The 72,089-nt window shown below is 40.1% G+C and overlaps 1 protein-coding gene and 2 long non-coding RNA genes across 3 annotated transcripts; all 3 read right to left on the reverse strand.

Moving 5' to 3' along the window:
- Positions 1–30,588: 30,588 nt before the first annotated feature.
- LOC128602221 (uncharacterized) lies at positions 30,589–51,218 on the reverse strand. Its single transcript, XR_008384814.1, has 7 exons — positions 51,028–51,218; positions 50,831–50,936; positions 50,507–50,542; positions 47,632–47,748; positions 43,328–43,419; positions 31,774–31,830; positions 30,589–31,182 (listed from the first exon to the last, which is right to left on the reverse strand). It is a non-coding gene; the product is annotated as an uncharacterized LOC128602221 (long non-coding RNA).
- A 1,699-nt stretch (positions 51,219–52,917) lies between these two features.
- Positions 52,918–54,837, reverse strand: LOC128602222 (uncharacterized). Its single transcript, XR_008384815.1, has 3 exons — positions 54,242–54,837; positions 53,030–53,094; positions 52,918–52,938 (listed from the first exon to the last, which is right to left on the reverse strand). It is a non-coding gene; the product is annotated as an uncharacterized LOC128602222 (long non-coding RNA).
- A 13,867-nt stretch (positions 54,838–68,704) lies between these two features.
- Positions 68,705–69,938, reverse strand: LOC128602368 (macrophage mannose receptor 1-like). Its single transcript, XM_053616127.1, has 3 exons — positions 69,620–69,938; positions 68,875–69,237; positions 68,705–68,786 (listed from the first exon to the last, which is right to left on the reverse strand). The coding sequence occupies exons 1-3, from the start codon at positions 69,936–69,938 to the stop codon at positions 68,776–68,778; spliced, it is 693 nt and encodes a 230-aa protein (XP_053472102.1). The 3' UTR covers positions 68,705–68,775.
- Between the last annotated feature and the right edge of the window lie 2,151 nt (positions 69,939–72,089).

The raw sequence follows: 72,089 nt of genomic DNA on the forward strand, positions 1-72,089 counted from the left end.
AACCACAATCACGGGGAAGATGAAAGTAAATGCTGCATTTCATTTGGAAATCAAGGTTCCAGAGTCTGGAGGAAGAGTGGAGAGGAACAGAATCCGAGTTGCTTGAAGTCCAGAGTGAAGTTTCCACAGTCGGTGATGATTTGGGGTGCCATGTGTTCTGCTGGTGTTGGTCCAGTGTGTTTTCTCAAGTCGAGAGTGGATGCAGCGTCTACCAGGAGATTTTAGAGAACTTCATGCTTCCATCTGCTGACAAGCTTTATGGAGATGCTGATTTCCTTTTCCAGCAGGACTCGGCACCTGCCCACAGTGCCAAAACTTCTAGTAACTGGTTTACTGACCGTGGTATTACTGTGCTCCACTGACCAGCTGACTCGCCTGACCCGAACCCCATAGAGAATCTACGAGAGACACCAGACCCAACAATACAGACGAGCTGAAGACCGCTATCAAAGCAACCCGGGCTTCCAGAACACCTCAGCAGTGCCACAGACTGATCGCCTCCATGCCACGCCGCACTTATGCAGTAATTCCAGCAAAAGAATTAAAGCCCTGACCGAGTATCAGTGTATAAATTAACATACTTTTCAGAAGGTCGACATTTCTGTATTATAAATTCTTTATTCTAATATTTTGAGATACTGGCTTTTTGCATGATTTCCATGAGCTGTAAGTCGTAATCCTCAAGATTAAAACAAACAAAAAAAAAGGCCTGAAATATTTCCTTTTATGTGTAATGAATCTAGAATATATAATGAATCTAGTTTCACTTTTTGAGTTAAATTATGGAAAAAAATTGAACTTTTCCCCGATATATATAAATATATAATGTTTGAGAAAGCCATAATATTTATTATTATTATTCATTACCTTTTTGCATAGAAGGTGGAATGTACTCATACACGAGTTTTTTTTTTTGAGAGAGAGCGCGAGAGCAATAGGCAATAGTCATTTTTACTGTCCTAACACTATATTTGTTGGGGTCTAATTTCACCAGTTTGCTTTCTCATTTTAGAAAAGAAAAAGAAGTCGTCAAACTCTCTGTAGATTTGATTCATAGCTTAATCAGCTATGATTTCCTGATTTGTTATAAAGCGCTGGTGCCGATGCAGTGCCTTTCATTCTCCTGTCGGTTGGTAACCCGATCGTTCCCCCTGAGAATGCGTTCTAATGAAGCGAATAAGAGAGGAACAGCAGCAGATGGTTGGAGCAAAAAAACCCAGTTAATAATTATGTTATCAGATGATGTCTGAGGAACGAGAGACTCGCAGAACTCATGGGATCTTCACGGGAACAGGAGGAACAGGAATCGGGTGCACGGTTCCCGATTGTTTCTATGAAAATAGGGTCAGCTGGACGTTTTGTGACACGTTGCTTCGGTTAACGTGTCGTCTTTTAAATGTGCTTGGAGAATAAACTGAGTTTCAGCCATGACAGATTTATGTTAGCGGCACTACTAAGGCTTTCTAATCAGAGGGTAAATACCAACAGCAAGTCTCTAAACAGACTTCGACAGCTTCCTTATTTAATTGTGCAGAGGCTGAATCTCTCACAGGAGGCTTCCTAATTGCTCCGAAGTCACTGGTCTGAACCGGAACACCTGAACCTGAACCTGCGGAGAGAAAACCGAGAAAGAGATGAGTAAATGAGTGGAAATTAGAAGGAGGAAAAAGAAAGAGACAGAGTCTCCCCCCCCCCCCCCCCCCCCCTCAGAAAGACTCTTTCTTATGAAAATGCAGATGCACTCTGTCACCTGCATGGAAGGGAATGCAAATGAATCAGGGGTTAATTAGAAAAGAGGCTTCACTGCCTTACCTCGCCTCAGTCATGAAATTCCACAGGGACTAAGCCAGGCTGCGGCAGACCTTTTACGTTTAAACTCAATGAAAATAGCGAGCGCTCGTTTTAATCTATTCGTTCTATTCACTTCAGACTCACGCCCAAACTCTATTAATAAACTCACAGGCAGCCGTGTCGACTTGGAGGGCTCGAGTTACGAATCGGACCTCACAACATGCGCGCCTCAGTGCTGGGGTTTAAATCTTTTGCGGGAGTGATGGAAGCGGACATCGGTTATTTCTCATCTCGCCACGGCAGTTATCATGTGTCACAAGCACTCAGTGAAGCTTTAATAGAAACACAGAGGGCTGTTGTGAATGCTAGCATGCTGTGAAAGCTAAGCATTACCACTGCTATCTATCCGAGGACCTGTAGATTTTACCATGATTTATAGTCTTCCTGTGAAGAGCTTCAAGACAGGAAACTGGAAAAAATAAAAGATTCTTAAAGACCAGGGATGTGCAGAGGGAAGGGAGGGGGGCCTTATTCCTTATTCTAAATTATTTAAAAGTGCCCCTCTCAACATTAACTAATAAACAATTATATTATGTAAAAAGCATTTGAATTCAAAGAGCGTGCACAAAACAGTAACAAATTGATCACGAGAAAGTTGGAGAATGTTCCTATTTATTTGTCTGACGCGAGTCTGCTGTCAGATACTCTCGTTGTCATGACGCAATCGCGATGCTTCTCGCGATGCGACAGGTACGCCGAAACCACCAGCTCTTCTGCTAACCTTTTCGTAATATTAGCAGCATTTTATAGGCTTATGCTTATCGTAAATACTAGCTACTCGAGTTCGTTACATTTCCAGACATGCAAGTGACCTTGTTATATTATATATATGTTAAATAGTCAGTAAACGCACGATGCCTTAAAGAAACTAAAGAAAAACTGAAGAAGGAGGCAGTGAAAGGGTCGGCTTCTTTATCAACATGGGTAAAAAAAGGTGAGCTGATACGAGACAGATAGTTATAATCAAAATTATTCAACCTCCATTGCAAATCAGGTTTATTCTCACAATGTACAGACTTTCAGCTGTTTTCAATAAACAAATCAAACAGAAGCAGTTGAAGTAGTTCAACACAACGAATGCTTCAAGCGGTTTCCCCCAAATTCAACTGAAAAAGAAAACTTATAATGATGTCTCCAGTTTCAAAATTACTCAACCCCTTCATGGCAAGCATCTTTAGTACTTAGTAGAGCTCCTTTTGTTGTTATGACCTGCTGCAAACGAGATGCAGAGCTTCCTGATGAATCTTATCCCATTCCTCATGAGCAATGGCCTCCAGATCAGTAATATTCTTGGGATTGCGGGCTGCAACCGCCTTCTTCAAATCCCAAATTCTATGGTGTTCAAGTCAGGTGACTGAAATGAAAGTTGGTATCATAATGCCTGTAAAATACATCACCGGTATCACTGTAATGCTTTATAAATCCTCAGAAGGTAATATACAGGGGGGAAACCATGTTTCTCAGGCCTCCAGATAAAGTGTTCTCAGTGCAAGAGACTGATCTATAAATGAAACTGGTTGAACACAATGATGACACTTAAATACATCACCAGTATCACTGGAGTGCTTTATAAATCTTCGCACGGTAATATGCAGGCGGGAACCACTTTTCTCAGACTTGCTGAATGAAACTACGTTGATAGGTGCACTGCTCAGGAGTAAGTCCTGCATCTGAATGCAGTCACGCAGAACGCGACACGTTTTATTCCGCTGAATTAGAAATTGAGCTAATTATAGAAGGCGAAGCAAGAACATTTCACAAAATGCTAATTATATTAAGTAGAAAGGCTAGAGCATAGAGCTAAGACGTGACAGAGAATAAAGCTAGCATAACACTATTATATAATGTAGAAAGGCTAGCATAGAGCTAAGAATTGACAGAGGAAAAAAAGCTAGCATAATACTGTATTATATTAAGTTGAGAGGCTAGCATAGAGCTACGAATTGACAGAAAAAAGCTAGCATAACACTAATATATTACGTAGAAAGGCTAGCATAGAGCTAAGAATTGACAGAGAAAAAAAATTAGCATGCCACTGTATAGTGTAAGGCAAAGTACATAGAGCTAAGAAGTTCAGAACAGTTACAACTATGTTTTGGGTGCGAGTAGAGGTCATAGCTTTTATTATATTTTATTTTTATGATTTGTAATGACACCACGGTGTAAATATTGTCATTTTTTTACATTTACGTTCTTTTCCCTTCATGATTTTCTGCTATATTAGGTTTGCCCTCATGTCCTTGACAACAACAGAAAATAAATAAATAAAATAAACCCCTTTCTTTTACTGCTATCAGGTCTCTCCATATCTGTGGTTCATTTAGCGCGAATCCGACCGTCGTGCATTATCCCGACTAACGTCCCCGGCTCTCTGCCGCCGTAGTTTACGAGGTGGATCGGGTCTAAGCAGCGGCGGATTAAACAGAATCTCGCACTTCGCTCAGAGTTTAGTATTGATCTGTGGGACACACTGTGAATCATAAGCTGCCTGGAACACTCCTCGTGTTCGCTCCGGATGATTCTCCTCGTCAAATCGGATTAATGTCGTGCTGTTAGGACGCGTGCGGTTTGCAACAACGCGTAGAGAATGTCTTGACGTCCTGCATCGTAGTAGCACCAGTCAAATCGTATTTTAAAGAGTGTAGAAAAAAATAATTTAATAATTCCAGCTGTACAACACACACACACACACCCCAGCACAGCTGTCTGTGTGTATTCCCATTCAATAGAAACATAGCCTGCAGTCTACTGTGGCCAGTTTTTCATTCTAGTTAAAGGTCAGGAAATATTGTTTGGACGCGACACACACACACACTGTGTAACCTCTCAAATGTACTAGTTGAACATAAAGGTCACTTACTCTATGCTGGGCTATGGATTTTGTCCCTCATGCACTCTTACAGGTTCTCAATCTTGAGATCACGACCTCACGTGGAGTTCCCCGAGATACATCTGTAGCTCGACTTAGGAAAGACGTAAGGAACCGTGTAGCCCAGACTACAGCGACGAATCCAGCTGTTGATACCACGGGCTAGCACGTGTTTCTGGGACGCATGACTTCATGACTTCAACGAGCTGCAATCCAGTCTTCTCCTTTGTGTGACGAGTGCTTGAATTAATAGAATTACAATTTGATGTGACTCATTGTTCTGTATGTAAGATACTATGTAGTACGGTGCTGTGAAAAAGTATCCGGAGTTCTTCTGGTTTTTTTTTTTTTTGTGTATCTTTCATACTAAATTGTTTCAGAAATCAAAAACAAAATCTAAGATAAAAGAAAGGCCACCTGCATAAACACTAAATACATTTTTTAAAACAGTAACGTAATGGATTGAGGAGTCAAAAGTGGAACTGTTCGTAACTGACAGGGGTCCCGTTACATCCGGTGTAAACCCCAGCGCCGAATTCCACAAAAAGATCATACGTACAGTCAAGCATGGTGGAGGAAGTGCGATGGTGTGGGGATGCTTTGCTGCTTCAGGGCCTGGGCAACTTGCAACAATGGAGGGAAACATGAATTCTGCTTTCTAGCAGAAAATCCTAAAGGAGAATGTCCGGTCTTCAGTGCGTAAGTTGAGACTCGAGCGCGACTGGATTATGCAGCGAGACGATGATGCAAAGCACTGATCTCCAGTTATCGGAAGCGTTTGGTTGCAGTTATTGCTGCACAACCAGATTTTAAGTTTAAGGGGGCAATTACTTTTTCTCATGGTTGATAAGTGTCAGATAACTTTTTTTTGCGTCAATAAAAAAATAAAAACTGTATTGTGTGTTTACTCGGGTTGACTTTGTTTTATGTAGTATTTTGTTTGACGACAAAGGCAATGAGACAAAGGAACACAAGTAATCAAGGGATGAACCCAGAACAGGTGCACACGTTAAGTAACAGACCAATGAATGGACAGCAGCGGAGACAGGACCAAAACACAGGGACTTGGCAATGTAAACAAAACTCTCTCTCTCTCTCTCTCACCATATATAGTGAAAATAACTATAGCAACACTGCTTAAGATATTAAAAATCATCAGGTATGTCTGTGCAGGCCATGACTATACTGTTAGAAGAGTGCAGTTGAGTTCACTCAAAAAAAAGGTAATTGGTTCCATTTTAAACACCAAAACTGCACAAATTCACGTCAAATAATTTGTCAACTTTCTATATTTTATAGTGTGTAGTTTCAGTATTAGAGACGAGGCCCAAATTCATCCATCATACATAGGAGCATTCCTTAGGTTCTTTCTGAGAGAATATATATTTAATTTTACAGTGAAATGCTTAGTGGTTAGCACGTTCACCTCACACCTCCAGGGTCGGGGGTTCGATTCCCACCGTGGCCCTGTGTGTGTGGAGTTTGCATGTTCTCCCCGTGCTGCGGGGGTTTCCTCCGGGTACTCTGGTTTCCTCCCCCAGTCCAAAGACACGTGTGGTAGGTTGATTGGCGTGTCCAAAGTGTCCGTAGTGTATGAATGGGTGTGTGTGATTGTGCCCTGCGATGGATTGGCACCCTGTCCAGGGTGTACCCCGCCTTGTGCCCGATGCTCCCTGGGATAGGCTCCAGGTTTCCCTGTGACCCTGAAGAGGATAAGCGGTATAGAAGATGGATGAATGGATGGATAAAGTAAATAGCATTAACGTGCATAGTATTTTAATGCAGCTATAATTTCGCAAATGGTGAAGGTTATCCAATTATACTCTGGGTCTCCTGAGTGTTGCACCGCAAGGACACAATAAAGAAAAGCGGCTCTTTCACAAGTCTGTGATGCCAGAATCAATAAGAACCATATATGAGGCCATTCATTACCGTTGCTGCTGTAGTGGTGTGTGTGTGTGTGTGTGTGTGTGTGTGCAGGCGAAGTGTTTAGAGCTTTTATTTGTCAGCACATTTCTCCGTGAAGTTTGCTGAGTCGCAAAACGGCACCTTTTCACTTTTTTTGACAGGGCCAGGTTCTTTCGACTGATAAACCGAAGTCATTTAAGTCTGTTCAGTTAAATGATTCTTTTAGAATTATCCAGCTTGAGCTATTTTAAAAAAATAAACAAAACAATAATAATAACTATATTAACTAGAGAGAAGTGAATCTCAATCATGACTGAAAGATTTACAGATTCAAATGCTGAACCAGTTGTATGACAGAGGAGTGAATCTCCATCATAACCAAAGGATTCACAGATTCAGACACTGACTTACCGAATGAGAGAGGGGTGAATCTCAGTCATGACCAAAAGATTTGCTGATTCAAACACTGACCCAATCAACGAAAGACAAGCAAATCACGGTCATGTCTGAAAGATCTACAGATGTCAAAGGATTCAAATACTGACTCACTGAATGACATAGGAGCAAATCTTAGTCAGGACCAAAAGATTTGCAGATTCAGACACTGAATATGAGAGAAGCAAATTGCGGTCATGTACGAAAGATCCATGGCTTCAAACACTGACCCACTAAATATGAGAGGAGCGAATCATTGTCATAACCCAAAGATTCACAGATTCAAACACTGACCCCCTGAATATGAGAAGAGTAAATCATTGTCATGACCAAAAGATTCAAGCATTCAAACAATGACCCAGTGAAAGCGAATCACTGTCACGACCAAAAGATTTACTCATTCAAACACTGATCCTGTGAACAACAGAGGAGCGAATCACGGTCAGGACTGAAAGATTCATGTACTCAAACACTGACAGACTGAATGAGAGAATCTTTTGCTTCAGAAAATTTTGCGGATTCAAGCACGGATCCACTAAATGAAAGAAGAGCCAATCTCGATCATGACTGAAAGATTCACAGATTCAAACTCTGACCCACTGAAAGCTGAGTGAATCAGTGAACTGAGTGAATCTCAGCCATGATCAAAAGGATTCAATAACTCAACTGATACATAAATAATGTAAAAATGCATAAACTCTATTTTGGATAATCATGTACTATATAAAGTCTATTTGTTGATGCTAGAATCAGTCAGTGTTGGGTCTAATACGTGTAATTGCAAAGCCCATGAAAGGAAACATCAGTGCATTGCAGTGACTGACTGATACTGATTTCTTCACCTCATTGACTCGCTCAAAGAGGCCGAATCATTTGTGAATGAATCACACAGCCTCAGAATGAGAAAGCAACACTTATTTTAGCCCTTTTAACTAAAAGAGAGCATGAGCTAGTGTTCTGAATATTCATCCGACACTCATCATCTGCACATAACTTTCTAAGCAAGAAAATATCATTAAGGAGCTTGAACACTGGCGTGTATGAAGTGCGATCTGTTCTAAAATTGATCTCGAAGTAGATCAGGTGGCACTGCAAGCGAGTGAAGAGGATCTCGGTATAACTCCTGCTGCGAATTCAGCAGAAAATGTGTCTGGACGAGACTTCAGGATTCTCAAATTATGTTGCTCGCATTACTAATTAGTTCGCTTGTCCATCAGTTTCTGGTCACTTCTCAACAGGACAACTTTGGATGGTTTGATAATCCTCCCGTATTTCCTTTACATTTAATCGATTAAAATATCCGTACGAGATTGCAAATACACTACGATTGGCTATGCGGTTATTAAACAAACTACAGCACTATATCATCATACAGGCAGTCACTGAAGAACATGCACACGTAGTAGTGGTGGTGTTTTGTTTTTTTGTTAGTTTTTTTGCCGGCTGCTGTTTTAGGTGATTACCGTAATTGCAACTTTAATCAATTTGACAAGCAGCCTGGAGGCTAACCTTATCTCTGCGCTCTGTTACACCGCATACACACTCCAGGAAACACAGATACACCTCCAAACATTAGCATTGATTTTCACCTCATCTCTCCCATATGGCTCAATCAGGGGAGGTTTTCGGGGGGTTTTACGCAAACCTGCAACACACACAATAACGTATAAAGGCGCATCAAAAGATTTCGAAAATAAGGAAATAAACATGGATCAGAACTTACACACTCTACGACTGGCAAGACTTCGTACAGGTTTGAGTAGTTTCCTATAACAGGCTTTTATATATAGCAATCATTTTTATTATTTCCATAAGCACGTGGATGCAGCAAAAAAACTCACGGTGTAAATAGATAAATACAGTTCCACCACACTTCAAAAATGTCCACTACATCACTGCTCGCGACTGAAAGCCTTATAAACCGTCTCTTCTGCTGTAAAAAATTTGCAGATACTGTAGTAATTGCTTGTTAAGGCCTGTCAGTTTGCCATGACACCAAACACACATATAAAAAATAACTCCATAGAGGCGTATCGGATGTACATACTTGACAACTCTGTCAAATCGCTTGACTAAAGTTGTTTTTTCAATAGTTGAAAGCATCAAATTTGAGAGGAGAAAGCAGGAAATGCCTTCATGTGGTGGGCGATCTGAGTATCCCTGCTTGGCCAAGTACAAAAGCACATCAGGCCGTGCAGAAATGCCTTCAAAGTCAACTGTAGCAACGAATGAAAGTTTGTCCCGTAATGCTGACGTTAGCTCCTAATCGTAATGTGGTTCGGGAATGATACGTCAATGGTGCGTGATTGGATAGGTGACAGTGAAGGTCATCCTGAGCACCTGCTTCGATCCATTAAACCAAGCGATCAAGTTTTGATGGGAATTTCTCACAGCCATTTCCTGTCGAGTCCTGAGAGAGGGAGAACGACAGAGAAAGGGTTGATCCGGGTTGTGCTTTCATATTCCAATTTTCCATCTGACATGGCGGACTCCCGTCTCGTATAATGAATCGAGACACTTCAATTAGTCTGTCAAGATAAACAGTTTCCGATAGGCTTTTTGAGAAACATTTGTCGTTGGTGACAGAGTGTGAATTACTCTGCGATTTTTAAAGGCAAATTATTTGCATGAACTTTATGAGCCATACCAATTTACTGACAACTCCAACGATTTTCTTTAGTCTTTGATTGAATAAGACTGTTTATTTATATTAAGACATTCATAACATAGACTTCCTTTCTTTTTTTCTACTACTATGTGCTTTTTTAAAAAATTTTTTTTTTACTTAAAAACAACAATGGCACAAAAATATATTAACAGTATGTACTTCTTAAAGTTAGTTATTTTACCCTGGTTATTACTCATTAAATATTTAGTTTGCATGGGGGACGGGGGTCAGCATTTCGTAGTGTAGATGCAGAACAAGTTTTAATGCCAGTATTTATTTAGTTAGACAGCCACCTACTGCATGACATACTACTCTCAGTAGACGTTACTGTACTGCGATGCTTTTCAGCTCACCACCGTTGTAAAGTGTGGCTTTAAATGAAATCATTTACAGCTTGAACCTTTCTAGACATTCTCCTCTGGCCTTTCTCATCAATAAGTTGTTTCCGCCTGCAGAAATCCTGCTCGGGGGATGTTGTTTGTTTGTTTTCCGCACCACTCTGTGTAAGGATTTTTATGAGACTGTTCTGTGGTAAATCCTGTGTTAAAAAAACAAACAAACAAAAAGAGTCATTTGAAAATTCAGTGCACCCTGTAATATACTGAAAAGACATTATTTGATGTTTTACTTTGTGAATTTAATTTATTTTTTGAAAATATACACTTATGAATGCAACACACTCCAAAAAAGTTGGGACAGTTGACTGTTTAGCGCTGTGTAACATCAGCTTTACTTTTAATAACACTTATTAAGCGTTTGGGCGCTGAGTGAAGACACCAGTTGGTTCTTCAAGTTCGGCAAGTGGAATTTTCACCATTCATCCGTTATGCATTTCTTCAGCTGCGCAACTGTACGTGCCTTCATCGCCTTATTTTTCACTAAATAATGCGCCACACGTTCTCAATCGGAGACAGGTCAGGACTGCAGCAGGCCATGCTAGCACCCGCACTCTCTGCTTACGCAACCATGCACTAGTAATCTGTTCAGAAAGTGGTGTGGCGTTGTCCTGCTCTGGATGGCAGTGTATGTTGCTCCAAAATGTTTACATATCTTTCTGCATTAATGATGCCCTCACAGATGTGCAAGTTACCCATGCCATTGGCACTGACACAACCACATACCATGACAGACGCTGACTTTTGGACCTGACGCTGATAACAGCTCGAGTATTCCTGAGCCCATGTCAGGATCTCCATTACAGACTCATGAGGGTTTTTAAGACAGTGACGTTTGAGGGATCGGAGATCACACACATTCAGAAGTGGTTATTGGTCTCGCCCTTTATGCACCAAGATTTGACCGGATTCCTTGAATCTTTTAATTATATTGTGCGCTGTAGAAGGTGAAACGCCCAAAATCCTAACGATTTATCTTTGCGGAATGTCGTTCTCAAAGTACTGGATTATTCGCTGATGCATCTGTTGGCAGATCGGTGAGTCTCGACCCGTCCTTGCTCTTGAAGGACTAGGCCTTTTTTGGAGGCTCCTTATATGCTATGATTAGACAATTGCCGCGCCTGTTTCACATCACCTTATTATGCCAACTCGTCACAACGCTATTAGTCGTAAACTGCCCCTGTCCCAACTTTTTTGGAATGTGTTGCATGCATCAATATCAAAATAAACGTTTATCTTCAAAAAACTATGCAGTATATGTACGTCATGGCATCTTGGGATTATTACAGATCAAAAGATAAAAAAAACAAAAACTAGTCCCTATGCTAAAATGAACACTTTATTATATTATATAATGTGTATGTAAATATTTCTAAGCGGTTGTATTGAACCTTTCAAGCTGAAGCAGGTTGTAGCTTTAAGAAGCCCGAAGCCTGTTCGTGCTCCTGCGTTATGGATGAGATGATGCAAGAACGAGGCTGGTGTTTAGATGTGTATCCGTGTCTGAAAGGTTTCCTCCATCCCTGCACTCCTTAACCTCTTCACTGTTATCCGTGACAGCCCCGAGAGCCCGGAAAGCAGAGGCCATTCATTAGTATCGACCCCGTTTGAATTTTAAGCGGTGGTTGATACCACAACAGCATACACAGTGTGTTATAACAGACAGAGCCTTGATTCCTAAACACACATGCACAGACTTCCACAAACACACACAGCTTCATCAGCTAATCTCGGGAAGTGAATCTCACTGGGACCGTCAGTGAAGGCTGGAGGGCAGGATGTGATGAGATGTTCCAGGGGGGAGACGGGGGGAGCAGGTAAACATGAGAGAGGACGGCTTGTTATGGTGTCTCTCAGGGACAAAGAGGGACGAAGTGTGAGATTGTGTGTGTGTGTTTGTGTGTGTGTGTGGGGGCTCACAAAGGGACGTTGAAGGAGCAGGTTACTTTTCAACTGCCAGTGTCACAAACTCAGTGTCTCCAGCATTGGATCTGAAAGGACAAGGGACTACATTTAATATTTATTAAAATCTTTAGACATGTGGTGAGGTGAAAATAAAAGGAATCAAAAATATCACGTTCTGTTATAGGAAAATAATCAACGTTAGGGTGGCGTGAGCTACTGTTACCAGCGTAAAGTTGATTATTTTTCTATAACAGCATGTCTCATTGTGTTTAATTCATCTTATGCCACAGTAATTTGCCAATGATTATCATTTTTTATTTATTAAACACTGTACAGAAACCACGCCTCCTTCACTGAGACTGACAGAAACACAGGCCACGCCTCCTTCACTGAGACTGACAGAAACACAGGCCACGCCTTCTTTACTGGGACTGACAGAAACACAGGCCATGTCTCCTCCATAGGGCCTGACAAACAAAGGCCACGCCTCCTTCATTGAGACTGACAGAAACACAGGCCACACCTTCTTTACAAAGACTGACAGAAACACAGGCCACGCCTCCTTTACCAAGACTGACAGAAACACAGGCCACGCCTCCTTCATTGAGACTGACACAAACACAGGCCACACCTCCTCCACTGGGACTGACAGAAACACAGGCCACGCCTCCTTCACTGAGACTGACAGAAACACAGGCCCCACCTCCTTTACCAAGACTGACAGAAGCACAGGCCACACCTCCAATCACTGGGACTGACAGAAACACAGGCCACGCCTCCAATCACTGGGACTGACAGAAACACAGGCCACGCCTCCTTGACTTGGACTGAGAAACCAACACTTATTTTTGTACATTATCTTTGTCATCCATTTTGAGTTGTCAGTGGACCTTAATCCCCACCCTACAATTTCTTCCACTTTTAACCGCATTAGCATTGTTGTCGCAACAATACAAAAGATGTGATCGATGAATAGGCCGCTCTTCTGTAGGTTCCTATAATTAAGATGTATCCAGGTGCAATGCATGAAGCAGCTCAGATTCTTTCAGCTGCGTGTTAAAAAAGACGAGCGTAGCATTCAAAGCAGCGACGACTCCACAACCGCTGGTGTTCCACAATGCTGTCAAGGTAAAGTGTAGACAAAACGACGTGTTCCGCGGGAAGGCGAGAACCTGACAAAGGACCCATCCATCCATCTTCTCCTGCTCTCGCTAACTGAGACTTCTATTATCTGATGCGTAGTGCCTGAAACTCAAAACTCTAAAGCATTTGTTTTAAAGGACTTAAGATAAAAAAATATATTAAAAAAGTAAACAAACTCATCGCTGCATAAGCAACGTGAGAAAGAAACACACAGTGAGCAGTTGGCTGATTAGTATTAATAGCAGTAACTTCACAGAGATCGCATTCAACATTCATCGAACAGTTTTGTATTATTTATGACTGGAGTGAAAGTCTACGAGCGTGGAGAAACGCGTTCAAGGGAATTGCAAATGATTTAGTTCGAGTTAATCAGGACAGCCTGTGAGCTGGAGTGAAAATATATCAAAACGTCAGCATCATTGCTGGATCGTTATAACAGGACACTTTCGCCCCCCCCACGAGTTTCTCCCTACTGCTTGTAGTCGATTTACACTTGAAGGGGCAGTGGAGGGTTGGCGGTTAAGGCTCTGGGTTATTAATTGGAAGCTCGGGGGTTCAAGCCCCAGCACTGCCTGGTTCTGGGTTACTGGTCGGAAGGTCGGGGGTTCAAGCCCCAGCACTGCCTGGTTCTGGGTTACTGGTCGGAAGGTCGGGGGTTCAAGCCCCAGCACTGCCTGGTTCTGGGTTACTGGTCGGAAGGTCGGGGGTTACGCTACATAATTCGATCGGAAGATTAAACATATATGCTTCATATTTACGAGATTAGTTTGAGACCCCTGCATTAAACAGCGGAAGACATTTTTGGAAGTTATCTGAGGAACTCGGTGCTTCTCAGTGGCCACACATCAGTTCTCATCAGTGCATCTCCTCTGGGCTCTTTCTTTCATTCATGCAGGCGACAGGATGTGTACTGTAGTGCTGACAGATGTGCTTACAAAACTCATAAAGCTGGGGCAGAGGGTTCATCAGAGGAATGGATACCTACCTACAAATTCGTTGCTGCCATAAATGCCAAATTTGCCTGTTCCCCGCCTCCACCATGTGTACGCCGTGTTTGCATGTTCTCCGTGATCGTGCTCTATGATGGGTTAGCACCCTGTCCAGACTGTCCCACGCCTTGTGCCCATGCTAGGCTCCGGGTTCCCTCATGACCCTGTATAGGATAAGCAGTACAGTAAATGGATGGATGGATGGATGGAGGGATGCAAAAAAAATCCTCGACAACCCCCCCTTGGCAGGATCTACCATGACGTTTTGAGGAACCTCAAGTCTTCTAGAACATCGTCATCCAGAAGACTGTGAAAGAATTTAGTGCGGTTGGGACTGGGCGTCTTCGTGCACTCATTCCCTCGGAGACAAACACATCTTAATTCCTCTCTGTCAACAGAAAGCGTTAAGAGGAGAACAAGTATTCATTAGCATAAATCACGTTGGCATTTCACTACTTACCTGGATGACTCGGTATCTCTCCGAGGGTCTCTCGTCGTCCTGCAGCGAGCTCTTCAAACCCGCGCCGGCTGTCAGCATCGATCATCCGACCTTGGGGACGAAGGATCATTAACGAGTCGCAAAGTGAAACAGCTCTCTTCAGCAGCAGATGAATCAATGCGTCATGAATGAATGGAAAGTTCCGTCTGCTCCATGTCATTTCCCATAATTGCACCCCCCCCATCCTTTTTTTTTTTTTTTGGTGTGTTTTGCTGATCATCATAAAAATCAGTCAGTTAATTCCACAGTTAATTTCCTCTAAAGCTCATGCTCCAACAGTTTATCTCAATGAACACTAATTACTCAAGCAATCAAACTGCATCACTATCAAATACATTTTCAGGTGATTATTAATGGGACACTGATTAGAATCGTAACAGCTTGTTGTATAATTATAATTAGGAGTCATCTAATATTTATCTCTTTTCATGTTGCTAATTTAAGGTTCTTCCTTCCACCCCCCATCCAGCCCCCCAGCCCCACCCCCTCCAACCCCCGCCACGACGCGGCTTTGGATTGAGGAGGACCTTCTACTTTTCTCTTGAATATCCGAGATCCCGTCAAATGTCTTTCCTCAGCTCATCGCTCCTAAAACAGGCATGAATGAGTCATTCTTGTTGCGTGAATCATTCTGTGTGGTGAGTCAACTCGCACTGTTCAATTCACTTCCCGCGGAGTTCAAAAGAATCAATTTGCTAAAAGGAAGAAAAATGATTCAGGACTGGTGGAGATTAGGAAAGGCATTCATTTGGTCTATAATTGGTTGGAAGCCAGTGGATAATAGATGGAAGTCATCTGATTTAAACTTGAGCTAGGGAACTTGTCAAAGCCAGCTAGTGACTAACAGGAAGTTTATTATTTTTATTTTATTTTAAAGGCGCTTCTCTTTATTTTTGTATTTCGGGATGAGAGTGAGTCATGCGGGTGTCTGCTCGGCTTGGTGTCTATATTTATTCCTCTGAGCTTTAGCTAGGTCTTGAATATGATTCGGCTTGTGTTTTGACAGACTGGAGAACAAATACACGGATTAGCTAATAAAACAGACTGAGAACACAGATCGAGTAATAAAAATACGCCCACTCCAAGTGACCAGGCATGATGGTTTTGTTCTTTGTGCTGTATCTTAGTTATCTAGATCAGCCTTGGTTGTTTTCTCTTTCACCTGGTACTTGACAACCACGTTCATGTGCACGAAAAGTTATTTTATATACCGAGGAAAAGGCATTATATCTTTAAATAGCATACTACTACCATTGGCGTCAATAGCATGCGGTCTGGTTTGGGACGCTGCCATGAATTCTCTATGAATGGAAGAATTTTTCTTCCAAAAATCTCACATCTGCAGTTTGAGCTACGTGTCTTTACATATAAAGATGCAAGCATCTACTGCTATGCTGATAAAAGCCCACCTTGCTGAAATTTTGTTTATTCGTGTCCAATGGTTTAATAAACATGGTCTGCTTTGCAGCATGATTTAAAGAGGACAAGAAAGGGTTGATATTTTTTTCCTCCTCCGGAAGATTTCTTATTACAATGGGGTCCATCCATTCATCCATTTTCTATACCGCTTATCCTTCAGGGTCACGGGGAACCTGGAGCCTATCCCAGGAGGCATGGGGCACAAGGTGGGGTACACCCTAGACAGGGTTCCACTCCATCGCAGGGCCAAACGCTGCACCAAACTCCCAACCTTGGAGGTGTGAGGCGAACGTGCTAACCACTAAGCCACCGTGACAATTACACATCATGAAAATTGATGTCCTGCCAGCAGAGAAATGTTAATTATTTACATCAATGAACTAAGTCGGGAATGAAGGTCGACTGAGAATAGAGTGAGAAATATCTGATTAAAAAAAAAAAAAAAAAAAAGAGCACAATTGTCCTCGGGACATTATTTTCTCTTTTTTTGCGCTTAACATCCTGCTAGCATTTGTCTTCTAAAGGAATTTATAGGAATATACACGATGATTCAAGCACATTGTGTGTTCGGTACTAAAGCTTTCCAGGGGTACAGATAAAACTAGAAGAAAGCGAGGGATTCATTTATCATCGCACGTCTTTTTATTGTCTCCGGTCAACACAATTTATACAGCCAGAGGTCTCGTAACCTCAGCAAGGTCGGACATATAAGCACACATGATCCCAAGGACTGTTTACACTATTTATCGCTTGAAACGCCTAATTATTCCATTCTGAATATATAAGTAATTATATATAAATATTTAAAATAATGCATTTAATACAGCAACAATACGAAATTGGCTCCAAAGAGGCCCAAAGATAGAAATATTCACAAGTATACTGAAAGCTGAGAATCTCATCCACAGGTCCTCATGTACTCCACTAGAGATGAGAGTGATGAAAAGCAGGCCAGCACAATCAAAATCTGCTAATGCTAAGTAGCATAGCAGCAAAAATGCCTTTTGGCTTTTTTATGCGTGCTGCTGAGAGCAGTGTCCGAGTTGGCAGATAGCGTTAGCGTGCCGTCGCTCCTTCAGGCTCGTTCGCTAGAGATAGCGATGATGACGGCTTCCCTGTGTGCCTTATTACAACAAATCTCCTCTCTCTGGCTGAGGAAATAAAGCTTAGGTGTTAAGCTACATGATGCAGAGGGGCTCATTAGAGAAAAGACGTGGAGAACATGCAAGACTGCAGAGAGGGCGCAAGAAGCGTGGGGCAAACATGAGTGTCGAAAGCACAAGCGGCCGAATCACAGAATTTTGGTTGCTAAGCCAAAACTCTTTACACAGTTGCTGCTAATTATCGGTCCTTTTTCGCCTTTTTAGTTTCTGTTAGGAATTCTCAGGAGTCCCTGATGACCTCATGTTCCTTCATTTTCTACCAACTGGTCAGAAACGAGTGCAGGGTACAAATTAAAAAAAGGTTGGGCTGCATCCGAATATATTCTACTATAAGTAGGCGGAATGCAGGACACCAAAGGAGAGCCAGAATTCTCAGTATTCGAGTAGGCGAGAAACACCTGGATGACCTACTGCTTCCGCCGAGATTCTGCCATATGGAAGCAATGGATACTGCGCTGTCCCATAAGGCGACAGGACTGGTATGGAAGAGCTGTCAGACTCAAAAAACGGAGGAAGGCAGCGTGCTGCTCTTTTTAAGTTGTAGGTCACGTGACAATGCCAACATGCCGGATGTAGTATATCCGGATTGTAGTCATTAAACACACATACAGGTATAATGATCAGCACATACTGTATTGATGGTACTGTCGCATAACCTACCAGCGATTTCGGACACAGCCTTGGAGTAAATGATAGTAATCAGGAGACCTATCACATGGCGTGGACGAATTGTAACGTACGAAGGTAATAATTCTATACTACAAACGTGCAGCGTGTTGCTTTCGTGTTACTGAGAAACCAAAAAACAAAAAAGTACCAAAAAATTCTTTTGAATTCCCCATGTAGGAAAATTTAGTTGTTAAAAGGTTATAGTTGGTACAAATCACTGCCACTGGAGACTCCGGAGACCCAGATCGATTATTATACATGAAGAAATGAGCAAAAGAACGACTGCGCCATGCTGGATGTCTGGGTTACGGTCATTCACTGAGGCTGATGCGATTTGCCCTCCCAGGCACTTGATAGATAGAAGTTATTAAGTCGGTGTCCGAACCTGTTTATGATGAAGAGCCAGTGCCTGTCTTTTATACTCAAGCCATCAATTCGCAGACGAGAGGTGACCCGACACCGTCACAGATCGCAAAGCAGGCTAACGAAAGTCGTGTCCCGACCGAATCGGAACGCAAGCGTGACACGGCAGACGGTATTTTAGAGACGGCAAGGTTGTCTTTAACAGTGAGCTGCTTTCTAAATTTCGGTTTGCAGAGTCAACATACTGTATGACAGCCAACAGTGGCAGTATCAACACCAACACCTATTGACCAATCAGAGTTGAGTATTTAACAGCACTGTGGTATAATACATATACTGTAGTACTATAGGTAGAGATTATTTTGTACGAGCTAAAGTTGAAGCATGAACTCCATGGAAACACACACTATGTTATTGTTTAAGGACATTAGAGCAATCAATCACCGAATAAGCTCAGCTGAGTGTATTGGGAACTTTATTGGATTGTATTGTTTTGAGAACAAACAAAATGAAAGATAGGAAACTGATTGCGTTTAATAAAGACATCGATTCCAGACTAAAATGAGAATTGGGAATCTCCTTCATTGCGTTCATCTTTTTACGATGAAGCTAAACGGCCGTGTTCTGTCACTGCGTACGTCGTATCGAATGTAAACTGGGTAAACGTTTACTTTGCGCGTGTTCACTCTTGCAAGACAACACGCACACACACGCACACACACACACACACACCCCGTGCTGATGTTGTTTTCTGAAAGCGTTCCCTCATCTACTGTGCTTGTAATTTCCACAGTGTATTCACACACATGTTCCCGGAGTCTGAGCGTGAAGGAGCAAGAGCTTTGAAAATCCGTCCTCGGCTGAGACGTGGTAGGACGGACCTCTATGGGCATCGAGCTCTGAGCCAAACCAGCCTGGAGTGGGAGGAGGAGCGCGACCTTGCAGGGCAAACTCGGCAGGGATTCACCACAAATCATTTGAAGGATTGAGGAGGTCCTGTGGAGTGGAAAAATCAAGCGTCTGAAGGGCTGGTAAACAACTTGTGAACCCACTTGATTTGGTGATTAGGGAAGCACAAGGTGCGAGGTGCTTTGTGCGGCTCAGAGTCTTTCTGTGGGCGTTTCTTTGATATTTATACATTTCATGCTAGGCCCATGCCTAGTCGATTCCATGAGTTAGATGCCATTTAACCTTTGTAGCTCTTAAAAACTTGATTTTTTATCATTACCTCCACTGAATCTTAGAAAACATGCATTTAACCATTCAGAAATGTGTTATATCTGTTCTTATATATTCTGCATTGTAACATACAGTTACAGTATCGTAGCACTGTACTAGTTTCTACAGCAGTATATAAGACACACACACACACACACACACATTTACAAGAGTCACTTACCCTGGTCGTTTTCTGTCCAAAATATCAGGATTGATATTCATTTACTGTCCAAGACCACATTACCGTTCCCACATTGAAGCACGGTGGTGATAGCATCATGCTGAGCGTTATACTTTGCCAACCTGGTTGCCTTCCTTACCCTGACACCGGTTTCTTCCTTCTGTTTATTTTAGGAACATATTGTCTCTCTATTATGTTAATCTGGTTGAATAGTTAGATCATCTGTAACGCTAATTCTTATACTTTGGACTTTGTTACTTTGACAATAAATAGATACTCTGATGTCTGGAATAATTACATTGGTTTTAAGTTACTGTATACTGTATTAGTTTTAGGTTAATTAATCAAACTAACAATTAAACCATATATAAATAATTAGCAAAAAAACAACATATGTGTGAGAGTTCGAGTCAAATTTGTTGGTGTTTGAGCACGTGATGGTCGACTCTAGCAACGTGTAGCAAAGTTAGGTAACTCATGGAGAAACAATGACATGAGAAGAAGGAAAAGGGGAGTGGCTCATTGATTGACCTGCCATTTTTATCGGCGTGGGAAGAAATAGACTGGTCTTTCTGCGGTTTTATTATTTTTTTTGGTTGAAAACAGCTTCTACGCAGAACGTGTAAAGACTGGCAGGTCTGCATATGCAGTAATCCATCTCAGCGCTTGATGTCTCCTGAGTGTGTTCCTGTCTCAAATCCCTGGCATATGGATATTTTTAACTTGCGCGTTATTTTTTTTTTCTTTCTGCAGATCTGCAATGCTTTTTGCTTATTTGACAGTTTCTTACTGGCCGTCATTCACTAAGATTGTCAGAACTCATTTAGTGTTTTTAACACTGGCTTGTTAGTGCACCCCCCACTCCTCCCCACTATGTCTCAGGAGGTCACTTATGATTTGTAACTCCATTTTAACCCTCGGTCTGAAGTGCTCTACTATTTGATTTCTGCCGCAAATGTTTATCTTCGCTTCTTAATGGAAGCATGGGCGCCATGGGTATCGTTTCTATAGTGACAGCTTACACAGGTATGGCGGACGTTGTATATAACTTCAGGGTGGTGACAGTAACTCTGCTTCATCACATCATTACTTATTCAGTAACATAAAGTATTTTAGATTTTAAACACAGATAATCTTTTTTCCCAACGTGGCCCTTATAGTTCACTATTTAACTACATAACAAATATTTGCAAGCAGATTGCCCAAGACTTTTACATGCAGTTGGTGAATATTGTGAAAGGAACATCTGCTGACCTTCATAAAAAAAAAAAATCCACAAAAATCCCTCCTTGAAATGAAACGAAGGAACCTGGTATATAAAGATAAAGTCTCAGAGGACACTTACTTGGGACAAAGACAAGCTCCGTTAGCCTTTAGTGGAGTGTGCAGAGGTCTGAAGATCTTATGTTCCCACCTCCAGCTACGTTCTTGTGACATTCACAGGTCAAAATCCTGTATCACACGGTATGTAAAAGATTATTTGACGCCTTTCCAGAGAAAGGAAGAAAGGTGGAGGAAAAAAAAAAAAAAGAAGAAGAAAGAACTCAAGGGTGTGTTAAAAAAAATCCCATAAATCTTCACTGGCATTTGAATGAGATCAGTGAGTACATTAGAGGAAAGTAGGAATGAAAGATGGGCTTGTCATCAGAGCAAAATTAAAAGCCTATACAGAAGGGGAAATGGTTGAAAAAAAAAGAAAAAAAAGAAGGCAAAGAAATGGAGAATTAAAGTATGTTATGAAGTCATTTGAAGGTTAAAAACTCCTAACGCAGCCCGGGACAGTGGAGAGTTCTTTTACAGTAAACAGGTATCCGACGACAAGATGTAAATAATATTAGAATAAGAGTAGGGTCAAAACAAATATTACAAATATGAATTAATTACAAACAATCCAGCAAGCTGGCTTTTCCTATGAGAAAAAAAAAATTCTTTATGTTAATGGAGTCAAATTATTATATCAGGGAGTGGGAATTATTATTATTAATAATAATAATAATAATAATAATAATAATAAAAATAACAATAATAATAATAAATACATAATCACCTATTACACCAAATCTCAACCGTGCTGCATTCTGATTGGTCAGGAGGTGTTGTTTATATATTGTCATCATGTTAATAGTTAACAACTTCATAACAACAGGGACTTGTAATGTAGATTGCTCCACAAAAGTCCCCAAAAGCTGCAACAACTACAACAATAACAAGGATTAGCATTAATTTCACAGAGAATTAGCATTTAACTTGTTGTTTCTTCAACGTGAAAATAATGTTTAGTAGTCAATATCACGCAGTAGTAGTACTGATTGTTTCCGTATGCGAACACGTTTCTGTTTACATAATTAGATTCATCCCTCACGGTTTAACCTGCCCATCAATTACCGAGTAATTTAGAGACGAGTCACTTCACAAACGAACAACAGAGGCACCTAATTGAATCAGGGATGAGCCACGTCATGCCAATTTTCCAGACTTATATCCTTCAATCTCTAATACAAGATGCTATTTAGGTATTTGCACAACTGCTCTATAGACAATAATACATATTGCATGAGGTGTTACGATGATCCTTTGCATGAAAAAACAAAACAAAAACAAAACAAAGCAACAACAACAACAACCCATGAATTCGTAAAACGTTGCTACTAAAGCAGCGTCGATAAAAGAGAAATATTGGATTCCCCCGTGAACCCTTTAGCGTCTTTTTCATTCTGTGAACGATCTCGCTTATGAGGAATCTCATAATGCTTTAACACACGAAATTTTTCATCCCGACTGTGAAACAATGCGATTTGAGACAATCAAAATGTAATGAGATTCCCGAAACGCAATTACAGTTCAGGAGGCTGGAGGATGAAGAGCTGCTTCTCCAGAAACACACACACACACACACACACACACACACACACACACACACACACACTGCAGTTACACAGTCATAAGTTTATCTTATATATCTGTTGACTCAGGAATCTTATTGAAGGAGACGGCAGGTTTCCTCTGAGAGCTGTGTGTATGCTGGATTTGTGCCTGTCCTGCCAAGGGGGTTTCTAAAAATGACAGGTTTACCATATGCTGTTCTTTTAAAATTGAAAGTCTAAGAAAGACCCAACAAATGGTTTGAAGCTTTTTAATGGAAGAGTGAAATGTGTTCCTGTTTGTCCCACAATAGGGTTGTAAGTGTTGGAATATGGGAAAAGAAATCCATAAAAGGTCTGTCGGGGATCAGCAGGAATATATCATATAGTACATAGTACAGTTGCGGTCGGACGTTTGCATACACATGTCGTGAACATGAACGTTATGGCAATGTTGGACTTTCAATCAGTGACTACAGAAAACCCCAAATAAATTAAAACTTGTGAACCAAATCCTTGTTTTTTATTAAAGATGTATGTTGTACAATCATTCTGATAAAGTATGTACCATGTCTGTGACACTCACATGTCGTGCTGTCATAGGAAACGTATCAATGACAGCGGGTTTGATAGAGTGGAGTTACTGTTACCTTCTCAAAGTTGATGATTTTCCTATAACAGCACATCCCCAAGTATTTTTTTCCTCTTATACCACAGCAATTTGTCAACACCAGCCATTATATTTACTAAAGAAGATGCTTCCTTTTGAACTATTACTACTTTTCAGCACCCAGAACCTAAACCCGACTATTTAACTGCCCCCAGAAACCAAACCTGACTATTTTACTGCACGCAGAGCAAAGCCCAACTACTGCACTGCCCTCAGGACCCAAACCAATTACACTGCACCCAGAACCCAAACCCAACAATTTTACTTGTCCCAGAACCCAATCCCGACAATTTTACTGCTCCCAGAACCCAAACCCAACAATTTTACTGCACCCAGAACCCAAACCCAACAATTTCACTGCTCCCAGAACCCAAACCAACTTTACAGTACCCAGAACCCAAACCTGAATTATTATTTATTATTGTTCAGAATCAGAATGAGCTTTATTGCCAAGTATGTTTACACACACAAGGAATTTGTCTTGGCGACAAGAGCTTCCAGTGCAGAAAAAAAATCTGGAATATCACACAATATAAAAAAAATAAACAAACCCGACTACTGTACTACACCAAGAACCCAAAGACAACTACAATACTGTACCTGGAACCCAAATTCAACAACTGCAGTATAACCAGAACCCAAATGTTCTGTAAGTTTTACCAACTACTGTACTGCACCCAGAACCCAAACCCGACTGCTTCTCTACGAGGTAGTGTCTTTAGTGTCTTCATTTAACTTGATTTTATGTCAGCTGGTGAAAACAAATTCTTAGAAATTATTATTAATTCTATATAATTGAAATAATAAATGAAATAATTTTTAACTTTACTGCAAAACAACAACAACAACAAAAACTGCAACTGGATTCATTTTTAAATGGTGTCAGGCTAAATGCCAACACGTTTCTATTCTAGGTCCAATCCCCCTTCTACACACACACGCAAAACACACCCTCACCGTGCTCTTTTTTCTCAGGAGTTAATTTTTCATCAAGTCCACTTGCCCATGTGATTGATGTGGACACATTTACTATATTTACATTTAGTGTATTAATAGAAACTTGCTCCAAATCGTATCCGTAGAAGGTTCGGACTATTGTATTGAGATTCAGAGAGCACCACTCAGACATGTGAGGCTCATTAGTATATCAGTCACAGCTCCACGCTCGAGGCTGGAGACTGACAGAATTAGTACCTTACAGCACTTTTGGGCCCGAGGAAATGCACACCAAGGCCACGGTATTAATTTTACAGTGATGAGGTCATGACTGTATATAAACATGTCTATAATAAATTATCCATCAAGCAACCAGGATGATGCGCTGGAACACAAGTAAAGCAACGGACATTGTATTTCTGTCTTACATTCACACACACACACACACACACACACACATATTCACTCCACGTCGCTCTTGCAAACGGTCTCATTAATGAAACTGCTATCCAGAGACCCTGTTAAAAAAACCATTCCCTGCTAATAGTTATTGCTTTCCTGTATTCAACAATGGGAAATTCATTAAGGCTCTAGTTAATGGTTAGTAGCACACCACTGATTGATTTTGATTTCACAGATAAATATGAATAAATTATTCAGAATGAACAGTTAGGTGGGGTGCGTGAGGGAGAGGGGGGGTAATGGGGAGAAGAGAGGAGTTTACGCTTTCTCTGTAACATGTCGAGACGCAACATGAACTAATTCCGCAATGTTGAACGTACTGTAAACTAAAAACGGATAAACAGCTGAGATAATATTGCCGTGGAATAAATCACTTCGCGACGTGCTCTTGTCGGAAAATGGTAACGGTAGCAGCACGTCCCCGAGTGTTTCATTCCTTACTTAACATTCACTGCAGTAAAGAGCAGAGGATGTGAACTGAATACAGATCGCGGCTACGGGTTGGGACCAGTGTGTGATAAATTTTTCATGATCTCAGGGATTTGATTGTGCTTTGAGTGAACTGTCTGATTCCTGACTCAGGACTTTTTAAACGTGCAGTACTTCATAATAAAGCGTATTAGACCTGAACGTCCAGCCCGTTCTCAAAGTCACGGTTTTGTTTGTTACTATTTCAGATACGATATCGAGACTCTCTTCATGAATCTCAACGCTATTGATAGTTCTTGAACTGCCATAAAAAAGGATTTTTATTTTGAACTCTTTATTGTTTTTTTTGTTTGTTTTTTTATCTTCTGTACCATTATATTGCACGGCTTTCCGGGGAATGCAAAATAAACACAAAAATTGTTGCAGGTTGTGGCTGTGCTTTTCTCTCAACATCGAAATGTCTCCTAAGTACAAAAATAATGAACGTATGAGTGACTTTTTTGGGGGGAGAAAACCAGCAGGGTGAAATGTATAAAAACAACATAAAAAAAAAAAAAACAGACCCCACCCCCCCAAAAAAAAAAAAAAAACAAAACAAAATAAACTATTAGCCTTACAGTTACTGCCACTTTACTTTTGCACTATTTTCTGCATTCATTTACTGTTTATTGTATTTTTTTAATGATTATTATTTATCTATTTTATTATTGTATTTTGGACTACCTTTTATTTTTATTTCTTTAAATATGGAAGGTTCTATATAGATAAAAATATTATTACTATCATTCTTTTATTCTCTTTCCTACAGACTTTATAGTGTATGAACTCTGTATGATTTATTTATTTATGTATGAATGTATTTATACTTCTATCTTGACATTTACACGTAGCCTCCGAGCTACAGTGTCAGTGTGAATGTGTCTCACCGCTGCAGTGTGTGTGTGATCGTGCTGGACGTGCCCCCAAAGGTGTTTGTGACCTGAGACGATATGAAATTTAATACATGGCACCCCCCCCCCCCCCTTTCTTAGGTATTTCACCTAAAGCTTCGTACACGTTCTTTGATATTCTGACACTTTTGTAATCGTTAGATTGTACAGTTTATACGGAGCAGCAAGCAAAAAGGAGGCGAATTAGAAAAAAATTGAAGTAGATGAAGAGTTCTCTAACAGACTGTTGTGTCAGATTATACAACGGATAGCTGTGAACGATAGACCTACGATTAAATAAAACGATTAATCTTCTGCTTAGAACATCAAGCAGAATGATCTGGAAATCAGCTCTTTTGGGTTTTTTTTCTCATTGACACTGACATGAAATAGCTTTTTCGCTTCTTTTTTTTGATGAGTTTTGCATGAGTCCTATGCCGCCGTCCTATTGGTGGCTTTTAGACGAATGTCATGTCAATGCTCCCGCATGAAAATTTCTCGCACAACCAGAACTTTGTCGTCGCAGAGCATGACTGCGTCACGTTACGTGTTCTCCGAGTCCCCCAATCTGAACTCACGACCGAGGAGTCAAGGAAAAATCCGACGATCCAAAGAAATGATGATTTGCTCTCCTTCGGAAGCAGAGGAACGCGGAAGCGGCGCTAATTAATCCAAACCAAGCTGTCGCGGCGTGATTAAAAACCCACTGAGGAAAGCAATTTTAAAAAGGTTCCTAAATTAATAGAAGTGAAACCTCATTTTATATTCAGCGCTTGAGGTAATGATTGTTTTTTTTTTTTTTTTTTTTAAATAATCCCTCACCATCCACAAGTGTTGTTCATCACTGTCAGTGAGATGAAACCATTCAGAGAGAAGTTTACAGTATTGCTTGAAGAAGGATGCGACACTGTATAAGTAGAAATCACAATTACACGTGACTGATTTGTTTGTCATCGAACGCCTGGCACTATTTGTCATTATTTCAAAACAATCATTTCTATAGCAACAGCTCAATCACAGGGACTTGCATTGTGGACGTCCAGGTAATTGAAACCTAGTAAAACATACATGTTTGGGTTTTTATTTTTTATTTTTAAAGTGCTGTCATTTAACAAAACAAAGCACAGAATTGCTGATAGGTGGATAGTTTCATGATAAGGAAGGAGTCTCCATTGTTGTCGCTTTGTAACCGTGAGCAAATTAATGCCTTGTGGTTTCTTGGAAACTGAACAATGCTAATTTGTTTTTTTTTTTTCATCTTGTGAATTTCAAGAAAGAGAAAAAAAGAACTGTTGCTGTAACAGGAACTAATTAAATGTAAATATAAATGGTTAAAAAGTATAACGTGGCATTCATTTATAAGTTGAAAATTAAAATGTCATTGGGAAATTGCTGGGATGTACAGTATAAGAGGAATAAACTTTCTCTTGGGGAAAAGGGGACGGACTAAACTTTAAGGTTATCCTTAAAACCCAGTATCTCACATGGGATCCATTTCTAGCTAGGAAGCGAAGTGACGTTTGGAAACTTGAGGTAAGGTTTCGCTTTGCATGTACAAGCAGAGACATGCCATGCTCCTTTGGGGTCTGTGCAGAAAAGGTCATGGGGCAGATAAACAAAAAGATGGACAATAGAGACTCTGAACCCTCTAGAGAGTAAAAGTGGGGAGAGAGCGAGGATGAAGAGCCTCTCAGATGGAGGGATGTTACATCCTGTACATACTGAAGTGTGAGATCATTCTCTCTCTGCCTCAGGGTTCCTGTTAGAGCGAAGAAGAGCAAAATATAGGAGTTGGAGAATAGGGTGATTGTTCTTTCTCCACTATGACTGGGAAATTAGCCCCCTAACCACCTCTGGCTTTGCTGCTGAGGTCCACTCTGAGATATTCACACTGAATATCTGAAAATATCGTGAGATTAATTGACTGCAAATCATCAATTGTGAATGAAAGTCATTTCGCATTATGGGAATAATCCTATGCTCTTTGTTTAGCTTTCACACCCAACAGCACTTCATTACATGAATTTAAAAATAAAAAGAGGAAATGGTCACTCAGGAATTTGAGACTGTAAAATAAGTCCATGCATATGCTATTCATTCCTGTTGGAGTGATCGGATTTTAATGAACATCATTAGCTGCTGTCATTAATGGCTAGACCATGAGAAACGACCGTCCAAACTGAGGAGTGCATTTTGACAAAATCCAAATCAGTGCAATCCAAGACTACCCAGATGATTGACTAGGATAAAAATGTTGCTAGTTAGCTAGCAGATTTGAAGATGGACGAACTCAGACCCGAGTTCGTGCCCAACAGAGAACCCTTGAGCAAGTAGCTAGGCTTCTACAAAATTTCGTAAAGGGCGTAGCGAATTACCAGGTCTGCTGCAAGCTTTGTTCACAATTTTTCTGCACATCAACGACATTATAAAAACAATTTCCAATTCTTTACACGATGGATTTTCCAGTCCATGACTGAGCGAAATAATCACATCATGGCACCTTGGATCAAAACTTTGATGGAGGATGAAGAAACCTCTAGACAAAACACTGTGATATTTTCAAGGCCCACTTTGGCCATTTCTACATCATTACGTTTCTACAAACGAATCCAGGTTGATGTCGGCTAGAATGATTTCAGAGAAAATATGCTAACCAGCTCCGTCAGCTTTCAATTTGTTTTATTCATTTGCCGTCCAAATATCCTCAATGGCTCAATTGAGGGACGAACAGTTGCAGTTTGGCAGAACCAGGATTCAAACTCACAACCGTTCTACAGTTGTTAGGAGGTCTAACTGCTGAGCCACCAGCCCCTAGACAAGCCCAAAGTATTATTTTAAGGGATATATGGAGATTGCAGGGCCATTCATTCGAACGTACGAGGTCATGGGTAAAATAATTGAGGAGAAAGTGAGCTCTGCTCCCTAAAGAGCTCCGTGCAAGCCATGCGATTTAAGGACACTGCACTCACCACACTTCAGACTGAAGAGCTACTTTCTTAAAGTAGAGCTTGCTAAGCCTGGTACTGTTCTGCACAATTCAGCATTTTCCCCCCTCCGCAGCCACACAGTCACCTCAGCAGCTAATTACCAAGGTCTTTGTATGCTCAACTAGCTGTGGGGCAAGAATGTAGTGCTGAATATCCAATGGCAGGAAAATCATGAAGACAGCAACACTCAAGCTAATTAAGGACAAATGCTGAGCACATACTCAAGTGGACTGTTGACTTTTAATTGGAAATAAAATGCTCTGGAGTTAGACGTGGAATGAAGGCGGAGGCGAAGTAAGAAAAACACAACGGGGTGTGCTGTCGGGAAAATAATCAACGATGAAGTGGAGTTAATGTCTATAACAGCACCAATGTGTGCTTTAACAGTGTTTTATTCCTCTTATACCACAGCAAATTGCCAACAAAACAACTTTTAAAATAGTTATTAAACAAACACCTCATACTTTTTTAATTATTATTTATTCATAGTTAAAGGTGATGTCGGAGAATGTTACAGAAAAAAAGTGTAAACTCCTATATAGGAAAAAACTATACTATATATTTCCTGCTTTACCGCTGAATGTTACAATGCGTTCACACTGGAGATGCCTTCCATAAGTGTTTATTAAACATGTCCTTGCAAAAATCTTACTACATCATATCGATAATCATACGCTTATACACCCGTTTACATGGAGCTTCAGGGAACCTCCTTACATTCAGGATGGGATTCTTCAAAGAACACAACGTTTGGTCTAAAACAACTGTCTAGATTGTGGAAGGAGAAACAGATCAAGAGACGCTCAAATGTTCAGTGGGGTTATATCAAGATGGAGTAATGAATGCAAATGTATGAAGAAGCTTTGATTGAAGACGTCTCATTGCAACTCATAAGAGGTGATGTAATCAGACTAACACTGGGAAAATTCAATGCAGAATGCAAATTCATCATATGTCTTACCCAGCACCTCCAATCATCTGGTAAGCATCAGTGATGTTGGTTACATTCTTGGTTCCTTAAAGTAAAATTGCAATTTTATATACTTTTCTGGAAAACAAACCCCACAATAGTTTACAGTCCATTGCTGAAATACTTTTCCTGCGCAACACTGTTCTGTTGTCCTCGTGTTCTGGAGAAATGATATGTTCCAATCTATACACGCTATATAGAGGAATGACAATAAAAACACACTTGACTTGACCATGACTTGTACATGCTGGAAAAAAGTTTGAAGAAGAAGAAGAAAAAGAAGAAATAAGTAAACATATACATATCATTTCTTTTAAAATAAACTGAAATGTACCAACACTGCGAACAAGAAAGTTTTCAGGTGTCCCTGAAGAATTCGTGACTTCACAACCCTCCAAAATCTGAAACACAGCTAAGCATCTGTTCGATCAGAATGAAACAGGAGCACAGCAAAGAGCCATAAAATTACCCATGCAGAGACGCTGAGAGAACCAAACTTTTTTTCTTCTCTTTATTCTCACTGATGCTCTTTATCCATCCTATCCTCCATTTCCCCGAGTGTCGTGTTAATGACACCGTGACTAATGGAAATGTTTATTAATTTTATTTTGAAATGAGACAGTGGAACTGAGCTGTAGCTAATTACGTTAGATGTGGGAAGAACCGAACAGGAAGTTCGCATAGGGATACAGAGAAAAGAAAGAAGGGTATCTAATGAGGCAAATGACAGAACTTCATTTTCAACTCTTACAGATGACAGCATGACATAAAATACATCTTATAACTATCTGAGTAAGTCACCGGACGCTGCAGGTAGAAGATACGGATGCATTCCATGAGACGTTTTGTCTGGAAGAGAATAAAAATATGAACTGGTAAGGATTCTCAAGGGCTTGAGCAAGTGACCTTGAGGAAGGTGATATTGTGTTGGATTAGATGTATGGGTTACACTATGGGGTTAAGATTAAAGAGTAACGTTGTAGAGACTCACCTTGAGTAAGGTGAGGTTGTGTTTGGTCAGGTTTATGGTTTAGGATTTGGAGTTTAGGTTAACGGTAAATACTGGTGTGACTGATGACTGACCTTCAGGAAGGTGAATTTGTGCTTGGTTAGGATTAATGTTAAAAGTTAATGTCCTTTGAGGATCACCTTGAGGAAGCTGAGGTTGTAGTTGTGCCCAATGATGGTGATCTCCAGCTTGTGTGGTAGTGCTGGCCCAGATCTGGCCTCAGATTGCTGAGCAAACATCTAGTCGAAAAAAATCTAAACAGTTGGAGTCATGAAATAGAATGTATTAAAGCTCACTCCCTTTACCAGTTTAACCCTCATACCTCACACTATCATTACATACAGGTGTGGTTTATATTCAAATAAACACCGGAGTTCACTAACAGACAACATGATCAATACATAATGTTATAAGCCAGATCCTTGTTATTTAAGCTTTCTAACATTGTTGCAGTATTCCAATGAGGCCTAATTAGGAATGTGTTAGGGTGCACAGTCAGCACAGTCTTAGGGATGCTTGTAGGTATTAAAACTAAAAGAACAGCAAACTATTAGATCCGCTTGAATGATGTCTGCATTAGCATGTGGTTCAACTCAACCCACATCTTTGGGCCATAATTACAGATTGTTCCATGTATAAACCTGTACAGTACAACCCAGAAGCAAAGGAACAAGTCATGATTTTGTGAGTAATGGGTCTTATTAGCTCATAAAATTTTTTTAAGCAAATGGTGTGTATAAGGTAAAATCTCAACTGACCTGGTTTTGGGACACCTGGCAAAGACTCCAAGTTGGTCAAAAGAAAGAAAAAAACAAAAACTTAATTTGTAATTAAACATACAGTACCTCTTTATGCCCATCACACACCTTCCTCTGTCTGGCGAGAGCCATCTGGTCCATCAGCTGGACCGAAACACATGGTCAGGGAACACAGAATATCATCTTTAGGCTAGAGTTTAGCTACAACTGCTGTAGAGTTTTGAGCCATTTATAGCTGTTATATCTGGAATGTAAAAATAGTGTAGAAAATCTTTTGGTGCATCAAAAGAAACAGAAATGAATGCATTTACAGCCCTTACTTGACAAAAAAAAAAAAAAAAAAGATCCCTCCATTCCATTGTATATTTTTTTTCAGCATTTTTACAGGTTTTTTTTCTGGTCCAGATACAAGGGCGCAGGTGTGTGCACAGGCTCTCTGAACACTCTGAATTAGTCTTTGCTAGAATTTGTTTTTCGGCCCATCAATTATGGCTCTTTGCCTGGATACATATGCATGGAAGAGTCCATCTCTACTTCTCTCAGAGCCACAAACAAGTGGATTAACATGCAGCACCACTGATTTCTGGCCCTTCAGCTAATGGAGGGAAGAAACAGAGGCTGTCAGCACACGTTCTGCTCATTTATCAGGCTTCTGCTTGAGCTCTAATGGCTCTACACTCGGGGTCCGACTGCCACTGAACAAGATTTAGTGCAACACTGAATACATGGCCTACATTTAGACAAAAGTGATAACTAAAAATGTCTCCAAGGGTGGTTGGGAATAAAGCCACTATGATGCTGAACCACAACTAACCTTAAAAAAGAGAACCTGTTTACCTTCTGGATGGATTTCCTTCAGAAAAGGCAACTATGGTAAAAGGTACATCTGAAGTTATAAACTGAAATATACTGTACATGGCAGTTTAAAGAGCATTATCCCAAGGTCCATCCTTGTTACCTTGCAGAGTTACCTCCTTGATATATGACACAGGGGTACAAGCCACAACATTGCCAAGCTGCCTCCATTGGGCCCTCGAGCAAGGCCTTTAAGCCAGGGGCACCGTATCATGACTGACCCTGCACTCCATCTCCAACTTCCTAACAAGCTGGGCTATGTGAAGAAAAAGAATTTCCCTGTGCTCTGATGTATAGGTCACAAATAAAACCTAATTCTTCTTTGAATGGAGAAAGTCACGAAAACAGATTTGTGCTGAGAAACATCCACAGCAAGACCTTGAAAAGAACTGTTAAACTTGAGTTGATGATGTCTGCATTAGCATGAATGATGGGAAAATGAATCTGGAGCTTGGAAATTTGACGAAATCTACATTTACGAAATATTTCTATAGGCCGAGGATTTCTGTGTAGCATACAATAACTTCTCGTCACCTCTGGAGCTTAGATAGAACAATCACCTTACTTCAAGCACCACCATGGTCTCAGCACCAAGGACAGTTCCATAATCTAAAATAATATAATAATAATAATAATAATAATAATAATAATAATAATTGCACATGGACTGGAAGCACAGCACAGCTTGAGTTCTCCGACTGATTACTCTGACTTCCCAGCTGGATGCGGCTCATGAGGGAGATATAAAACTCTTCTCATCAAGAAAGACGTCAACATTGGAGAAACTCTCATTGCCTCACAAACAGTATGTTCCAAAAGGGGGGGGGGCTCCAGCATGGGGGTGAGACTCCAGCCCCGTCAGGGCTTATCTCCTTCTTTCAGAGAGTTCTGGTGGAAAAAAATGAAGAAAAATCTAACTTTTTGTGGTCCCCAAACGGCTGAAATTTCCTCTCCTGCTGTCTATATAAAAGGCCTCAGGGTAGAAAAGTGTAAACGTAGGATGTTAATGGGGGAAGCATTGCCGGAGGCTTTTAGTGGAGAAACAACAACCACGACACAACTGGAAAAGTAATTAGAACTGTTTATTACCTGCAGTCTAGTGCTTGGAAAGTGTAGGAGGGAGAAAAAAAAGAGAGATGAAGTATAAGAGCGTGAAGATATTTTGCTTCGATTCCGAAACCAATTGCGGTTTTGAAAAATCGTTATATTTCCGTTTACAAACGGAGGCGGGCTTTTTTGTTAAAGTTCAGAGGAAATCTTTGCTTGCTTAGCGATATTTGAAAACGTGTCATTATCCAACAAGAACAAGATTAAAATCCCCAAATACGCCAGGTAAAAATGTGGACCTTGGAGTGGACTTAATGATCACAGATTTATTTCTGACATCATACTGATGACACAGTGTGAGATTACAGCTGCTATGTATGATTAAGGATGCTTTTGTGAGTTGACAATGACCTTTGACCTGCTCCAGAAATGCTCTGTGAAACGCTGAATAGGAAATAATGTGTGATTAGACATCCAGAGTGTCTAATGTTTGCAGACAGAGCCAGCGTTACAGGAGAACCTTTCATTTGTAAACAAAAAACAGGCTTTTAGGTCTGTCCTTGCTATGAAGCTGAAGTGTTTGAAACAAACAAACAAACAAACATTGTGTCTTCACAGCTCCAGAAGGTCAAAATGAGCACCTCTGAGGTATCTAGTCTTGGGTAAAGGAGTAAAAAGCAGTGTCCAGCACAAAATCTGAGGTTTCTTTGTTCTCGTAAATCAACTTCTCGCTCCTGCTTTATGACAGAGAGCAGTGCATTAATGAATCAACAGAACCACACCTATAAATCCAACACACACACACACACACACTTGTCAGGACCTTTTTTTTCTGTGAAGAGTCGAGTCTTTTTCCTGTACTTCTTCACCTCATCAACTAATTCTCCAGCACGGCACTTCATCAGAATCAAGTCTTTGAAATGTGACTAGATTTGAGTAATGGGGTATATATAAAAATAACTTTATTTTTTCAACTATTTAAAATGTGCTTTGCTAAAAACCTGTCACAAAAGGAACACCCCAGAAAGTTTGTTGAGGGTGTATGACAGCGTAATTATCAGCCTTTAATAGTGTCTTCATCAGAGAGATGGGTGGCGATGCGTGACGGAATATTTTGTGTGCGTGCAAGAATAATAGATTATTTGTTCACGCAGACAAGACTGTTTGCATGGGAGTGTGGTGTGTGCATGATGTGTGCATGATGTGTACATGATGTGTGCGTGTGTTGAGGTGACATGCCGGCACAGGAAGCAAATTTAAAACAACCTAAAGCTGCGAAAAAATCATTTTAAAAAAAGGCTGTAGGTAATGAGATTTCATCAAAAGTAGCCGTCAATCATCACTATTAATATATTTTTCGGATATTGCGTCTCGGTACGTAATAGCAGACACCAGGGTCAGATGTCCTGACTTTACACATTTCTTTGAGAGCGTGATTGAGTCACCGGTTTTCAGTATTTTCTCTTTTTTCTTTACTTTAATAATGATGGATTATGGGTCTACCCTGACAGGTCCTATTACGATATACGCTGAAATTCCGAAGCACTTATATACCGATGCTGCCGAATGCTAGATTCGGACAGGTGAGAAGCTGTTGATTACTTTCCTACAACAGCAGCTCTGACGGTAGTGTGGTGCGAGTTTTATACAGCATTAACACGCTCATCCTTTTTATACAGGAACTTGTACGGTTGACGCGCTGCGCAAGATAATTTAGAATCGTGTGTGATCGTCGATTTCTCTCGGAGATGATGTTTATTTAATATTTATGGAAGGAGTCTCCAGTGTCAGCACTTTGTAAGAGTATGATGAGAGATTTAAATGTAACTATTTAAAATGGATAGAAATTTATATAAATAATATAAATATATATGTATATATATACACACACAACATATCTTCCATTATTCTGCTTTAGACTACATTATTCCATACAAATCAATTGTACATGATGCTCTTAAGACAGTCACCTTGAGCTGCTCTCATTATAAATCTATCTCCTGAGTCGTTATTATTCAGAAGTTTGACCTTGAACAAGACCGTGCCAGTTTAATGTGACGAGGATGACTTCAACAATGAAAACGAGGCGACCGAGATGCCAAACGTCTGCGAACGAACCTCGTTTTCATTCGTACTTGCTCACTGTCAGTGCTTCTGTGCTTTATCAAGCTGAAGCCTGTCTTTTAGTTAGAATTCCAATCCCTCTGTTAGACCTGAAAAATGCATTCCCTTATTCTATAATCGCATTCAAGCATTTTTGTGTACATTACGTCCCTGTTGCGCATGTCTGCAAAGCCGTGCTATACGGTGTGTCCCTCAACCACATTTCAGCTTCTTTAATTTTATCCCTGAGGAACTCTGGTACATTCGGCGCGTCCATAAGGCGTTCAAATATTCATCCTCGCCTCATGGATCTTTACCAAAGTCTTCGTGTACAGAGATAAAAAAGTGAAATTGAATAATTTATTCCATCTGAACGTGGGGCTATTTTAAGAACGTGGAGAATCTGATGTGACCTTATGTGTGCTGAAATTAGTAGAAAAAGCATTTATGAAAAATGTCATGTATATGATCGAACAATGCTTATTAAAACAGGCTTATTTTCACTCGTATGCAGAGTGGCATGTGTTTTTACCAAGTTTGATGTATAATCATTTGCTGCACTAAGGCTACAACCTGAAATAGTGGTATATGCTTTGTACTGATAAACATAGCAGTGCATTCTGTATCTTTATGTTGCATGGGTGTTATGTCTGGTGTAAAATGTATTCATTTTCTAGAATTGTAGCCGAAGGACACATTGTTGTCCCAACACCCCTTAAATCGCTGTGATTAAGAGAGAGGCCAGGTCAGTGGAGTTCGGTTTACAGTTGCTTTTGCGAAGCAAAACAGGACGTTATATTAGTCGACTGTTGTTATACGGGATGTCTGAAATGTCAGGAACCATTAAGAGCAAGACGACATACATGTTGTATTTGTTATTGGCCTGACTTTTATAGTTCTGACTTTTCTGATAAGGAAATGTTATGAGCGGATTGTGTTTAACTTGCTGCAATTCAATGGCAACATGAATGAAATGTAATTACAGTAGAACTGACTGGCTATAAACAAGTGCTTACTGTAGCATACTAACTGTGGGGGGTGGGGAATTATAAGTGATTACATTTATAGGGAGAACTCCCCTGCCCCCCTTTAATATAAGCCATGCTGCATTTCATGGGACATTGGCCAGTTTTGCATCTGAATGTCTATGGTGAATTTCAGTTATAAGAAAAAGCTGTAATAGCATCGCTCATGTGGTAAAACAAGGCCTAGTCTCTCCCCCAGTTTAGTAAAGTCTCTTTAATGAGAAATTTCTTTAACGGCCGTGTTCAAATTCTCGTGTTTTTTTTTTTTTTTTTTTTTGCTTTCTGGTATGGAAACTGAAACCAAACCTTAACCTATAGAAACGACATGCTAATGCTTTTTATTTATTGATTTATTTATGTATTGCTAATACAGGTAGTGAATCTTCATGCACTGGATAACAGTCAAGCATTTTTTGGCGATCTGCAGAGACACCCATGAGGAAAGAGTGATTAATGAACCCAATTAATAGCGCGAATTACGCCGCTAAATCACCGCTCAACACACTGCCCGTAGATTTGATGGACTGAGCTTCACCAAACAGCCACTCGTAAAAGAATTTACTGCTCTTAAATGTGTAAACAACTCCGCAGAATATGAGCAGCCATTTTTCACCCATTTCCACCCTCCCGTAACAGTCAACAGCAGTTTCTGATAATCACATCATAAGAATCAGCGACGCTCAGTGAAGGTCAGCGGCTAGCAAAGAGCTTCTTAAACTCCAGGCTTACAACAGTTTTTAATGTGCAGTAGTTAGTGATAACTGATGCATAGTTGTTGCTATTCCTGAGAAACCACGGTGGCTAAGTGGTTGGCACTTTTCCTGCTCACCTCTGGGGTTCAGGGTTTCATATACCACCTCCTCCCAGCAGTGGAAGCTAGGCAGTGCTGGGATCTGAACTTACGACCATAGGGCAACATCTTAACCACTGAACCCATGTTCTCCACGTGCTTTGTGGGTTTCCTACATGTACTCTGGTTTCCTCCCCTAGTCCAAAGACATGCGTTGTATGCTGATTTACAAATTGTCCGTAATCTGTAGTGTGTGACTATGCCATCCAGGGTGTCCCCCGCCTTGTACCCTGTGTCCCCTGAGTTCCCTGGGATTGGTTCAAGGCTCCTCAGCGACCCTGTGAAAGATAATCGGTATGGAAAATGGATGGATGGATGGATTTGTTTCTATTCCATGTATCTTTAATGTTGAAGGGGGAAAAAAAAATTTAAAAAATACACTTTACATTGACAAACCAGATGGCTGTCAGACGGCTCAGTCGCCAACAGTTAAAGGGTTCTCAAATTCAGAAAAAATGACAAACATTGAAAGTTTAGCTTAAGTAATCAGAGTAAGCCGTTTTTAAGCAGATACACACGACCAACAATGTCAGCGGCATCCGCGAGAAATCTAGTGAACCGATGTTAACTATATACTTGTCTAATGGTAAAGAAGTTGAACATGCTTTATATTCAAAAACTCTAAACATTTCCCTGTTACCTTGACACCTCTGCAGCTCTCAGTCTCATACATTCAAGACTCATACTCCAACTGGCTCATCGGCATTAGATCATTCGAATGGGCTTAAATTGTGACGATGGACGACTGCTCAAAGATTGGTTTTCCCTCCATGGAAGGAGGAAGGTGCGAACGTGAAAATGACTGTAACTTTGTGTTTTTGGATGTCGGTAATTTTCACAGCCGAATCGCGTTCAGGTCATCTGTCCTCGGCAGCCGATCTCCGTTCAGTAGCACGGAAGAGAGCAATTTAAAGATAACATCTTTACCCTCAGCACCTGCTGCTCCTGTGCACCGCTAACCTAACATCCCATAAAACACCACACTGAGGGGACATGAGGGGATTTATTTCATCTGGGTAAGGAAGTGTGACCTCTTCTAGCGATGTTTCAGGTGGCTTTTTTCCACTCACACCTCTCTTTAACCATGACAATGTCATTACTGAACACGCACACACAGGATGCTTTCCTGCAACTCTGCAGTGATATACAGCACTATAAAGGCTTCAAAATCTCTTTCATTCTGGTGTTAAGAAGTGTTAAGTTGTTTCATGGAATGTGTCCATCGTTATAAAGCTCCAAGTCCAGTCATCGTATACGCGGCAAGCGTCTGCTTTGAGACACCACCAACATCACAGCGGTCTTAGATCTGTCTTTTATCAGATGCCAAAAACATACACTGCTTAATTTTTTACTCGTTCCTTCCTCTGACTGGTCGACCAAAACAACATCTGCATATTTCACTAGCGGCTGAGTTTGAAGCACTCTTGTTTTCTCCTTCATCCTTCACTGCTTTTGAGTGCCAGCAGAAAGACAGCAAACGGAGTAAACAAGCAAAATTAGCAAAAGAGGAGCAAGGAATAACAAAATAAAGAGAGAGAGAGAGAGAGAGAGAGAGAGAGAAGGAGGTGAAGTGTGAGGAGAAAAAAACTAAAACAGGAAATCGAGAGATGGTGAAAAGGTTTGAGTGAAAGGATCAGTGCGGTTACAGATCCTGTTTAAACAGGATGAAGATGCTGCGTCTGGATTTAGGGAATAAAAGTTTGCTAAAAGTGCACAAGTGTAGGGCTCTAGGGTGCTTGAAATCGCTGACATCAGACACCGTCGTGACATCGGCATTTAGTCACGGGTGAAAAAACAAATTCAACTGGAGCTGCAGGGGAGAATTCTGGGAGTTAGAAATTAAACACTCTGCCAATGAATGCTGTTGACCCAAGAGGCACACTCTCTCTCTCTCTCTCCATTTCTCATTCTTCTCTCTGCCCATCTCTCTTTTTGTCTTTCTCTCTCGCATCATCTCTTTCTTTGTGTCTCTCTTTCCAATTCAATTCATCTCTTTCTCTCTGTATTTCTCTCTCTCCCTTTTACACCCGTGTCTCTCTCTCCATCTGTCTTTGTCTCAGTTTTTGCCTCTATGACCCAGTCTTGTTCTCTCTCTCTCTCTTTCTATTTCTCATTCTTCTCTCTGCCCATCTCTCTGTCTTTCTCTCTCTTCATGTCATCTCTTTCTCTTTTACACCTCTGTGTCTCTCTCCATCTGTCTTTGTCACACTGTTTTTGCCTATGTTTCTGTCTCCATCACCCAGTCTTGTTTTCTCTCTCTCTCCCTCTCGCTCTCTCCATTTCTCATTCTTCTCTCTTCCCATCTCTGTCTTTCTCTCTCTCTTCGGATCTCTCGCATCATCTCGTTCTTTGTGTCTCTCTTTCCAATTTAATTAATCTCTTTCTCTCTGTATCTCTCTCTCCCTTTTACTCCTCTGTGTCTCTCTCCATCTGTCTTTGTCTCACTGTTTTTGCCTATGTTTCTGTCTCCATCACCCAGTCTTTGTTCTCTCTCTCTCTCTCAGTTCTTTTATTCCCTCTCTTTCACTTTTTCTTCATGAATAGTCAATAAACCACAATCTGGAAACAACAAATAAGTAAAATCACAGATAGTTCTTTGGAAAAAAAGGGTAATTTTTCATCTTTTTCATCTTTTCACTGCTAGAGGAATAGCTTCACATGAGTCTTTTCATCTGCCAGAGTTCCAGGAGAAATAGAGAGATGACAGCCAGAAATAATGAGACAACACTGCGTTTATGCCTATTACGCCGTTTCGTCTCTAATAGCGCTGGCGTTTAATCAGGGGCTCTGTTGCCAGAGTCTTTTTAAAAACCCGCTGTTGGCTTGGACTCTTTCTTCACTCGACAGACCACGCTCAGGTAAAGAGAGAGGCAGTGAGAGTGGGAGACTTTTGGGCGCAACGAGAAGAATTAACGTGTAAAATCCTGTTAAGTGATCGTAATTGAATCGCAATCCAAACGACGCCATTTATTTTGGTTCAAACCACGATGGTGCTCTTCTTCAAAAACTCCTTTATGAGTGCTTCATGAGTGTCTAGACTCAATCACACTTAAACTAGCACTATGTGCCAATGGCTAAAAACCAGGTGCCATCCATATGCTTAATGGCCTAGTTATAGTTTACAATACTGATGTTCTGTGTGTGGGGGAAAACTGACGTGAGAGAGAGAGCGGTGAAAGAGAATCTACTGGGTTTACTTCTTTCTTGTGCAGTCTAATTTAGAAGAGACGACTTGATAAAAGTGTTCCATGATCGGAAATTAGTACTGTACATCATTAACGTCATACAGTGTAATAAAATAATATAAAACATGACAGGGTGGTGGGATAAAGTGGAATTGTTGGAAGCACTCCCTGAAGTTCCCATATCTGGATCTCCTGAAATGTTTTACTTTTATCCCACAGCAATTTGACAAGGGCAGCAATTTTTAGTAGAACGTCCATGAAATAAGTTCCTGATCCCACCGTATGAGCTACTATAGAAAATTCATCAACACCTTCTGACAGAACAAGTCTCCATAACAACATGAAGCCACACACTGCTCCTGCAGTTAATGTCGTCGCATCGCTCCGTCTTCACTCTAAATAGAGTATTGCTATCAAATTATTGCAACAAGGACGTTTATGGACATATTCTTAGCTAATTGCTATTACCTACCTCTGATCTGTTACTGCCTAGAAATTCAGGCTGTAGAAATTCTTAGAAATTGATGCGCAGAGGTAAAAACATGTTTTATTGGATGCTGCTAAGTAACACAGTTTAGCGTTTAGCCTTGTGATGACAGAAAGGGCTGAGAAACACATTCGAGTAAGTGAGGGAAAATGAGAAAATGTTGCACCTGATATTACCAGCCATTTATTAAATTGCCATACGGTTGAAGTTCTTTTCAGTGCAGTCTGGGATGGAAAAAAGGGTCACATTCTGTAGAAATCAGACATGGAGGAAAATACACACATATCCTACAGCACTGCGTCATTTATTAGAAGAGTGTCATTGAACATTACGTGCATTAATATGCATCGACTCGGATGAAACCAAAGCCCAGTTGACATAAATCCTCATTTAATCAGATTTATAACTTTATGAATTATGCGGCTGCACTTTCGGAGAAGCACTCATGTGACGCTCGTGTCCAACATTAGAAGACTGTTGAATGGGATGTCTCCATCACAAAATCGTTTACTGTCATTTATACCACAGCGCTGCTGAATTCTGGATTCTGATTTGTCAGAAGGTATTGATTCATGTGCTATGACATCAGCCCTGGCAGTAGCGCAGTTTATTTACTTTTAGTTTATTTATTTTCCATTTTTATTTACTTTTGTCCTGTGGCTAACTGTACAAGATGCATGTGTTTATTAGGTTTATCGCTGTTTTATGAGAAAGCATACATAGTATATATACTTGCGCACATACATACATACATACATACATATATATATATATATATATATATATATATATATATATATATATATATATATATATATATATATATATATGCGCAAGTATATATACTATGTATGCTTTCTCATAAAACAGTGATAAACCTAATAAACACATGCATCTTGTTCAGTTAGCCAGAGCAAGACATCTGGAGTTTGAGCAATTAGGTAATTCAATCCGTTAATGGAGAAAAAATTAAACATATAGCTAATACAATTCAGTTTATAAATCTACTGAAAGCTCACCCAGACTTCTTAATAACGCTTAAGGCTAGAAACAACTACTTTGTTAGTCTATTTTTGTTCAGTGGTTTTCTCACCATGACTCTTCTAAGCAGCTGAGTGAGGATCTGAAAATAAATCCAACTCATGCCTACAAAGCAGATGAAGGCTATAAAAAGAAATAAAAGCTCTTCCAGCTCACAGTTTAAACAGTCTGAAATCTCATTAAGTATTGCTTGCACAAACATGATCTGCATGGAAGAGTCATCAGAAGGAAAGCTTCCCTGCAAACTCATCACAAAAGTGAATGTCTAAGGTACGCAAAAACAACATCTAGATAAGCCAGAGGCACTTTGGAAGCAAACGAAGTGGACTAATGAAGTACCAAAGGTATGCTTGGAGCATACAGGAGCAGCACTTTTGATAAAATGAAATTATATATATAGATAGATAGATAGATAGATAAATAACTATTATTCTTTTTATTATCATTATTATTAATGCTTGCAGAAAAACATTATTGTTTAAAATAGTTTGTAGGTTGTATTTACTTCTTCAAATAATCCCCTTTAATTAATATACACACAGTGTGGCCAAAATTCCCATAAAGACAGATGCTCAGTCTCTACAAAGGGCTTAAAGTGTAATTGTACTCCCACTAGTACAAAGTTCTATGATCCGTGAACAGACCAGCTTGTGCCTCTCTTTATCCTACATTAAAAGGTGCTGAGACTTTTCATATTCATATGAAATCTGTTGGGTTTTATTCTAGCACAGTCTTTTTTTTTTTTTTTTTTTTGGAGAATTAGCATAGATTTGATGCAAGTCAATTAATTAGATACAACTCAGTCTCTCTCCATGGTTATTAAATATGCATATTTTATCTCACCATAAAATATTTTTGTAAGTCTAGAACTTTTCTTTTTTTTTAATCTAAGTCAATCTTTACAACACAACTTTCCCTTAGAAGATGACAGAAATGCTGATTTAACATGACAGTGTGTGTGTGTGTGTGTGCACTGTGTAAAACATTTTTCTAGCTCTACCTAGTTGATCATCCATTTACAAGTCCATTTATGTACACAACAACATACCTGACTGCTGGATTAGCTTCAAGACGGCAGTGCTGTAGCATGCAGAGGGCACTTCTGGTCCTGAAATATGGGACTATTGTTACTTGCCCCTGCTGGATATCAGAAAACAAAGTGTAGCCCAGGCTTAATAATGAGAAACACTACATAGCTGTCTAACCAAGTCACAAAAGGGTTAACTTTGATTTTCTTGTTATCTTTGATGGATTTGTAAGTGAGCAAATGGGTGAACTCTATGACGCAGTGAGCTGACCAATCAGCTGCCAGCTAGGCTCTGTTACACTTACACCTCTAGGTTAGTGTCTCTGCACGTTCTTTTGGCCCTTGCACCTGAGCATAGGAGGCTGCGTTATCCACTTGGTAAGACGAAAAACGACATGGAGTGAATTAAACAAGTTCTGTACTCATTATTGCTTATACTGACTATACCTTGTTGTAGTATAGAGAGTAAAAGAGAGCTGTGCCTGAATCCACTGTTGTCACAGAGCTAAAGGCAGTGAATTCTGCTAAAATGGTGAGTTGTTTACCTGGCGCTAGGCCTCTGAGTTCGCTAGCATCCATGCTAACAGGCCTCAGGTTTTTGATGCCCATTGGTATTTAACCTAGCCTGCTGAGTTTACTATGAGTTCGCTAGCATTTATGCTAATTGGTGCTAATGGGTAAGCAATGCAAAGGTGCTAATGGTGGAAAGCTAATGTGAGCCTGCTGTATTCAAATGCTAATATGGTAATTAGCCACAATAGGCTAGCGGACTACTGGTTAATGCCTTTGAAAACAACTAATGATTTTTTTTGTGGGTTATAAAAAGAAATGTTACTTTTCCCTACTGTTGCTAAATGGATAGTTAGTTAAATAATGATCTTAAAAGTTGTGGATTTAATTGTGTTACTGGAGGTTAAAGAGGTACAATTTTTAGTGCATTCTTTCCACTGTTACCGGTGCAGAGGGGGATAAATAAGCATGCTAACACCTTAATGCTGCTAATTTAAAGTAACACAGGTTGATCGATGTTTACATGCAATTCATGCAGTTTTATTCTTCATACTGCTAACGTTACTAAGGTTTCATACAACTTGAGTTAGAAATGTATGTTTTTATGAAGGATGTAATTTGTGATGTAAATGTACTTTGGATACTGGAGAGAAATTCATATAGTTTTGATACCTGAGAAGAAACATAAGAGCTGTTGTACAACGAGAGAGAGATTTTGACATTGCATTATAGGTGTACAGAAGTATTATCTCATTTTATTTTATAGTAGCCTGTAGCAGTCCCTTTATTACACTGAATGGTAATTGAGAGAAATGATCTGGCCTTATTTATAGGTCAGGTTTTGGTAAAGAGTTGGAAACATCATGCGGAGATCCTTTCCACGGAATGATACAGATCCCCACGTTCCAGGCGTTCTTCCAGAGATTCATAGATTCCCAGTCCGGGTGGCTGGGTGGTGAGCCAACCGTGTTTGTGACTCTGACTTTAGACGGATTGCCAGGATCATCTTCATCTTCATGGTGGTAGGACAAACACTAACATGAACTAAAAGGGGCCCAACGTTGGTAACTGAACTCTTGTCAACAAAGGCAAGTGAAACTGAGGACGAACTGAGCTCAAGGGAATTTAAAAGGGGATTTATTTACGTGCACAGTTTATTATTTTAGTTTGTTATTTTTTCATAACTGTTTTTGTATATGTATGTACCAGCCCTGTGTATTTAATACATTTTATGCAAACTGTCATTCTGATGTGGTATTCTTTTTATTGACCTTCAATTCTCAGGCTCTTAACAATTTAGCATCTTCTGATTCTGGTCCAAATTCATATTACTGATAACCTCTAATACTACTACACCTATGTACATTCTTACTACCTCGTAATGAGGGTTACATAAAGTGGCGAGCCAGCCAGGAGCCAGAGACATTGAATATCAATATTGAAAGAATATGCAAAATGGACTTCATACGGAAGTCAGGTGTTAAAATTCCGAATGCAGTGATCGTTAGTGGGGTAACCCAGGTAGCGGATCAGGATGAGCAAGTTGTTGACTTCCTTAAGAAGTATGGTTCCACCGGAAGAGCCCTTTCCGTTGATGATTCCAAATCCGAATTTTACCAAAACCTGTTCATTGAGTTTTCGAGCAGTTCAGCTTTAGAGGACTTAGAGACACTTTTGCCATACACATACACAGTGCAGGGTGATCCATGTGCTAAATACGGTGTAAAAGCATTAAGCAGTGTGTACACTACTCAGATTGGCAGTAATGTTACAAAAACATACCTAACTGAGTTAAAGGGCTTAGCCAAGCTAAGTGGCAAAGACTATGGGGAGGTGTTGAAAGAGATGATGTCTCAGATTGGCGAAGATATTGAAGCTATGAAACCCGTAGTTACAGAAGGCTCCCCTTCACATGTTGAGACCCCAGTTGTGACACTTCAACCTCTGAAGATCAACAGCCCCTCATCTCACTCTTGGATGCCCCTCTGGAAGGCAATTGCTTAAGTGCCACTGCTTCAGTCCTATTCACTAATGGAGGGAAAGCTCCGTCCCTTTCAGTGAGAGACATAAACCCAGCAGAAATACAGAAGGTGGTGGTTGAGCATATTGTAAGGAGGGAAGATGTTAGGCCACACTTGCAATCTGCAGTGAGGCTTCGTTCCTTTTCTGGAAAGATTCCCAGACCCAGTAATGAAGCTGATTATGACACTTGGTGCTCACACGTTGAACTGCTTTTAAATGATCCCAGCATGTCCCATCTCCAGATCTCAAGAAGAATTCTTGAATGTCTGCTTTCGCCTGCAGCCGATATGGTCAAAGCGCTACGGCCTGAATCACCCCCCACCGCTTACCTGCAGCTCTTGGACTCAGCCTTTGGTACTGTTGAGGATGGGGAGGAACTTTTTGCCCAGTTTATGAACACCCTTCAGGATCCGGGTGAGAAGCCCTCCACTTATCTTCATCAATTGCAATTAGCATTAAACCTAGCTGTGAGAAGGGGTGGGGTTGCATCTGACGAAGTAGATAAACACCTACTCAAACAGTTCTGTAGGGGGTGCTGGGACAATTCTTTGCTCTCTGGCCTGCAATTTGAGCAGAAGAAAGGCAACCCCCCTACATTTGCCGACCTCTTGCTGTTACTAAGAACAGAAGAAGACAGACAGCTAGCAAAAGCTAGTCGCATGAAAAAACACATTGGCACCACCAGGCAACATGGCCAGCTTCAGCTCCAAAGTGCGTGGGCCTGTGTAGAGTCAAAAGAGAAGTCAGAGGTCAGTCTCAGTGTTATTGAGGATCTTAGGAGGCAAGTAGCCAGTCTGCAAAGCCAATTAACCTCTTTTATGACACAGAAAAAGACGAAGGGGGCTGATAACAGGGGAGCAGCAGGGAAAAGTCCAGGCAAAGTACCAAAACTAGACAGTGCTAACACAGACATGTTAAAACAGACAAAAAAAAGCAGACTAACAGACCCAGACTTTGGTACTGCTTTAACTGTGGGGAAGATGGGCACAATGCCCCATTTTGCCCCAATCTCTAAGACTACTTTAGACTACTACACCTATGTACATCCTTACTACCTCGTAATAAGGGTTACAAAAGCTCAAGCTGTAATTAACGATGAGCTATTAGAGAAGCTACAGGAACTCAAACTGCTATTTGAACCAGGCCTTAGGACCAAAATAATCGCACCAAGGAAGTGGAAGTGCATGCTAAGCTAAAGGCTAAGCCTGGTCACCATTGGTTCTCCTCTCCAATATCTACTCCCTTGACAGTAAATCAAACTGCAACAGGCACAGTTAACAAAATCAAGGACTACTCCATTTTTGTTTTTACAAAATAAATAAATAAATAAATAAATAAATAAATAAATAAATAAATAAATAAATAAATAAATAAATAAATTACGGCTGGCAAACAGTTGTGGCAGCTAGCCAGGCTAACCACACATCACGCAGACAAGCTAGCAGCTCTGTCCAATGAGATTCATAGTGGTGGTGTACGTTTTCATTAACAACAAATAATGCAGAAATGCTGTAGTATTCGAGTCACTACCTCATCACCACCCCAATGGATTTTATATTTTTTTATTGCTGCTGGGAACCACCACAAAAATCAGAAATCACTGTTGCCTAAATTTTGTTGATTTATTATTATTTTTAAATGACTCATGGAGTAAACACTTTGTTCCTTTGGATAATGTCCTGTGTACTATACTGCTGTATTATTGCATGTTGCATCATCGTGTTGAAGAAAAAAAAAATCTTCGAATACATTTAAGTAATGATAATAAAATCCACTTTTATTGAACTCCTTACCTGCATTCAGCAAAGCGGCCTATGCATTCGGATTTTCTCGATTCTATCGCTCATCGCTCCAAAGGCATGTGTGGGCCGAGGTTTCTTCATTTCCACACTCACAACTTTAGTTCCTACCTGCAATCGAGAACTTATCATCGTAGTTTCATCTTAACTCCATCTCATTAAATGTGTACAGAGACATTTTGGAGAAATATAAAGCTTGGAAGGAAGTAGCAGGGATCGTTGGTCTTATAGTCACAGTTATCTTGATTTGTCAACAAAGCTAGTACGACGCCTAGCGTGTAGCACAAATTAAAATGAAATCCATCTTAAGCATGAACTTGTTTAATTTGAACTAACTTATTACATTGCTGGAAGCCTGGCTTGTCTCACCAAGAGTGATTTTTATCCTTGTCTTTTTAGCTATAAAATAAATCTTTTCAAACTTTTTTTTTTTAAACACGAGACCTACTTAAATAAAAAAAACCAACAGACGTATGCAGAAGTAATTTGATGCGTGTTGATTCTAACACAGACAATTCATTAAAGCCCGCCGTCCTCCCCGTGTGCTTTCGTACAAACAGGAGAGCGAGACGAACGCAGAGAGAAACAACGCTGTCTTTTAATCGAAAGTAGTGTGAAAAAGCTATTGCGATTCATTAAAACAAAATATAACACGGACGATGGATGACGGAGACACAGAGAGCGTGAGGATGACGACGGCTTCCCTAATAACGAAGGCTGTGTTTATTACACACCTTGTATGGGGCTATTTATCACCGAAAGAGCGAGACGGGCAGGGGAAAATTGAAAGGAATATGATGAGCATGTCTAAACAAATATGATAATGGTGGTAGGAGGTAGAAAGAGGAGAAAGACAGACCCCTGTGGTCATGTTCAGAGAATTAAAGGCCCTGAATGAGAATAAATTCAGATTTTCTCGCACAATGTGTGTGAGGATAAAGGAAGTTTGCTTTTGTGTTTGTGTGTAGCAGGTAAAGAGACAGGCAGGGGTCAGACATGGACACGGTCTTATTAATGAAAGGACAGAAAGTGTACAGTATGTAGACACACACACACACACATTGCAGTGATGAGCCTCTATTCATAATTGCCCAAGAGACAAAAAGGTTCAATAACCACGAAAACAAATATACCATTCACAAGAGCATTCACACGAGAAATATAGTAATCATGAAAATCTGTTTAGTTGGGAAAATGCCTAAACATACGTTTTGTGCATCACTTCCAGTGTTTATTCTCAGTTTTTCGTTCACAGCTCCAAATTTTCTAGAACGCATGGCATTTCTGCAGCTCCACAGGATCTGTGCTTTGGTTCCGCGTCTACAAAAAAATGTTGCAACCCAAAACACAAGGCATGTCTCATTTACTTTAGCCAAATCGGTTTCTCACTGCAAGCGGAACGAGCCCACATTGCTCGGACGCTATCGGGCCGTTTGTCTTGCGCTGCACGACAGTGCAATTGCCATGTTCTCGACCTATCTTGTTTGTACGAGTTCCAATCAGGAATAAGATCAGCAAAGTGACTTGTAGAGAAACTAATTGTAGGTCTGGAAAACACAAGATGGCTGCAGGGATTCTCTCACGAGTAAACAAGCTGGCAAGGGTTCATTAAAACAACATTGGGATGCAGGGAAGACCAAACCGTAACACAATGGCAGGAGCTGTTAACTCGCTCTCGCTTTCTGGCTGGGATCTTTGTCTGATCGATACCAGGCGGTCTGGTCACCTCATTCCCCAAGTGCTCCCGTCGAACACCACAAACATTTTACTGCATCGGTTTTGGATCAGATTACAGTGAGGTAAATAAGTACTGAACGCGTCAAGGTTTTTTTCAGTAAATTTATTTCCAGTGAGGTTACTCACATGAAATTTTCACCAGACGATCAGTATTAACTCAAGAAATCCACAAATATAAAGAAGTCACATAAATAAAGTGGAACGACACAGGGGAAAAAGTATTCTACACGCTAAGGAAAAGCAGTTCTCCAAGGCAAGGTAAGGAACCAGCTGAAATCCGTAAGTAATTATACCCCCATTTGTGCAAATTAATATCAGCTGGGTTAGTAAATTGATGGTCTATAAAAAAGCTTTTCGTTACCAAGGTGTCACACAAGAAACACCCCATGATGGGTAAACGCAAAGATACATTTCAGTTAGCGTGTTCAATACTTTTTTCCTGTGTCATTCCTCTTTATTACACATAACTTCATTTATGGACTTTAATGTATAGATCTCTTTATGTGTGTGGATTTCTTGAAGTAATACCAAAGTCTGGTGAAAATTTCATGCAAATAAACTCCTTGGAAATATATTCATTGAAAAAAAACGTTGAAACGTTCGATACTTATTTTCCCCGCTGTACTTGCCAAATCACCACAATTTCCTCTGCGTAAGAACGAAAAGAACAAACGCGGGACAGGCGAGGACGCTAGTTTAAAGGCCACTATCACTTTCGATGCTCTGATGCTCACGGCATTTCAGGGTCGGTCACATTTTCTAATGAAAAATTATGTCCTAGGTTCAGTGTTTCTCCTTAATAACCTGATAGATGCTCTCACAGATGTCATTAATGGCCTTAGAATTATGACTTTTTTTTTTTTTTTTTAGGTAACAGGGTCATGTCCTTTTTTCAAAAGAGGTCTGGTTTTTAGTCTAAAATGAAGTGATGTAACACCTACTTCGTAATTAAACATGCAACTCAAAAATGAAATTTGTTGTCATTTTATTATCAAAAAACGATCTATAGACATCTTGAATAGTTATTGCAGCTTAATTACAACCTCACAGGCTGCACATTTGGCCCTTTTTATTATTTTTTAAATTTGGGTTAGTGTGAGGAAAGAACAAGTTTCAGAACGACAGCTTTTACCTCTGGTCGAAGTGCCGACACTGGAGAGTCCTCCCCCTAAAAAAAGGTAAATAATTCGATTTACTTATTCAACAGCAAGCAGTTTGGTATATAAAATTTGTTTACAATATGCTGTAGGTATAACTGTCTTATATTTCTGCTAAAAATGTTTAAAACTTATTTTAAGAGAAATGTATATTTGCACGCTCTAAGTGCTTCAACTCGTACTTTCTACTGTATAGAAAACACCATACTGGATTTTATTATGGACCAAAGGGCGGAGAAGACAAAGTAGAGCTTAAAAAGAAACTGAGAAATGTGAGCTGTCGTTACTGTGTGTCTTACGGAGAGATGAAGACAGGACAGACGAGAGACCAGGTCCACGTATAAGAATTTCACTCACTGCGTCAGTGTTAAAGAAGACTGAAGGTCATGATTGATGGGAAAGGCGCTGTGGAGTCAGGAGGATTAAAACCAGGAAGTAGCTGGGGATCGTCAAAATGATTGAGTGTGTGTGCAGTAAAAGGTTCTGTGCCACGTACCACACCTCACTTCACCCTCATACTGTGTTCACTGTTTATTAATGGGTATCCAGACCATTTTGTTTTCACCTGTAGCTCATTTTTAACATTTTCATTCCTCTAACACACTTCATTTATTTCACAAGGGGCTTGCCCGGGTGAGCCAGGTGAGATAGAGCAAGGAGAATTGTGGCTTGTCCAAAAATAGTCCGTAAACCTTTAATAACAAATGTAAAAAGGGGGGGGGGGGACATACACATACATGAGGTAACCAGAAATGGCACAAGCACAAAACAAGAAAGAAAGAAAACCAAGGACAATGGACACTTCAAGACCAGGAATTTTCTAAAGTAAATATAAGAAATTTGAGCTGTATTTTTAAGTCATGTTAATTCTGAAAATGAATTATGAACAGTTCAGTGAAATACAGCATTTGTACAGACAACAAAACCTCCTGCAAAAAATGATGCTTTAAGGCCCTTCTCTGATTACAACCATACCATCGGGAACAGCTCACGGCTGTGATTGAGCAGTGATGGCATTTCAGTGTCGCACGACTGTAACACAGTGATGAAAGTGAAATGGAATGCAACAGGGAATTATGTGCACTTCTGACACGAAATCAGAATCTATTTATTAATTAAAAAAATTAAAAGTCACCCCCTGCTGATTATTTGTCACTGAAGAAACAAAGTGACGTAAGAGCAATGCAGCAAAGATTCTCTGGGTCACCGTTTCGTGTACTGCATTTCGCGCTCTTTCACAGCTTTGATTGTTTTCCCCTCCGGCACAGAATCTGCGCCACAGGCCTGAATGCTGAGGCAAGGATCTTTAGCAAGCAATTCATCAGGATGTTGTGTCTGGATTGCAATAAAAATCAATGTATTACACCAGCTTCCTTTCAGTGCACTCGAACACTGGACCTAGTCCTTCCTTTTCTCCGAGTAAGAGATTGAATACGGTGTCCACGCTTCGAAAATGTCTATTTTTTTAAGCCATGTCAGCCCTCGTGCACTTCATCTGGTGCCCTGAAAAACTTTCTACCTGTATATATATTTATACACACACAGATCAGCCAGAACATTAAAACACACCTGCCTATTAGTGTGAAGGTGCCCCTTGTGCTGCTTACCTGGCAGTGTGGTGGAGGCAGTCTATTGCTCTGGGCAATGTTCTGCTGGGAAGCTTTGGGTCCTGGCATTCATGTGGATGTTACTTTGACACGTACCACCTACATGAACATTGCTGCAGACCAAATACACCCCTTCATGCCAGCAATATTCCCTAACAGCAGTGGCCTCTTTCAGCAGGATAATGTGCTCTGACACACTTCAAAAACGGTTCAGGGACAGTTTGAGGAACATGACAGAGTTCAAGGTGTTGATTTAGCCTACACATTCCCCAGATCTCAATCTGATCGAGCATTTGTAGGATATTCCGTACAAACAAGTCCAATCCATGGAGACCTCACCTCACAACTTACAGGACTTAAAGGATCTGCTGCTAACGTCTTGGTTCCAGAAACAACAGCACACCTTCAGAAGTCTTGTGGAGACCATACCTCGAAGGGTCAGAGTTGTTCTGGTGGCACAAGGGGGACCTACATGATATAAGGCAGATGATTTTAATGTTCTGACTGATCAGTGCATGTATGTATATATTATATATAATGTATGTTATTAGTCATGTTTCCTAAATGTCTCCATTAGACACAGCCTGCAGGCTCACAGAGTTTGGATTTTAAATGCCAATGTACATGAGAGTACGAAGTAAAAAAAAATCAATCATGTATTAACTATTCTCAGCGGGAAATCCTCGTAAATACAGGGTATTGACAAAACTGTAAAACTGCAACAATCTATCTCTCTCTCTCTCTCTCTCTGTGTGTTATGCTCCATTAATATTTCCTTCCTCCTCCAGGGATCCACGAAGCTGGAAGAAGAGAAACGAGTGATGAAAAAAGAAACAGGAAAGTCAAATAAGGAAAGAAATGGGTTCAGTATTAATACGATTTAATAATGACCCATCTAGAAGGAACAGAAGAGCATGGTGAGGGATGTGTACGGTGGAGAAATGAGGGGAAATAAACTACAACACAAGAACAAAATCAGAACAAAATGATGACAGTGAAAACGACAAACAATATAACTTATGAAGGGCTGGAAATACAATGATGTCCCAATTCCAATTGAACCAAAAGGCTCAAGAAGCTGAAAGCAGAGTTGAAGGAACCCTCAGAATGAATAAAAATAAGAACGGGTCCATGAATAAAATATGAAAAAGACTGAGAGAGAAGGTCTCTGAGCCATGTGCATCAATCTGATCGTCCTGATCGCCTTCTTCCTGTCACATAATATACATCACACCACTTACAGCTGCTTATAAACAGCACTTAACTGACTGACGGAAATTTCAATGCTCATGAAGGTCAGAATAATAAAAAAATACAATCTGACAGTATTCAGAAATCGAGGATCATGTGGTTGTAGTAGTGGTAGTCACTTTCTATCATAGACGTTTAGTCTGAAATCCAACGTACATTGTTTTCTCTCCTCTTTCACACCTATTAATTGGTTTGCCGAGTCAGAATCCGAGCAATCTTGTACTATACAATCTGCAACCATCTAGTGTAAGAATTTTAGAAAGGTAGTATCATCTCAAAAGGAACACGAGCGTTTTTTTTTACTAACCGGAAGTATAAGCCGCTTCCTAGTCGACGGCGCACAACGTCATATGCACGTAACGTGACGCCGCTTGCTTTAGCCGAATACCCAGAGTCACTGACAATGACTTTCTTCACATTACTGTTTATACTTAATTTTATATTATATATATATAAGTATTTATGCATAATTTTTTTCTGGATGCACAAAAAGCGCTGAATTAAACTACAGTCCTAAATGAATAATATATGTTCTAGTGTGTGTGTGTATTGGGTTCTTTTCAGTGTTTATATAATTGGACAAACACTTTGTAAAGTTTTAGTCTGAAGTTTATATTTGTAACACTCAGTCTGCAGAGTTTATTTTAAATAAACGAAAAAATTCTACAGAAATATTGCCTCCCCGATCCCCCATCCGATTCACTGAAAATAAATAAATAAATAAATAAATAAATAATCGGCCGACTAATCGATTACGAAAATAATCGTTAGCTGTAGCTCTACTGCACCTGTTTAAATGAACAACAACAACAACAACAACAACGTCCATGTAAAACGCTTTCATGAACTGACCTATAATTCACTTGGAAGCCGACCGAGCCCACCTCGCTCACGGTCCCGACCGTGACTGCTGTGTTCTTACCTGCCTAAAGAACTGCACTGTGTGGGAAAACACACCAAGGCTCCATTTTGTCGTTTATAATCAGAGAATTCGGCTGAACCATCGAAGGATAGAACTTGTGGGTCTCTTGGAGTCCTGGGATTTAAACTCACAACCTTCCAGTCATTAGCACAGAACCGCAACCTGTACAGTAGTGCCTCGATTTGTACTACTTAGGTCCTCGGGATGGTGCCGTGTGCCGTCTTTTGATTAATTCCATACAAATCGATTCTTGAAACGCCGCAACTGAAAAGGAATAGTCGTGGAACATTTAGTGCTGTGAAATGTCTGGAAAGCAAGTCAGTTCCTGTTATTACATACATTGCAGTACCTATAAACAGTTGTTCCCTCGCCAACCTCTCTCTCTTCTCTCTCGAAGTTAACAAGACAAAAAGAAAAGCAGTGTGCCATGTCATCGAAAAACAAACAAACAAACAAACAAACAAGCATAAAGCTCAAACTTTCCACTTTTTGAGATGCCTTTCTGCTCACCACGGTTGTAACTTGTGGTTAGTCGCTGTAGCTTTCCTGTCTGCTCATTATAAGTATGTACAGTACATACTAAGCCGAGCAGTATTATACATATATTTACATAAGTTTGAGTGTGCGCGCGCTAAAATGAACGAGGACGAGGAGGACAGAGACGAGAGCTAAACACGGGACTAAAAGACCGAGGTCATGTTTTTGTGTGAAAGTTTAGAGGTTTAACATAAATATGATATAAACGTGAAGGTAAATTCGCATTTATTGGGAGCTGGAGTTCAGTGTGAAGAGCTTACCTGCCTGAACGCGAGCGCACGCGACTCATCCGGATGAAAGCAACCGCCATAAAATTAAAAAAAAAAAAAAAAAAACGAAGCGTCTTCGTTTTTTTTTCGTTCGTGTTTCCATAAATTTGCACGTTACGACTGATTCCGCGGTGTAAATCTATCCTGGGAGTAAATATGAGTTTATTTCTGCGCGTCATGTCCCCTGTGTCCGCGTTTTTTGGGCTGTTAGCCGCGCTGCTAAAACTGCACTCACACAACTTTACCTCAGAGCACCACGGCAACCAAGCGCATCTAATCTGCATAGCCACGCCCACATCAATGTTTTCTTTAGTTCCTAGACTCTCAAGTTCTCATGAACGACATTTTAGTCAGTATTTCGCAATTTATTAAATAACCATAGTGTATTATTTATTTATGTATGTATTTATTTGAAATATTACACTATCACGCTCATATATTTTCTAATGAATGTAATACTTACTCAAAATCAGGTGTTAGCCATTTAACAAGCACAAATTAAACAGTGTATTAATCAACATACAATATAATATTTTTATTTAAATATTTGTCCCCTTCTGTCATTACAGATTAATATGGTGCAGTGAACAGTTTTGTTCAAATCAGATCGTAGTCCAGGGTTCACTTCTCAGTGCTCAAAGACTACGGCTAGAAGAAGCAGTACTGACACAGTTTGCGTTCAGTATTCATAGAATTCTGTAAAAATTAAATTAATAAATAAATAAATAAATAAATAAAACAGACACAGACGACGATTATAAAATCCTGTGTAAAAATGCCCTTTTTCACCTGGATACCTTCTTGTGCGTGTGAACACACATGCTAAGACTATTAACAAAATCTATTTACTATGTGACATAGTATTTTTATATAAATAGTGTTGTCATATGGCGTTCCCTGGTGGATTAGTGGCTGGCATGCACCGCTTTTATTGCCGCAACCCGGGTTCGATTCCCAGTCAGGGAACCGACTCCAGCTACTGGAGGGTTGCACGAGTCAGTGCGAGTCCCAAGCTCGGAAAATGGGAAGGGTTGTGGCAGTAAGGGCATCCGGCATAAAACCTGTGCCACAATCAACATACGGACATGTGGCTACCCCGAAAACGGGAGCAGCCGAGGGGGGGTTGCCATATGGCCATGGATTCCATTTTTTCTTCTTGTTGCGAATACTCTTGTTCTTTTAGTGAGAATCATTACTACATTATTACATTAGTACGGGGTGTAACGATACATTGCAGTCACAATTTGATTCAATTTGATTCACGATACTGGTTTGATGATTCGATTCAATTCAATTTACAGAATATTTTTCAATAAATTTTGCAACAAAATTTGGTACAAACAGAGGTTTAACATTGTAAATAAAATGTACTAAAGGTTCACCGTATCTAAAAAAAATAATAAAAAATTAAATACATTAATTCTCACAAAATTTGATCGAATAATCAAAGCCTTTGTCTCTTTTTAACTGTTATAACATGGATGTGCAAGCATATAATGTATAACACATGTCGGTCATTGTGATTACCCCCCTAATAATTAGTGTACACTCTTTTTGCAATGCTAAATTTGTGTCTGTAAATTAAAAAGACATGCTAACCTGTCTGTGTTTATATTTGAAATAACTGCCATATTTCTCAGCAATCTAGACCAATTCCAGCAAAATAAAATACCATGCGCCAAGTCTCATTTTCCTCTGGATCAGTTTCTACTCTTTAGCCAGCACACATTTAACCCAGATTACTTACCTGCGGCTTAAAGAACCACTCAAGAACTGATTTTCATTCTCCCAGCTCACACTGATCCTTCCTCCCCTACAGTTAATTCCCTCTTAAAGCTCACAGTCCAACAGCTTACTCAAATGAACAACAATTACCCAAGTAATCAAACTAAATTTCATGTCTATCAATATTTCACTGTGTGGTTATAAATGATGCCTTAATTTGAATAACAAACAGCCCATACAGTCTCTTCAAGCAAGATAAAAAGAAAAACTGCTGAGAGAATTACTACAGCTGCTTGGAATGGGCAGCTTGCACATCTGGAAAGGCACCATCGATGCTGAAAGTTATATATAGAGGTTTTAGAGCAACATACGCTTCCATCCAGTTTCCATCCCATCTTTATTTCTGAGAGACTCTGCCTCTCTAAGATACTCTTTTTTTATACCCAATCATCTTACTGACCTGTTGCCCATTAACCTAATAAGTTGCAAAATGTTCCCCCAGCTGTTTCTTTTTAGTAACACTTACATTTCCAGCCTTTTGTTGCCCCCGACCAAAACTTTTTGAGATGTGTTGCAGCCATCAAATTCAAAATTACCTTATTTTTTTCTTTAAATGGTACTTATACTCAGTTTAAACATTTGATATGTTTTCTATGTTCTATTGTGAATAACATACGGGTTTGTGAGATTTGCAAATCTTTGCATTCTGTTTTTATTTACATCAATTTACATTTCACACAGCATCCCAACTTTTCTGGAATTGGGGTTGTACTTCCTTTATTTCTAATCTACATAATCACAGGACATTGCATCAGGATTCTATATGAGGCCCTGTCTCATTGCATTCTCTCTCACAGAAAACACTGTAAAACCCTATGACACCTAATCAGGAAGTGCTGTGTCATGGAGGGTAGGGTTACAGACCTTTCTTCCATCCGTAACATCTCCTGCCTGCCTTACTGTCGAGCTTCTTCCTGTCCATGCTCTGTAGGTCGCTGTGTTTTGATTACAGTCAGGCCCTTGGGGCATCACTTGGCTATGATTTATAGCTTTATGTTAATAGCGGATTAAAATACAATTAACCCGACCTCTGGAAGGGGAGAAGGTCTTGAAGGTTTGAAGTAGAGGGGTTGTGGGATTTATCATTAGTCTTACAGAATGAATCAATGGAAACATGTAAACAAGAACATGGACATTCTCACACTAGCAGTACACTTCAGAAAGTGGTTTGTTTATGAATATGGATTCTGTTGATGATAACTTTGGAGAAAGCAAATTAAGGAGTTTAACTATTTGCACATATTAAAGACAAACTCCATGCAAACCCCTCAAATGATGTGTAATTTTTTGTGATTTAATCTCCTTAGAAAACCATAAACATCAACTCATTGAGTGAGGAAAAGGATAGATTTCTTTACATTCTTTTAATTTCCATTCTTCCATTCTTCACATGGTCTCTACCTATTATTTTCTGTTTATTTGTTTTGTTTTCTTAGAGTTAGTTTGCACATTTATATTAGTTTTATTACATCTCCTTCTTGACAGGACCTCATTAGCATCTTATAACACTGTTAATGTCTTAGAGGTTCTCACAGATAGATAGATAGATAGATAGATAGATTAATCGGTATGAAAAGTGCCAGCAAGCAGTCAAACATGACTTTTGTAGGACAAAGATCATTCATCCTTAGTAACTGCCTGGTCAGAGTTTCAGTGGTTTAATTAGGTTACCATTTTGCTTCTATTTTGGGAAATAAAACCGAATAATTAATTTGGAAAATATCACGGGCAGGTACAAACAAAAATAATAATATTGTAAGGGTCTTGTGTGAGTACTGTCAAAAATGCATTTAAGACCAGATCTATAGTATGGATCCGATTTAACAAACAAATTTTGATAATCAAACTTTCAATAATCTTAAATGCTTAGAATCTTTCAGTTCGATTTGAATTTCTAGAACTTTGGTTGCCTCTCTGACTAATGCCCTCCTTATCTGGTCACTGACCTTTGCTTGCTCCATGGACTTCATGATGCTGTTTGTTTGTTTAGCTATGTTCTTTAACAAACTCTGGGTTCTTGCAGGAACTGTTGTGTTTCCACTGAGATCGCATAACACTTCAACACAAATTCATCTAATTATGTGACTTCGAATGGCAACAGGTTGTAGCAGAACTAATTTAGGTGTTTCACAGCAACAGGGGTGTGTTGATAATATTTGTAGCCCCCCCCCCCAAAAAAAGATGGGATATTTCGTGTATAATCCATAAAAAAAAATTAATAAAGTGTGTGTGTGTGGGGGGGGGGGACTATTTATGAAAGGCACTGTAGCCTTATTCTTGTTATTTTGCACTGTAGAGCTGATCAACACATGCTTTATAAATATGTATATATATATATATATATATATATATATATATATATATATATATATATATATATATATATATATATATATGCACTCCTACAAGGATATTGTTTACATACTGCACCGTAAATATGTCCATCAGGGAACTACAATATCGATGCCACAAGTACAGTACGATCATTCTTGTCTTCAAAATCTCACCTCACAAAGAAACTCACACGGTCCATCGACCATAGCGTGTTAGCAAACCTAACCTGGTCAGTTACCACAGATATTGGAAATAACAAGCTTTCCTTTGGTCTATGGAATCTACGATCGCTTTACAAGAAAGGTCCTGTTGTTTATGATCTACTGCCTGATCGTAAGTTTGACTTTCCTTGTTTGTCTGAGACTTGGCAGCATAAGGATAATTTTTCACAACTCAACCAGTCTACCCCTCCGGGCTATGTCTCCTGTCAACTCTCTCCAGCCTAGGCATCACTGGAACAGCTCTGCACTTGGTGGAACCATATCTGACAGGCAGATCCTTCAAGGTATTGTGGAGGGGAGGGGCTTATGAAACTCAGCAACTCACAACTGAGGTTCCCAAGGGGTGAGTTCTGGGTCCACTGCTCTTTTCTATTTATACATCTCTGGGGTCTGTGATTGAGTCTCATGGCTTCTTATATCATTGCTATGGTGATGACACCCAGCTCTATTTGTCCTTCCAGCCTGATGATCCATCTGTCTCTGCACGAATTTGCTTGCCTGTCTGACATCTCGGACTGGATGAGGGAACGCCACCCCTAAGCTCAACTGTCACTATTTTCAAAAAACAGCTAAAGACCCACCTCTTCCGTGAGCACTTAACTAACCCCTAAAATGCCAACCCCCACATTGTTTAAAAAAAAACAAAAACAACAAAAAAAACAACAACACTTTGGCTCTTACACCTCTATTCTGCACAGTTTGAATCTTGTATGATAGCACTACTTGTATTGTTCTCTGATTGATATATCACTTTGCTTGTATTTCCTCATTTGTAAGTCTCTTTGGATAAAAGCGTCTGCTAAATGAGTAAATGTAAATGAATAAATGTAAATGTTTACACCTGCACACCCCGCCCATCAGGTCGTGGCAGAGGTCTTGCAATAATATACAACGAGAAATGGAAAGTGTTGCACTTAACTCTGCTTGAATTCACTTCATTCCAATCTGTTGCCTTACAGATTAACAGCCCAGTTCCAACTGTGTTTGTAAATGTTTATCGTCCACCTAAGGCCAACACTAACTTTTTAACAGACTTTTCTGCCTTTTTAACTTTTACCAGCTCAATGTCTCCCATGTGATCATTGTTCGTGATTTTAATATACATGTTGACAGTGCAAGCAGTACACCTACGAGGGACTTATCACAAATCAGGTCTTGATGGCTTTGGCTTACAACAATTTATCAACTTTCCTACACATTTGAAAGGTCATACGCTCGATCTCATCTGTTGCTCTGGTATAACCCCCCACAGTTGTGCTGCTTCTGATACAACCTTTTCAGATCATATGCTGGTGTCTTTTATGCCCACTTACCTCTATCAAAAATTAATCAAGGTTGGACCATTTCATTTCGGAAAATCAAAAACATTGATGTATCGGTACTTCAATAATCGGGTCTCACTCAATCTGTACAATTAAGGCAGTTCCGATCAAAACCATCCCAAATCACTACTGGTGTCCTGCAGGGATCCGTCTTGGGCCCTCTGCTATTTATTATTTTATTTATCTCCTTCCTCTTGGGAGTATTTTCAGGAAATTTGGCATCCATTTCCATTGTTACGCTGATGATACCCAGCCCTACCTGTCTTCTAAGCCCACTTGTGTTCTTCCTCCGCCCACTCTTTCTAATTGTCTGTCTAAAATTGAAATGCAGCCCCTCAATTATGGAACCTGCTTCCGCAGAATATTCGAAACTGCGAAACTCTTTCTGTTTTTAAATCTCACCTCAAAACGTACCAATTCAGACATGCTTTCCAGTGACTGTGTCTTTGTATCTTTTTATTGTTTGTGGTGTTTTTAAGCCTACATTGAGAGCCTCTGTGGGTTTGTTTGTTTGTTTGTTTGTTTTTTAGGCCAAACTGATGGCCTCCTGTCCTTTTATGTATTTGTGTTTTATTGCTTATAAGGCGTCCTTGGGTGCCATGAAAGGCGCCTATAAATAAAATGTATTATTATTATTATGATTATTATTATTGTTATATAAACATTGTCAACTTTCAGAACAATCTTCTTTTCCATGGTGCTTATTTGTCCAAAAAAAAAAATGCTAGCAAAGAGACATAATACAAATTCATAGAGGAAAAACCATGTCAACACGCTCATACTGTAAATGAACCACTGGCAGACACTCACCTAAGGCCAAGTCTGACAAGCTTTGAAAAAAAAAACAAATTCACCAAAGAGCTGTCAGTAGATATGACTTCTTCACATAAACAGGAGCACACAGGCCCAAGGGTAAAATGAAATGTGATGCTTTATTATTGAAGATGTAACTGTGAAAAATTAAAGCAGCAGTCGTGGTTTTATTTCAGACCCAGTGGGCTTAAATACAGAACCGTCATCTAAACCAAGTACAAAGCAAGTGAAAAACGGCACGAGGTTAATTTCCTGCTGTCTCAACAATATTACAGGAGCTTATAATGTTTAAAGAAACTCATATAAAAGTTTATATTGATTTGGTGATTCAATGATTCAAAGTTGACATTGATTCAATGATTCAATGATTCAATTCTGTATTGTAATAAGAGAATCCAAGCCTGTCACAGAGCAAAGTACAGAGCATGGCATCCGATCCAGGATGTATTCCTGACTCACCCCCAGTGTTCCCAGGATAGGCTCTGGAGTCATACGACCCTGACCAGGATAAAGCAGATACTAAAGTGAGTGAGCGAGTGAGTGAGCGATGTGAAATTTCAGGGTAAAGGATATCTTGATATATTAAATAGCAGAATTTTACATGAGCAAAGTATTTTTTTAAACTAAAATGCTCATATAATTTACGGGAAACCTGTTCAGCCGCTTCATAAAAAAAGACACCAAATACAATTATAAAAACTGTACGAACCTAAGTATATACCAAGAAATGTGCAATATGTCCTCCACTGTAACAATAATACACTCCACTGTGTATTAAACATATCTATGGAAGTTTCCTAATATGATCTATAATTTTCCTGAAATGTATAACAGTTTAGTCGAATCAAAGTGGTTTGAGCCGGAGCAAAGTACTGATTTGTCATAAAAAAGCCTTAATTGCGTTAATAATAGTCCCCAGCCTGCCCTCTCTTCCACTATCTGTTACACTCAGAGGACACAGGAAGCTAACGAGACAGCGTTATTAGCCTGCCACAGTGATTATCACCTTCTCTCAGCACCCTCTTAAACCTTTGTTCTGTCTCATTACTCACATTGTCTCTCCACAATGTGAATGTTAGACAGAGAAACGCTGGTTATTGAGAGGAGATGAGAGCAGAGTCAAGCGGTTTCATCTCTGTCCTCTCAGCTAAATTACAGCTCTGCTTATGGGTTTTAGGTTTGGGACAATTGGAGTGACCTTATAAGAAGAGAGAAAAGACATAGGGCAAATGTACTGCTTGATAAAAGCAGGTAAATTCTCAAGAGCCATATATGGGAATGAGCTAAGAAAGAAAATGGCAAAGTTGAAACGATAAAAAAAAGGATAAATTACTATGCCAAATAAAATGACTTTCTATAACAAGTCACAAGACAGGCTTCTATATTTCTTTCCTCCTGTTGTCTTTTATTTCAATAATTCTTTCTTTATTTCTTTTTTTGTCTATTCTCATATACTGCCATGTGTAATGAGAGCATCCTCCCCTCATCATGAAGCATGGTGGTGGTAGCATCATGGCGTGAGGACAAGTATCATTAGCAGGGACTGGCAAACTAGATAGATGGAGCCAGTCCCAGAAGAAAACCTGTCCCAGTCTGCAAGAGACTGGAGACTGGGGAGGAGGTTTACCTTCCAACAAGACATTGAACCAAAGCACACAGCCAAAGCTACAATAGAGTTAATCAAAACCAAGAAACTGAATGTGTTAAAATGTCTCAAGCTCCATTATATCATACTGTATGTGGATTTACAAAGACGATTTAACATACACCAACTTGGAACAAACAAAGGTATTCCGTTTCCAAATGACTGAAATTTTAGACATTAGTTTTCTGTAGATTCATGCCATATCCTTTCACATACAAATGCAGGAGTGTGTACAGGCTCTCTGAACATTCTGAATGGGTCTTTGCTCGAATTTGGTGTTGGCCATCTAGTTATGGCTCTTCGCCTGGATTCATATGCATGGACATGTCCATGTGTGCTTCCCTGAGAGCAACAAAGGAGTGGATTAACATGCAGCACCACTGACTTCTAGTCTTTCAGCCAATGAAGGGAAGAAACAGAGGCTGTAAGCACACACTTGGCCCATTTATCACACTTGGCTACTGCTCGAGCTGTAATGGCTCCACTCCTGGGTAGCTACACAGAGTAAAAATAAATAAATAAATAACAGAAATCAGGAAATATTGCTTGTATACAGTATTTATGCGTAAGGATGACTGCAATGTAACAATATGACCGCAGAAGTACACTTACATTGATGAGTGTTTAGGAGTACTTCAGGCACTGGGTGTAGCAAAAGGTCACAGCACTGAGACAGATGTGCTTGCTTGATCTTTCATATTAAGAAATATGCACTACTGTAATTAATAGATGATTCAGAGCTCATTTATATGTACCATGTTAATCACAGGGTTGTTGTTTTTCTAAAATAGCTTTACCCCATTTTCAAGTTTGGTGCTCATTTGCCAATTTCCTACCAGCAAGCTCAGCTACAGTGTCCTCCACAAATATTGGCATCCTTGGTAAATATGAGCAAAGAAGGCTGTGAAAAATACTTTTTAAAAAAATCACAAAAATACTCTGCTCTCATGGATATCAAACAATTGCAAACAAAACACAGGTTTATCAAAAATATATACCTTTTTAAATATAGGTGTGCAACATTTATTGGTACCACTATGATTTCATGAGAAAAAAATATAGCTGAAGTATATTCACACGGATATTTTAAATTTTTTAAGTGCACCTGGATGACTAGTAAATTCTTCAACCATGACTTCCTGTTTCACAGAGGTATAAATATGAGGTAACACATAGGCCAAATTCCTTTAATCATTCATAACAATTGGTAAAACCAAGGAATATAGTTGTGATGTGTGGCAAAAGGTTGTTGAGCTTCACAAAATGGGAAGTGTCTATAAGAAAATAGCACAAGCATTGAAAATGCCCATTTCCACCATCAGGGCAATAAGTAAGAAGTTCCAGTCAACTGGAAATGGTATGAATCAACCTGGAATTGGATGTGTGTCTATATTGTCTCAACACACTGTGAAGAGGATGGTTTGAGTGGCCAAAAAATCTCCAAGGATCACAGCTGGAGAACTGCAGAAGTTAGTTGTGTCTTGGGGTCAGAAAGTCTCCAAAACTACAATCAGAAGTCACCTACATCACCACAAGTTGTTTGGAAGGGTTTCAAGAAAAAAGCTTCTACTCTCATCCAAAAACAAACTTGAGCGTCTTCAGTTTGCCAGACACTACTGGAACTTCAAATGGGATCGGGTTCTATGGTCAGATGAAACCAGAATAGAGCTTTTTGGTAATAAACACCAGAGGTGGTTTTGGAGCACACAGAGAGGAAGCCGTATGGAAAAGTATCTCATGCCCACGGTTAAATATGGTGGTGGATCTTTAATGTTTTGGGGCTGTTTTTCTGCCAGAGGACCTGGACATTTTGTTAGGATACATGGCATCATGGACTATCAAATATCAACAGATATTAAATGAAAACCTGACTGCCTCTGCCAGAAAGATTCAAATGGGTCGTGGTTGGATCTTCCAGCAGGACAATGATCCAAAAACATCATCAAAACCAACACAAAAATGGTTTACTGACCTCAAAATCAAGGTCCTGCCATGACCATCACAGTCCCCTGACCTGAACCCCATAGAAAACCTGTGGGGTGAACTGAAGAGGAGAGTCCACCAGCGTGGACCTCGAAATTTGAAGAATCTGGAGAGATTCTGTATGGAGGAACGGTCTCAGATCCGTCACCATGTATTCTCCAACCTCATCAGGCATTATAGGAGAAGACTCAGAGCTGTTGTCTTGGCAAAGAGAGGTAGCACGAAGTACTGACTAGAAGGGTGCCAATAATTCTTGCACACCTATATTTAATAAAGATATATATTTTTTTATAAACCTGTGTTATGTTTGCAATTGTTTGATATCCATGAGAGCAGAGTATTTTTGTGATTTTTTTTAAACAAAAGATCAAACGGTTAAACAATAAAGACAATTACACAGCCTTCCTTTTCTCATATTTACCAAGGGTGCCAATATTAGTGGAGGGCACTATACCACGTGACAGCTAAGAAACAGGAAGCGTGAGGGCTCATGTGATGTCACGCGCTCAGAGATCAGACGCAGCCATAGACTGCTCCAGCAGCATCGAATCTCCCACCAGTAGGGTGGACGCTTTTCTGTTTAAATTAGCAATCAAATATGACACAATTGTAGACCCTGACACCTGATTGGGTCTTGGGCCATCTTTGGCCAATCACACAATGAGTCCATCTCCAACTATAACATCTGCCAACCAGCATCAATTTAAATTGATGTAGGGATTTAAATACGTGTCTCTCCTACACTCTCCTACACTGCGCAAATCATTTTCTTATTCTGACAATACATTAATTTCCATCTCTTTAGTTATTTTTGTAGGGGGGGTGATATGAATTTATCAGAGGCTCATTTACAAGGTGAAAACAATGACCACAACATTTTTAGATTAATATTGCAGAAAGCTTTATCCTTCCTCACCAGCTACAAATATGAGCCATTACACTGCCTTATCTGTCTCAGCCATGTTTCGTTTGAACCGTCCCTCATTCCCCAGTGGATTTAGTGAAATCTTTATTGTGTACAATATCATTCAATGTGCATCTAAGAGATATGCGTGCACATAGCAAACCTAGCCATTCCTGAATATCTGAGTTACAATAAAGTTATTATATTGTCTTTTATTAAATTCTCCACCTACTGAATTGACAAAAATGCCAACGTTTATGAGGTTCCACTTTGTATTAAGGTGAAAAACGATAATAAAAAGGATCAAAGATTGGTGAATGGAAGTTTCTTAGAAGAACCACAGGTAACTGCAGTGAAGTTAAGATTGATATCTACATGCCAGGGTAAAGAGCATCAATTCAAGGGCGGATTGCGTAATAATGTCGATGTAATTTTTAATAATTGATTTAATAATGTACGTTCCCTAACTCACCAAACTTTCACGGGAACTAGACAGGAATTGAAAGTTGTAGTGTGAGGAAACACCTTACGTTTGGTTTGTTTTTGAGAATAGGGAGAGATGTCACAGAGAGAGAAGTACTTGAGCGACTCAAGAAACTGTTTGTGTGTTTTAGACGGTCCAACATGCCTAAGGGGATTATAGTGGTTGATTACTCCAGCTCTGTCTAATCACTATGCTCACAGTAAGTGCTCTCTTGCTTAGGATGGTGGTAGATGGAGTGGAGCTTTTCAATTTCAGCCCAGATCTTTTTTATTTCCCGTTTTTAAATGCTGCTGCAGTGGGAACCCGAATTAAGAGCGTCTTGTTATCGCTCTATCTGCATCGCATGTCTCGTACAAAGATCACTTCATTCAAAACCAAAAGACTGATAAATGCATATGGACCCGAGGCTGAGCGCAGCTCAATCACACACAGCTGGATTCCACTGATTACTCTGACTCTCCACAGCTGGCAGAGGCACTGAGTCGAGATAAAAAGGTCAAGGAAAAGTCAAAGTCTCCTAAATGTTGCTATTATGCCAGCTAAAGCACCAGGTGTAATATGCACAGCATGGCCTGGGATGACAGATGTTTTTATTTATTTATTTTTTTTATAACTAAAAGAGCAAAAAGCTGTCCTTTTGACTTCTGAGGTTAAGTTTAGTTGCAGATTGAGGCATTTTTTTAAGCTTCATTACTAATTGACATCCTATATACATATACCTATAAATAATATACAGATAATTAATGAATGATACTTTACATAAATGTAAACTGTATTTTATTTTTGATCATTTTTTTCTTTTTCAATAAACTTTGAGTCTATTATCAATAACTCTTTTTATTTTATTTACTTTTATTTAAAAAAATTAATCAAATACACGTAAAAAAAACAACAACAAACAAAAAAAACACACACAGAATGTGTTCTTGCTAACTGAAAGCATTAAAAAGAATAACGCAGGTTGTTTAAGTTTGGTGGAGGCGGCCGTATCGGATCGCAGTCTCTCATACTTTTTGAAAATGACAGAGGAAAAAAAAAAAACACGAGAAAAGGAAAAAAAAAATCCAACTTTCTGTGGACTCTGCCCGAGCCACTGAACTTTCCTGTCCTCTTCTTTCGTCTGTGCAAAACGTCTCGGAGCAGAAATGCATAACGATGCTATGATTAAGGATGACTTGTAGATGAACTGTGAGGGCTGAATGCAGGAGTGTAAAGAGAGAATGAGAGGAGGAGACCTGGAGGCTTTTAGTGGACAAATAACAGCATGGAGACGTCTTCATAACCCCAGTGGAGGAAAAAAAAATAACTGGGACTGTTTGCTAATTCTGAACGGCTCAGAAATAGACATGTAGATGCATGCGGGGGGGGGAGTGAGAGAGATTTTGCTTTCAGTCATGAAGAATTTTCAGTTTTTGAAAAACAATACCCACATTCTTGCTCGAAACAGGAGCCTAGGGATTGGAAAATGACCCGCTGCTCTTCCGGATCAAAAGGGACACATAGTGAAGTGCAGAAATATACAAATCTAAACAGCATCGAGGAAAAAAGGTGCAGTAGATATCAGCTGTGCTTCTGTTCACTATTTCTTCTACTATTTTATGTTTGAATTGAAATAATGTTACAGCGGGTAAGTAATTTTAGTTAAATTAACCCAATTTCCAATCTATCAGTGACAGAAAAGTTATTTCTTTCCAAAGGAGAAAAAAAAAAACACCATTAATTGACATTTTCAAAAACAACAACAAAAAAAAAACAAACGAAAACAAAACCAAAACAAAACTGTGCATTCAGAACAGACTTAATATTTGGTCACACCAAACACAACACTCTATAAAATAAATAAATAAATAAAGATATTTCACCTCAATTACTCACAAAACCCTTTATTAATATAGGAATCAAGAATAACATGGCTAACATACTTATCTCATACACTGCTGAATTATCTGTGAAATTAAAACAGTTTGAAAATTAAACGTAATAAGTAAGATGAAAATGCCAATATATGTTATATACTCTGAATTACGAAACATCTGGATAAAGAGGTTACACACCATGGTAAAACTGTACTGTATATAAGGAATATAATATTAAAGAGACAGTACTGTAGATCTGCTGATGTTGGATACAGATGGAGGACCACAGCTTGTCTTCAGTCTTCATGTTATTAAAACATATCTTCATGTTTAATAAGAGAAAGAAGGAATTTTAATTACAATATAGAAACAGCTTATGAGATGACATGCGTATAAAAACACTGACTAACCGTCATAGGTAGAGCAGATGAAGTTGAGTTTGTAGCCCTCAGACAGTTCGATCCACTGCTGCTTTCCTCCAGACTGCACTGCTCCGCTTCTCCTCTCATGGCTGCAGTCTTCATTCCATGTCCCATTCCCCGGGGCCCAGTCCTGGTAGCAGACCATCGATCCAAAAACCCAGAACCAGATACGCTGGACGCAGTCGTGACACAGGCCGAGCCACACGTGTTCGGTGGAGGCCTTTTGAACCACTTCCTTCACCCAGAGCTGCATCTCCTCAGTGCGCACTGAGACCAGGTCATAATGATGGTTCCTGCAGTAGTTCAGAGCATCCCACCAGGTCAGACTCTGAATAATCAAGACCAGTCTCTCTGAAAAAGAGAAATCATTAAATTAAAGATAAAGTGAACATTTACAGCCCAATAGAAAGTTTCACTGTTTGATTTTTCAGCTTGTATTTAGTAGAGGAACATTAAACCAGCAAAGAAATCTGGATGTAAGTGCTGAAACTAAGGTTGATGGAAATATATATATATATATATATATATATATATATATATATTTTTTTTGCATATGTCTGTATTTATAGAAAGGTTTTAATTATGTGTCTTGCACATTTTATCCAGAAATACATTTGCTATTGTATTTATAAAACTAAGTGTATTGTGAACAGTTTAATACAAAACAGTATCAGTAATCATTAATAATAATAAAATAAAAAGCACTTTGTTGAAGCACCATCATGTGACTCACTCTCATGGCAGATGAAGGGGAGTTTTTCTGTGCAGTTCACACTGGTCCAGTGGTCTTGATCAGACACATTCACTGCAGTACAGTTCAAACCTCCACTGGGTTTGTCAGAGCTCCAGTATCTGAATGAGGAATTACTCTGATCTGACCACTTCCAGGAGTCTTTAAACAGACCAATCCAAACATATACATCAGTTGCACTTTGAATCACTTTCTTGATCTCCTCATTCTCAGTTTGGTTCCTCACACTGACCAGGTCGGTGTGTTTCTCTCTGCAGTAGGTCTGAGCATCATACCAGGTCTTTCTCTCATTAATAAACATGTATCTATTAGTGTTTGTGTTCTTTTCTGAAAAACATTTAATTTACATCATGAGCAACTCATTCATCACTAAATCAGATTTCTGCCATTAAAATAACATCAGTCCAATAAAAATTCAAGTACACATAATAATACACACGATCTTCCAGATTTGTTTTTCATTAATGTAAAGTCATTAAGTGTTATTTTGCCTTATATATCTATTAGCAAGTTCTTACTTTCAAAACGCACAAATAGTGTCCATAGTGTATGGATGTGTATGTGATTGTGCCCTGAGATGTACTGGCACCCTGTCCAGGGTGTACCCTGCCTTGTGCCCAATGCTCCCTGGGATAGGCTCCAGGTTCCCCGTGACCCTGAAAAGGAGTAAGCGGTAGAAGATGGATGGATGGATGGATGGATGGATGGATGGTGAGTAGTGCATAAAAACATGTCAAATGTGAGATGCCAAATATCTGGAAGAAGCTCTACTTCATACACTTCCTTAATTTTATTTGAGAATATTTTTTTCTGGAAGAAGAGATCAACCTTCACATTATCTATATGGTCACCCTTCAAAAGTTATCAAATGTGTTCCGCAACTGCTACCTCAAGCTAATTACTTTGTTCTTAGGTCATTTGTCATTTAAATAAACTGAATTTTTAAACTCAGGAAAATTGTTTTTGGACCTGCTCATTTTTTTTATTTAGAGGAATCAGAAACAGAAACAACAGCATGTGCCGTTAAAACATTAGCTAACCAGCTAGCAAACTTTAAATGTCTTTGTTACGCCTCGCCGGCAGATGGCACTGGGGCGCTGCTTCTGAGTGCGTGCATACAAGAGACTGAACTGGGTGAAGTGGACACGTGACTTTTGTTTTGGTTAAGTATTGGTTTATGTTTGAGGATGTCTTTAATTTGCCCCAGGTGTCCATGCTTTAGTTTGATTGTGTTGGTTATTTAAACCGCTCATGTGGCTGCGCACTTTGCGCAGTATTATAGCTTATAACTTTAGTAATGTTTAACGTAGTAGCGAATGCATGTAGCATGCTAGCGGTCTCAGTTCCATGTTCTGTTCTTGAGTAATGCCTAGACTACAGTCCCATGTTTGATCCAGCTAGTCCTATTCAGTATAGACCGCGTTCCTTGTGTTCTGTTTGTTTGATTGGTTAATATAGACATTGCTCCTGCACCTTCTTCCTGACTCCAAAGCCCTGTGTGTCATTACAGAATACTGTGCCAAGAAATGGAAGTAGCAGGAGAACCCCGAGTCAGAAAATTATTTACTTCTGGAACTTCCCGACACTGGAAGAGTACTACACCTGGCAGTGGAAGCAGCAGGAGGAGCACCAAGCTGCGTTAAGGAGGCAGCAGGCGGAGTACGAAGCTGTGCTAAGGAGGCAGCAGGGGGAGTTGCGGTGGAAGCAGCGGGAGGACGAAGTAAATGCTCCACCTTGCTGCCCTGCTGAAGATCTAGTCACGCTGCCCAATCCGGAACTGAAGGCTAGCCCAGAACTTTTTTTGGGGGGGGGCAACAACGACAGCAGAGCTCCAGCCTCCAGTCTCAGCTGTGGAGCTCCCGCCTGAGGTCAACATGGCGACCTCAGAGCTGCAGCGTGAGGCCTACGGGGAGGTCTCAGCTGTGGAGCTCCCACCTGAGGTCAACATAGTGACCTCATAGTTACAGCTTGAGGCCTACAGGGAGGTCTCAGCTGTGGAGCTCCTGCACGCCGAAGAAGCCGTCCCACTGCCCTGTCCAGCCAAGGAAGCTGTCCCGCTGTCCTGTCCAGCCAAGGAGGCTGTCCCACTGCCCTGTCCACCCGAGGAAGCTGTCACGCTGTCCAGCCCAGCCGAGGAGGCTGTCCCGCTGCCCTGTCCAGCCGAAGAAGCTGTCCCGCTGCCCTGTCTAGCTGAGGAAGCTGTCCCATTGTCCAGCCAGCTGAGGACGTCCCTCCGAATCCCAGTCATGCTAGGGGTGCTGCCCAGCCTTGCAGCGCCGCTGGTGACACTGCCCAGCCTTCCAGTGCTGTTGGGGACGCCGCTGCTCAGCCTTCCAGCCTCGCTGGGGACGCCACCCAGGCTTCCAGCGCCGTTGGGGACGCCGCCCAGCCTTCCAGTGCCGCTGGGGACGCCGCCCAGCCTTCCAGCCCCACTGTGGGTGGTGCTTTGCCT

This window comes from Ictalurus furcatus, chromosome 26, assembly GCF_023375685.1.
Source record: "Ictalurus furcatus strain D&B chromosome 26, Billie_1.0, whole genome shotgun sequence".
NCBI lineage: Eukaryota > Metazoa > Chordata > Actinopteri > Siluriformes > Ictaluridae > Ictalurus > Ictalurus furcatus.

Coding starts and splice junctions, on each gene's coding strand:
- LOC128602368 (XM_053616127.1), bottom strand. CDS start 69,938: ATGTTTATTAATGAGAGAAAGACCTGGTATGATGCTCAGACCTACTGC. Junction 69,238..69,619: donor CCCCTTCATCTGCCATGAGA/GTGAGTCACATG, acceptor TCTCTTTTTCAG/AGAGACTGGTCTTGATTATT.